This window comes from Pan paniscus, chromosome 3 (assembly GCF_029289425.2).
Source record: "Pan paniscus chromosome 3, NHGRI_mPanPan1-v2.0_pri, whole genome shotgun sequence".
Lineage (NCBI taxonomy): Eukaryota > Metazoa > Chordata > Mammalia > Primates > Hominidae > Pan > Pan paniscus.
In genome coordinates, this window is record NC_073252.2 from 160385145 (window position 1) to 160457233 (window position 72089).

Consider the following 72089-nt stretch of genomic DNA (forward strand, 5'->3'; position numbering starts at 1 on the left):
GAAATGCTACCTGTTAGCAATTTGCAGTAATTATTTCTTAGTGTATGTTATTGAACTGGTCTTATCCATAGCCTTCAGGTTGCTAACCAAGTGGTGAAAATAAGCCACTCAGCTTTAAGAACAAATTTTTTAAGACTTTCTTATCATTAAAAAAGGAAAGCACTTTTCTTTAAATAAAACATATAAGTAACCTCTGAGAAAATTATCCAAAAATGTTATGTAAAAAGTTTGAAAGGAAATAGAATTGCATATACTGCCTATCAGCCCTATTCCTGGCCTTGGGAAAGTTATTTGCCATTTTGGGGCCTTGGTTTCATAAGCCTCAAAATGTATCTGATTAAGTGTTTTAAGAATTGTAAACATTCTTGATGTAAGCAGTCTGTCACAGAGTAGATACTTAGAATATTTGTTTTCTTTTCTAACATGAGTAAACATACATTTCTAAGAAAAACTAAGCAAATATAGGCACTGTGAAACAAGCCATGCATTAACTAATCAATTTGACCTTTTGCCTTTTTTTCTATGGCTAGTCTCTGGTTCAGGCATCCTTCCTTTTTGCCTGCACTATGACAATGGCCTCTAAATTCCAGTAGTTTACACTGGTCTCCCAGCATATTCCCCCATCTGTGACTGAACTCCCAAAGTCTACTATTAAGGAATACAGTATTATACTTTCTTGAAACATAATACCAAATACTAGACTTTTCAATGATTCCTTTTGCCTTACACAATGTCAAAACCCCTTCACAACCTGGCCATGCTCACCTTTCTTTTTTTCTTTTTTCTTTTTTTTTTTTTTGAGACGGAGTTGCGCTCTGTCCCAGGCTGGAGTGCAGTGGCGCCATCTCAGCTCACTGCAAGCTCCACCTCCCGGGTTCACACCATTCTCCCGCCTCAGCCTCCCAAGTAGCTAGGACTACAGGTGCCTGCCACCTCGCCCAGCTAATGTTTGTTTTTTTGTTTGTTTTGTTTTGTTTTGTATTTTTAGTAGAGACGGGGTTTCACTGTGTCAGCCAGGATGGTCTTGATCTCCTGACCTCGTGATCCGCCCGCCTCGGCCTTCCAACACACTCACCTTTCCATCTTCATTTACAGATACTCTATATCACTTACTTACCACTCACTCACATCTCTGCTTAGGCTCCTACATTTTCTATGCTCGAAGTGCTCTTATGTTTCCTACAAAATAAAAGCTTTTCTGTTCTTGCAGTTTTAAATGAAATATTTGGTCTATTGACAAGTTTTCCCTAAGCAGACTTTCTACCAGAGCAATAATACCTGACACTCTATATGCCCATAACTCTCATGAACAGCAGGAACTTTCCATTTTACGTTAAGCTAGTTTTTATATATGTATAAACTTTCTGTCTGGTTTCCCACTAATTACACATACAAACTTAAGACGGTTGGCTTCTTAGAGCCACAATATTTTATTTTTGTATCTGTTGCATTCAGCATGTTTTCTGCCACATGCATATTTTAATGTTAGATCCCACTATCTTTTAGAGGGTATGTTTTGCTGTCAAACTTCTTGTCTAAATATATAATGCAAGTCCCTTTGCTTTAAGTTAAGCTTTATATTTCACAGTAACATATTTAGATTTAATTCACTATATTTTAGTTACAATCTGCATGAATAAACTTTTAAAAACAGGAATATTATTGAAAAGATGTTTTAAGTTATCCTGAACTTCTTGGTGAGGGGATATAAATTTCTGACCGCATGAGATGTGAGTGGACAAGGAAAGGAGGACAATTTTCTTAAAATAACCATTATACAAATATGTTTCCAATAGCATATAGAATTTTGTGCCTTTCTGTTTACTAATGATTGTACAAGAGCTATTTTCTATTAATCTACTATGTCATCAGAAATGCAGTGAGAAAATAAATGGTCTAATCCCAAAGGGCTAATATCCAGCAGGTACAAGGAATTCAAACAATTTGACATGAAGAAAAATACATTTGAAAATGGCCAAAATGCATGAACAGACATTTTTCAAAACAGGACATGTAAGTGGCCAACAAACATGAAAAATTGCTCAACATTACTAATTATGAAAAATGCAAATTAAACCAGTCAGAATGGCTATTATTAAAAAGTCAAAAAACAACAAACATTGGGAAGGATGCGGAGAAACAGGAATGCCTATACACTGTTGATAGGTATGTAAATTAGTAAAAACTTTATGGAAAACAGTATGGAGTTTTCTCAAAGAACTAAAAATAGAAGTTCCATTGATCCAGCAATCACACTACTGGGTATATACCCAAAGGGAAAGAAATTAATACATCAAAAAGATACCCACACTGATATGTTTATTTCAACAATATTTACAATAGCAAAGCTATGGAATCAACCTAAGTGCCCATCAATGGAAAAATGGACAAAGAGAATCTTGTATATGTACGTTATGGAATATAATACAGCCACAAAAGAGATGCAATTATGTCCTTTTCAGCAACATGGATGGAATTGGAGGCTATTATGAAAGTGAAATAACTCAGCAACAAAAAGTCAAAAACTACAGAGACAGAGAATGGAATAATAGACAAAATGTAGGAGGGTAGCAGAGGGGTGAGGGTTGAAAATTATCTACTGGGTACAATGTTCACTCTTCAGGTGATAGGTACACTAAAAGTCCAGACTTTAGCACTGCACAATATACGCATGTAAGAAATTCGCACTTGTACCCCCAAAACATATAAAAATTTTTTAAAAAAATAGAAAATAAGAAAAAATAAATGGTCTAATTATGAATAGCAAATATATTTTCCATAATCGTGGCTCTTTGAATAATCTGCTAAACAAATTTGTAATTTGATGAAACATATAGAATGAGCATATAAATGATTCTGTTATATGAATCTGACTCAACATTTATTAAGCACTGGCAGAAAATAGGTGACATGATAAAATATTCATTTAGGATGATCATTGCATTTATTACATGTCAATGAACACATATTAGTACCATATACTAAAATACTATTTATTCACAATTTTCAAAAGACATAACAGTCTTAAAATGTAAAGTGATTCCTGATAGTTACATTGGCATGAATGTCTCAACACAAGCTCAGTGAATATCTGTGTATGTGAGAAACAGAACAAAAGCCCATCTGACAAAGGCTTTGAATTTCATACTACTCCCTTTTCTCCTATAATCTCTAGAAATTAATTTTTAGGGAGCTAACTGTCATGACACAAAATTATTCATGATAAAATTGTTCATTGCTTTTTGTTTCTGTGAAGCAACTGAAATTAGCATTATCATGTAGTCATTAAAACACATTTGCTTAAGAATAATCGGTGAAAAAAAAAGCTGCTACAGGGCTCTTAATTTTAAAGCAGCATTTAGGATGTTTTCATCCTAATGTATGCTAATGCCACTTTAAGAGCACTGTAGCAGATCTTATATCTGATTTTACATGTTTCAAGAAAATCAAATTGGAATGTCAGCATGTAAAAGGAAAATGAATGTATAGTTAAACAAATACATGTACAGTCACGTGTTGCTTAAAGATGGGGGATATGATCTGAGAAGTGCATCTTTAGGCAATTTCATCATTGCATGAATATCATAGAGTGTACTTACACAAACCTAGACGGTAGAACCTACTACACACCTAGGGTATGTGGTATAGTCTATTGCTCCTAGGCTTCCAACCTGTACAGAATGTTACAGTACTGAATACTGTAAGTAATTGTAACACAGTGGTATTTGTGTACCTAAATATATCTAAACATAGAAAGGTACAGTACAAATATGATATAAAAGGCATAAAATGGTACACCTATCTTGGACATTAAACCATGAATGGAGCTTGCAGGACTGGAAGTTTTTCTGAGTGAGTCAGTGGGTGAGTGGTAAATGAGTGTGAAGGTCTAGGCCGTTAGTGTATTGTAGACTTTATACACTATAGAAAGATGGTACACTTAGGCTACACTACATTTATTTTGAAATATTTTTCTTTCTTCAATAATAAATCAACCTTAGCTTGCTGTAACTTTTTTTCTTTAAAAATGTTTTAATTTTTTTAACTTGATTCTTTTATAACACTTATTAAAATGCACATTGTACAACTGTACAAAAATACTTTTTCCTTTATATCCTTATTCTATAAACTTTTTCCTATTTTTAAATTTTTTACTTTTTTGAGTTTTTAATTTTTTTCTTAAAAACAAAGACACAAACACACACATTAGCCTAAGCCTACACAGGGTCAGGATCATCAATATCATTGTCTCCCACCTCCACAGCTTGTCCCACTGGAAGATCTTCAGGAGTAATAATACGCATGAAGCTGTCATCTCCTATGATAATGAAGTCTTCTTCTGGAATACCTCCTGAAGGACCTGCCTGAGGCTGCTTACAGTGAACTTTAAAAAATATATAAGTAGAAGAAGTACACTCTAAAATGATGAAAATATATAGTGTAGTAAATACATAAACCAGTAACAGAGTAATTAATTATCATTATCAAGTGTTATGTGCTGTGCATAACTGTATGCATTATACTTTGATACAACTGACAGCATAGTAGGTTTGTTTGCATCAGTATCACCACAAACACGAGTAATGTGTTGCACTACAGCATAATTGCTGCTACGACATCTACAATATTACTAAGTGACAGGGATTTTTTAGTTCAATTATAATCTTATGGGACCATTTTAGTATATGTGGTTTGTTGCTGACTGAAATGTCATTATGAAGCATGTGACTATGTATAAAATTTAATGTGGGATGGTTAAAATGAGATGTATGTTTTATTACTTAATATTGCAATAAGAAAGGTACCTATGTGTGTATAGCAAACAAATAGGTATTCTGTTTAAAATGTGGATACTCTTAACTAACATAAAACACCAGGGCCAGAAAGAGCTGAGAAGAAATTCATTTTACCAACAACCCACATAAATGCAAATTATCCTTCTGATGAAAGTGATTGCATGTAATTCTTGGTGACTTCTGAATAAAATTTCTCCTAAGTCAAACTTTCCTCTGTGTGTCATCTTGACATAAAGCAAAGCATCATGGTTAAGCTTTTCTCCAAATTTAGATTTAAATTACACTTATGATGCTTGGGTAGGGTAGAACACCTGCTGATTTTTTCAGTCATAATTTCTCCTTAACCTATAAAATGTATAATTAGTAAAGAATAACTTTTAGAACTATAGAAAAATGCCTAATTATGTTGGAGATAATATAACAATTTTCTACAGCCTTTCTAAATTCTAACATCTACCCTGCCACTAAAGAATGTTCCTTAAAAATTTTTTGGCAGCATACACTTCAGAAAATTAGACGTAATTTAAAAAATATGATCTGGAGATTTCATTCTACAGATGATTTATTATATAATCTTAGTGACTTTGGTGATAGAGGAAAGATATCTAAGCCATAGTGATAAGTTTATTAAATTCACTCATTATTTTACCTCTATAGTTGAACTTGTACCTTAAATTCAGTATTCCCATTACTTTGTTTATTAACTCAAGGCCAAGGATTTGGGCCCTTTCAAAATGTGGTCAGCAGAATACTCTTGCTTCTGGCTAAACAGAGTAGCACATGGCCAAACAATCTTTCCATAGAAATAAACAAGAGAAGCTAAGAAAAATTGCAAATGTATTTATTTACTTATTTGTGTTTGCTTGTCTAAAGGCAGCGGAGTGGTGCAGAGGTAATAGTGAAAGACCTCATTTCACAGACGGGAACTGCAGAGAAATAAACAGATATCTGTAGCCACTTTTTCTCTTAAGATACTTCTATTTGCAGGTATATGGAAAGAGGGTGAGGTTGTAGGCACAGGGCATGAGAAGAATGCTGCAGATGAGAGTAAAAAAAAACAGCAAATATTTTGTTATGTGACTGAAGACATGAAATTTTGAGATGGAAGCAACTGAAGTTCTGATAAAAATGAAGGTCATAGATATAAACCTTAAAATACAGATGATTTTCCTTCAGAATGTCTTCAAGACCATGTTGCTGTGTAGATCAGAGGCTAAGAAGGCGAGGCAAAACCTGAATAGCAACGCAGAGTTTTCCGCAGACTTGCTGTGCTGAATAGACAAAGTTTATAAAGTTCAGAACCCACATGGGGACCAATCTTAATGAATATCTCAGGCTTTCAGTGGGAATCACTGGACGGACATGCCTGAGAAGTAGGTGTAAAGCAGATATAGAAACATTATTACTACAACTCTAACCCATCCCAAACTTAACAAGCTCCTGATTAGACGAATTTCATCAATTGCCTGCTCTATCTTCCTAGCGGAGAGAGGGGTAAACCATCTTTAATTAAGGTAAACATAATTCAGAATCATTACACTTTTCAAACAATATGTGATATTCAATAAAATCACTAGGCTTGCCAAAGGATAGAATAAATGACCAAAAAGAAATATTAAATACAGATAATAGAAGAAGTATACCCCTAGATGATCTAAGTATTAGAATTAACAGACCATAATTTTATAATATTTTATGTTTAATATTTTTAGTGAAGTAGAGGGAGAGTTGGAAAAATCAGATAAGAGATGGAGAATAGCACCAGAGAATTAAAATTCATAAAACAGAAAGTGAAGTCCAATTTTTAATGGTTTCATCTGGAACTTTAAATTTTTACATATCATTAGCTCAAACCATATTGAAGCAATAATACAGGTGCATGAAAGTGTTAAAATATAATTTGTTTCCTCTTGAATCGAGTGCAAATTGGGAACATTTTGGATATATGTTAAATACTGGAAGAATGTGTTTTTACTAGAGAAATTCAATTCAAAACATGTTTAAAATAACATATAACAAAAATTATCATTAGTGATCACTTCTCCCTTAGTCTAATGTATTGTTGTGAAAAAAATCTAGTTAGAGCAAACTTTTGTCCTCTCTTCTCATATTTACTGCTCAAAGGAAAGTTAATTTTATGGTTGGTAAGTGTCACAGGAAGATTTCTAACATGACCCCCAAACTTCCCTTCCCTTGTTTTTAAGACACTCTAGTATCTCTTCTCCCCTTCACTGTGGGCAGAACATACGAAGATGATGAAATTCATTCCCATGATGATGTTACAGATGTAAGTGAAAAGATTTTACAGATGTAAGTGAAGTTTCGAATAAGTGTGTTTTAAGTTAATTAAAAGAGAGGTTACTGTATGTGGACCTGAATAGGTGAGCCCTTAAAGGCCTACTTAGGTTTCTGTTAAGATCAGAGAGATTATCTCTTTGGTCTTGAAAACGCAAACCTCGATGCATTCTATAGCTAAAAGAAACTGAACTCTGGCAACAGTTACATGAGCTTGGAAGACGACCTGCGCCTGAGCCCTGGCCAACTGAGCACAGGACTCAGATAAGCCATGCCTGGACTTCCGATCTCAGGTATGTGAGATAATACATGGATGTTGATTTTTATGCAGTGATAAAAAGCTAATACAATAAGTCTGGAAGAAGTCAGTGAGAAAGTGTTGTTCAGTCTTGTTCTCAGAAAATCTGCCTGACCACAGAGTGCATAAGACTATTCTTGCAAGAAAATCCTGTAATTTTTCTAGCTGTGCCATTTTATTAGTTAGTAAGCCTATATCAGGAGTACATAGTAGCAAATTCACTTCTCAGATACAAAAAAAGTTCTTCAATCAACTTACTTAATAATACAGATAAAGCTTACATCTTAATCTGAATCCTGAATCTATCTTTCATGTAGTTCTGAATTATTTTGGAGAACATAAATAAACATTTATTACTGGATGTTCACAAATCCAAAAGTCTATAATATTTTCATTTGTCATCTCATAATAATATATTACCAATATTTTATACCATCCCTGCTGAAACAGTTGACAGAAAAATTAAGCAATAAAAAAAATAATAAAGTGCTTCATGGGGGAAATGGCATTTCTCTATCAAAATCTATAATGATTTCAATATTATCAAAACAATCACCACTGAGTTTTCTTATCTTCTTCCTGAGGTTAAATAGGTTGAAAATATTACTTTTTCTTTTTAAATTACTTTTCCTTTTTAAATGCACAAAAATGGTCATGGTGGAATAAAATCATTACAAATATAGTGTCCTTGTATGACGTCTGAGTTGTTGTTTGGAATGAATTTGTGTAACTGGCAGCTTTGAGCTTCCTAAATCTCCTTGGCAGAAATAATGTCCCAATTGTTTTTCTAGTAACAGGATGACAATGTTCTTAAATAAAATTGTCACTAAATTTCCTTTCGAATTCTGACTGCATGATTGAATAAATATTGTCTGCTGAAACTGGCTGTGAAGATAAGTATTTCATGACAGTTAATATTTTTCATATGCAAATGTTTTGGCCTCATTTTATATTGGAGACAAGAAAGAAAAATTGTGTTATCTATTTAATTTAGAATGTACTATCAAATCAGATGCATAAGTCCCTGAAATTAAATAGGGACTTTATTGTACCATGCTATTAAAATGGCACATTTTGTACTGAAGACAGTTCAGTGATAAAATGTTGATTTCAGTATGCATGAAGTATTACCAGAAAGAAATATGTTCCATTAAATGTGAATTATTTAAGTACATAGTTATTATAAAAAGAAATATATAAACATATGCATATAGTATACACACATGTATATGGATTTACAAATGCATACAACATAGACTTCAACTTGGTCTGATATCACCGCTTCCAAATTTTTGTCTAGATTTCTCCCCGGAATTAAATCATCATATATTTTATCAGGAATATCTCTGGATTTCTTGAAACATTAGAGAGACACAACATATTACTTTTCCCCTGCAGAACATACCATTGTATAGATTATTTTAAATTTAATCTCACTTGCTTTTCTGTGCACTTATTTTGCTTAATAACATTCTACTTGATTACCTAAATATAAATATGTATATATAAAATTGTCATTTGTTATAAGATTTATAAGGGTTATTTTTCCACTTCCTATAAGTTTTAGTTCTAAAAGGCATTTTATATTAAAATTATGCTGCATGAGAAATATATCAATTTTAGAATTTTAGAAATATGTGAATTATTTCTCACCCTTGAGGCAGACTTCACAGTTTGCAATTCAAAAAATAAAATACTTTTATGTTTTCTTAGTACCAATTGCTCTCCCTTCCTAGATATAAAAGTATGGTATTTTATTATTTTTTGTACAAGTCAAGAATAGCATTTTTGTGAAAATCCCCACACATCCATTAAATCTGTAATTCTGTTATCCCATTTTAAGGTAGATTTACTTTGAGTTGGCCATAAACTTTCCTTTTGTGTTAGCTGCCAGCCTCCTTAGTCAATAATATTCTGATTGTTGCTTTTTCAAGAGTACATCAATAGTATTTTCTCTTGTCAAATAAAATTGTTTGTATATATATTTCTTCATCCAAAATTAGAAGATGATTCTGAAAACATAGCAACATGAAAAAATTAGTAGAATTAGAACAGTAAGTCTCTGAAAGAAAGAATTGGGAGAGGATAAAGAGCCAAGGATCCACAGGCAGGGAAAGACTCACATATAAGTAGTGGAAATTAGATGGAGGGGAAGTGAATGAGGTGTTTGGTGCAAGAGAATGTAATGATAACTTTGTGTCATGTAGTAAAAGCTAAAGGAAGGAAAGGAAAGGGAACAATGAAGTTTTGTGAATGTTGTGAAATGAAATGAAGACAAGAAAGTGACAGTGAACAAAATAGTCCCATTGCATTTGAAAAGAAAAAAATATGCAAAATAGTAGATAAGAAAGTAAAATTATATGGAGGCTGCAAAATACTTAATTACTATCCCAGAGTTGTTCCCTACTCTCCTCAATTAAGATTACTTTTATTGTAAAATAAACTAACATCTTAATAATCTTATTTTTCTATCCTGTAAATAAATAAAAGTTTTGAGATTCTCTGCTGAATCACAAATCTATTTTTGTGTCACTCTATGCTCAGACAGTCCCAGCTAATATTAAATCAAAAGTTGAGGAATTAAAAGGAGAGATTTTGTGACTACAATTTTAAGTTATCTCAAATAATTCAATCTCTTATCATAGTATAGAGCCCTATATCAGTCAGGGTTCCCTAGAGAAACAGAATCAATGTTATATGGGATTATATATGTACACTGGCAAATTTGAAATCCATGGGGAAGACTAACAGTTTGGAAACTCAGGCAAGAGTTGATGTCGCAGTTTTGATTCTAAAATACATATGGCAGGCTGGCAAGCTAGAAATGCAGGCAGGAATCCTATGTCACAGTTTCGAGGCAGAATTCTTTTTCTGGAAAACCTTAGGTTTTGCTCTCAATGGCTTCAATTGGTTGTATGGCACCCATTCATATTATCAAGAGTAATCTGCTTTATGTAAAGTCAATTGATTGCGGATGTTAGTTATATACACAAAATACCTTCATAGCAACACGTAGACTAGTGTTTGACCAAACATCTGGGCACCATATCCTAGCCAAGGTGACACATAAAATTACTCATCACAAGCCCCTACGATAAAAGCAAGTAATTTAAAACAGAAAACAGGAAATAAGAATTGAAAGAATGTGGATTTAGAATAAGATGAAATACAAAATTACAAATATAGTCTTTTAGCTGTGTGAAACAAAAAATAAAATAATTACAAAAACGCTATGTAGTGACTCGCATAGCCATCTTAGGTATCTGAGTGAAATTATTGTTCTCTGAAAAAAAAATAATTTATTCATGTTTCTCTGAAGAGGACAATTGGTTTAAAGTGCTGGCTGTCTCCTGTAAACCCAATCTTGGAGACACTCCAGAGACTGGAAATAGATTGAAGGATCTGTCAAATTAACATAAAAGCGAGGAGAAAACTGTAAGATGTTTTAAGTACCAGACTGAAAGAGAAACAATAACCTACAATAAAAGAGGTCTAGGAACAAAAACAAGAGAATTTAAAAAAATGTGTCATTTTCTCTTCTCCACATTGACCTGAATACTCTATACCATACAAAGGCAGAAGACTAGTGTCCAATCCAGTACTAGAAGGATCCAAGGTTAATATAAGTACAATTTGCAAGACTAACCTAGACAAACCTCCCTACTCCTTCAGATTATAGTGCTGTCGCATTTGCTGCCTCTGAGAGCTAGGTGATTTTAAGTAAGGATAATAGCAGAGGTACACACTATCATGCTCTCTTCTAGGATACTGTTAATCTGTACTTCAAACTCATCAAGCAAGGCTCAAGCTAGCATCTGGCTTTAGCTATTCCACCATGGTACACATCATGAATATAGCTCCAAAGCATAAGAACTCATAGAAAAATAAAAATTTAATATACTACAATTAAAAGGAAAAGAAGCTAGAGTAGATTAAGCAGAATTTACATATTCAATAAGCAATCATTTAAAACAAGCATATTTAATATCTGCAAAAATATAAGGGAAGATGAAGAAAGCACAAGAAGTCATAAAATATAAATGAGGTATAATTTATAGAAAGAACTAATTGAGATAAAGGACTCAACAGATGGAATGAGTTCTAGAACGAAAATGAGAGAGGGATGAATTACTGACCTGCACGATTAGGTAGAGTAACTCTTCCAGTTGTTAGGAAGAGAAAAAGAAATTTTAAAAGAAACATGAAAGGGATATGGATGTTAGAAATATAATTTCCAATGTAAAACATTACAGATTTACTAGAAATAAAGAGTAATGAGGCAATATTTCTAAAAAAATTATGGAGAAGGCCAGGTGTGATGGCTCACGCCTGTAATCCCAGCACTTTGGGAGGCCAAGACAGGCGGATCACAAGGTCAGGAGATCGAGACGATCCTGGCTAACATGGTGAAACCCCGTCTCTACTAGAAATACAAAAAATTAGCCATGTGTGGTGTCGGGCGCCTGTAGTCCTAGCTACTCTGGAGGCTGAGGCAGGAGAATGGCGTGAACCCGGGAGGTGGAGCTTGCAGAGAGCCAAGATTGTGCCACTGCACTCCAGCCTGGGCGACAGAGGGAGACTCCGTCTCAAAAATAAATAAATAAATAAATAGGTAAATAAATAAATAAATAAAATAAATTATGGAGAAATACTCCGAATGAAAGGATGATGTAGAATTTCTGATATCGTAAAGTACCAAACAAAATTCCACACAAAATCATGTTCAGTAAATTTTAAGTCATTTTTTAAGATAGGAAATTCTAAAAGAAGGGGGGAATCAAACGAGCTACCAATAAAAAAGTAACAGTTTGATATTATCTACATTGCACCTGTTGTCAAAAATAATGGAGTCATATTTACAGGTATTAAAAAATAAACTGCAAAATTCAAATATTCCATTTATTTAAGTGAAAGGAAAATACAAGGTGTCAGAAAACTAATCACATAAAGACTCAATATGAAATCCTGCCCGAAAAGAATTTTATCAAGAAGAATGATATATGATAGTGAAAGTTATGTGGATTAAAATAATTTTAAAATATTTACTTGCCAATAAGCACAACCCTCACCACCACCACCACCCCCCAAAAAAAATAAAAAAGGAAAGAAAAGGAATGGAAGAAAAGGAAAGTGAAGTAAAGAAAAAAGATACCACCTCCTTATTAATAATCTAGGAAGAAATTTCTCGAATATACCAACATGGTGGAGGGCAGAAAATAGGGTGCAAGACACCACAAAATGATGCATAGTAAGATTTCTCACTCAAGGATACTTAGAGACTGAACAAAATTGATTAAAAAAATAAATACAAGTTTAGGTAAATACTTGAATGAATCTCAGAGATAAATTCTAAAAGAATAAAATTAGTAAATATGTATTTTGAGGCAGAAATAAGCATTTAATCAATACAAAAAAAAGAAGAAATATTTTTAAAGAATAGTTAATGAAACCCAAATTAGACCGTAAAGGAGCCCAAATGAAGCAGTAATCATGGTAAATTGTAATGACTCAAATAGTAATGTTATACCAAAACTAAGAAATTTTGCTTGGCTATATAATTTCTTAGTTTTGGTGTGATATTACTTTTTTTTCCATATGGAATAAAGTAGTATTACACCAAAACTAAGAGATATTATTTCCATATGGAAGAAAGTAATATTATACCAAAACTATATTTTCCATATATATATACACACACAAACATACACACACAGCATAACAACATATATATGATATATATATATAAGATATATTTTATTTCATGTAAAATGTTTTGTATATAGGAAATATATTTATATATAGTAAATATATTTATATTTTTATATATGTGTAATATTACATATATAAAATAAAAGATACATATATCTTACATATATATCTTATATATTATATATATTTTATGTGTATTAAATAAAAGATATATATAGAAAAACATTGTAGGCAAAGTAAACAAGCTGATATATATTATAAAACAATATTTGTGGTGCCAACAGTTATGAACAATTATAAAGAAAAAATCATATTTAGAAAATGCAAGAAACTATTATAAACAAAAACATACACAAAGCCAAATGGAAAAAAATGAGCAAAATTATAAATCAATTTACAGAAGGAGAATTCCATATGATGAACATTAGTAATCAGTGTATTTTGTCAAGCTATCAGATTGATAAAAATCACAATGCCAAATGTTGGTAAATGATCAAGAAATTTTTTTTCTGTATAAAGGTTGTACAAATCTTCACTCTCATTAGTTCACTTCCTGTCATTGTTTTATGATTGATTTTTAATGCTTTGTTTTATGTTTTAAGGTAATCAGATAATTATCATAATAAGTACTGTAGCTACTTTCCCCTTTGTGTCACTTTTTTTCTTTACTTTATAATGTGGACTACAAATAAGGATATTTTATTTCATGTAGTTTATATCACAATCTTCTAATTTTTTTACTTTTTATGTACCGAAAAGTTTTCTTTATGATGCTTTTTTTCAGAAATATTCATTTTTGTATTTAAAAGATATGTAGTAATTTTTATTAGGTTCAGTTCTCCCTCCATATTTGAGTTTTATTCTTTCCAATTGTCTAACATCTTTGTTGTACATAACTTGTCTTATTTAAATTTTAATTTTGGAAACATTGTTAAATTAATAGAGTCATTATGGAATTTTCTGATTCTTTGGTCTTCTTTAATTTTCTGTTCTATAGCTATTCTCTGCAATTTAGTATTATTTTAATTTATTGTATCCAATACAACAACACTTTTCTTGCTGAAATGTGTTGGCAAGTATCTTCACATGTCATGAAATAGGTAGAGGTAAACTAGTGAAGAGTTTGGTCTTATTTCTGATTTCAATGAGAATGTCAGTGATGTTTTTAAATTGATGTTGATTTTAATTGAGGAAGAAACATCTACAAGCATACTTTGGAGATACTGCAGGTTCAGCTCTAGATTATTGCAATAAAGCATATACTGCAATAAAATGAGTCACATAAATATATTGGTTTCCCAATGCATATGAAAGTTATGTTTATACTATACTATAGTTTACTAAGTATGCAATAGCATTATGTCTGAAAAAATGTACATGCCTGAATTGAAAATTATTTATTGCTAAAAAAAGATGCTAACAATCATATTAGCATCCAGCAAGTTGTCATCTTTTTGCTGGAGGAGACTTTTCCTCCATGTTTATGGCTGCAGACTGATCAAGGTGGTGACTGCTGAGGCTTGGGGTGGCTGTGGCAATTTCTTAAAATAAGACAAAAATAAAGGTCATGGCATCAGTTGACTCTTCCTTTCATGAAAGATTTCTCTGTAGCATGTGATGGTGTTTGCTAGCATTTTACCCAAAGTAAACTTTTTTCAAAATTTGAGTCAATCCTCTCAAACACTGCCATTGCTTTATAAACTAAATTTATTTAATATTCTACAGTATTTGTTGTCATTTCAGCAATGTTCACAGCATCTTCACCAGGAATAAAGTCCATCTCAAGATATCAATTTCTTTGCTCATGCATAAGAAGCAACTCCTCATCTGTTCAAGTCTAATCATGAGATTGCAGTAATTCAGTCACATCTCCAGGCAGCCTCCAATTCTAATTCTAGTTCTCTTGCCACCATATTTGCAATTATTTCTTCTAGTGAAGTCTCAAACTCCTCTAAGTCATTCATAGATTATTAAAATCCACTTCTTCCAAACTCTTATTAATGTTAATATCTTGACCTCATCCAGGTATCATAAATGTTCTCAATGGCATCTGTAATGGCCAACTTGTTACAGAATGTTTTCAATTTAGTTTGCCCATATCCATCAGACAAATTACTGTCAATGGCAACTATAGCCTTATGAAATCTATTTCTTAAATAAAAAAACTTGAAAGTAAAAATTCTCCTGGCTCCATGGGGTGCAGAATGGATATTGTGTTAGCAAGAATGAAAACAAAATCAATTTCTTTCTACATTTCCATCAGAGCCCCTTGGGTGACCAGGTGTATTGTCAATGAGAAGCAATATTTTGAAGAAATCTTCTTTTGAGCTGTTAGTCTCAACAGAGGCTTAAAATATTCATTCAACCATTCTGTGAACAGACAGTAGAACAAAACTTTCAAAGTGCTCACGCAATACAGCTATGAGTTTGGAATTGTAAGAAAAAGACATTTAAAGACACGTGTATGAACACATGCAAATCCCAAAGGGTTCCAACTGAAAATTTGTAAATGTCAAATGAAAACAATAAATCAGTGAAATCATCTGTAAAGGCCTGAGAAGGTTAAGATGTTTTCAAATACACAAAGTCAGAGAGTGTTTATCAACAAGACTAAAAGATTTTTAAAATATGTCTATCAACATGAATTAATATATATATATAAAAATTTGAGATGCTACAAAGGCTGATAAACACTTGGACAGTCATCTTCAGCCCAAAAGATAAGGCTGTGAGAGTCACCACTCTCTTGCACCCTGAAGCCTGTATCTGCCCAGTGTAAGATTTTTCTAAATTGTATATAAATGTCATACTGGCTAGCAACTTCTCAGTTATTTTTTTAATTATCTTGTTTTAGCTCAGCTATTTTAATAGATTTCTTATTAAGATTAAATAGATTAATAAGAGTAATGCAAATAATGCCCATAGTCCTCAATAACTATTATTGTTTGTTTTATAATTGTGCTTTTATTAAGCTATGTTATACAATGAGGTATTGGTATAGCAACATTTTTTTAATGACCAGTGGAAGAAAATAAGGAGTGCAGAAACAGATCCACATTATCTGGAAATTTTAGAGGGGCAAATTACATAAATAGTAATGTAACTGGTTATCCATAATAAAAATAAAATAATTTAAATTTGTATGTCAAGTCATGCCTCCAAATCAACTCCAAATAAATAGAATATTTAAACATGAAAGTAAAACATTCTATCTAGTAGCCAAAAGTACGGGAGAATATCTTTGTACCCTTGAGATTTTTAAAGAAATTTGCAACATGTAATGATTAAAAATGCTGATAGCCTTAATTAGATTGAAATTAAATTAACATTTTCTGGTTTCAAAAAACAGCCTAAGAAAGGGCGAGACTACAAATGGAGAAAGGACATTTATAATATATTTAACTGTCCAACTATTGATATCTAGAATATATACAGACAGCTTATAGACTACTAAGAAAAAGATAAGCACTGTAATATAAAAATGAACAAAAGTCACAAAGAGGCATTTCACAGGAAAGGAAATGAAAAATGGCCAATAACCATATAAAAAGATGCTGAGCCTCACTATCATTCACAGAGTAGCAGAGTAAGATAAGATACCAAATCACTATTTACTAAGAATATTGACAGTATCAAATGTTTGTGACTATATGGAGTAACTAGAACTATGTTGACTGATGCTAGGATGGTGTATTGGCACAATTGCTTGGGAAATTATATCTGGAATTTACTTATTTTATTGAACATATGTGATACAGTTTCTCTGTGTCCACACCCAAATCTCAACTTGAATTGTGTCACCCATAATTTCCACATGTTGTGGGAGGGTCCCAGGGGCAGGTAATTGAATTACCGGGGGCAGTCTTTCCCATGCTATTCTCATGATGGTGAGTAAGTCTCATGAGATCTGATGGGTTTATCAGGGGTTTCTGCTTTTGCTTCTTCCTCATTTTCTCTTGCCACCACCATGTATGAAGTACCTTTTGCCTCCTGCCATGATTCTGAGGCCTCCTCAGCCATTTGGAATTATAAGTCGAATTAAACGTCTTCTTCTTCCAAATCTCAGATATATGTCTTTAGCAGCAGCATGAAAACGGACTAGTACAATATGCGTATTACAAGATGGCAAAATTCCATTTATCGGAAAGCTTCCTAGAGAATCTGTTGGGGTGAGGAAAATCGGCTGACTCATGATTATGGTGGCAGTTATGGGTCCGGAATTGGTTCCTTCCCGTGGGTTCTTGGTCTTGCTGACTTCAAGAATGAAGCCCCGGGCCCTCGTGGTGAATGTTACAGTTCTTAAAGACAGTGTGTCCGGAGTTTGTTCGTTCAGATGTGTCCCGAGTTTCTTCCTTCCAGTGGGTTCGTGGTCTTGCTTGACTTCAGGAGCGAAGCCACAGACCTTTGCAGTGAGTGTTACAGCTCTTAAAGGTGCCACGTCTGGAGTTGTTTGTTCCTTCCAGTGGGTTCGTGGTCTCGCTGACTTCAAGAGTGAAGCCACAGACCTTCACAGTGAATATTACAGCTCATAAAGGTAGTGCAGACCCAAAGAGTGAGCAGCAGCAAGATTTATGGTGTAGAGAGAAAGAAAAAAACCTTCCACAGTGTGGAAGCGCACCTGAGCAGGTAGCTAGCTGCTGCTGGCTCGGGTGGCCAGCTTTTATTCTCTTATTTGGCCCCTCCCACATCCTGCTGATTGGTCCATTTTACAGAGCGCTGATTGGTCCATTTTACAGAGTGCTGATTGGTCCGTTTTTACAGATTGCTGATTGGTGTGTTTACAAACCTTTAGCTAGACACAGAGTGCTGATTGGTGCGTTTTTACAGAGGGCTGATTGGTGCATTTACAAACCTTTAGGTAGACACAGAGCGCTGATTGGGGTGTTTACAATCCTTTAGCTAGACAGAAAAGTTCTCCAAGTCCCCATCCAACCCAGAAGCCCAGCCAGCTTCAACTCTCAGTTACATGACAGTATATATTTGGCAAATTAATCAAATTGTGTACTTAAAATTTGTGAATTTTACTGTATTTGATTATACCCAAATAAAGCTGATTTGAAGAAGAAAGATAAAAAAGAGACGGCATAGTTTAAATCAGGCTTAACAAGCTAAATTAAAAAGAAGAAAAAAGGATGTAATCCATTTCAGTGTAATTTCCAACTAAAGTGATTATTAAAAATGAAGTTCTAGTGTTTAATGCAACAAACTTGTAACTCTACAGAACATTAAGCTTCTAAGAATGACTGACTTTCTCAAAGTTTTTTGGATGAAGATTTGAATGCATGTCACCATCTACAGACAAAAGCATCTTAATAAATGCTTTTCATGATGATGAAATGAAACATAAAAAAGAAAAAGAAAAACACAAGCTTAAAGTCTACTGTTGTAATGAAAAGTCATGACTCTGTGCCCACTTTCAGAATGAAGCAGTTCTTTGGCTCAAACTCTTTTAGTTGAAATAGAAGCCAGGTTCTAAGAAAAGCACCCTACAATAGTTGTGCAAGTGTATAGAATAGTGATCCCTTGAATCTTTTCCCAAAAGGACATGTGGTCATTTATTCTGATATCAATACACAGGAAAAGGGGAATACCTAGATCTTGTGAGGGCTCTTGATACATGATTTAAAGTGACACGAATATCTGGGGGCCAAGGCACCACTGTGGCCCTCTTGTTAGAGACAGACATATGCCAATTAGGAGTAAAATCCTAATAGACATACTTAAAAGGTAGCAGAACATTCATTCATTCAAGGTTTGTAGAGTAAGCCTTTGACTTGTAGAGTAAGAATTATTGTTATAGGAAAGGCCAAATGTAACTCCCTAAAACTGCCTCTCACCACCCCCAGAAACAATTTTCATAATAAAACTATATTACACTGGGGGAGAATTGGCGTGACCCTCAAAAATTTAACGACTTCAGGAATTGTAGTATCTATTATATTCATATCATATTTAATTCACAAGTCTGGCCTCTTCAAATATTAGACCAATCATAGTAAATGACATTGTACAGAAGTAAACAAGTAGGAATTTCAATTGCACTTGCTGTGCCAAATTCCATTATACGTTTATAGCTTGATCAGAATTTGCTGTTATTCTCAAAATTAGTATGAGAGACAAATCGTATATTAAAGACAAGATTGACTAATGCACTACAACTGTTCATTTTAAAATTTGATTCTCCAATATGTGGAGCAGCATTTTATAGGAAACATGATGGCTCATTCTACAGGGTTGCTTGGAATGGGAAGCAATACGATAAGCTCATATAATTCTCAGTTATGAATTGTACAAAAATATGTTTCATATGGGAATTCTTCATGTGACAATTCTTGTTGACATATTTACATATGAATCACTTATTCTGTGTTAAATATTAAACAAAGAAAAGTACATGTCATTTGACAAGGATCCTTGTGCTTCCTGGAAACTTACATTCTGGACTTTCCATTAATCACCAGCTAGTGCTTACACAACACATACTGAGTTCTAAATTTGAATAAAGTATTGTATTAGATTTAAATTTAAGCTTATCTCACTGTTTTAGTGATCCCACTAAATTTTTGTTCAAGCCGGGTTTAGTTTTTTCTGATATATACTATTATATTTAAATCAAGAAGTGTTTTAAGTGTCCTAATTTGACTTGTATAGGATTGATGGAAGACTTCTGTAAATATCGTAGCTTCATTCCTCAAAATGTGAATGATTTCAGTCAAAACTGTTCAGTATAAAGTAATGTGCACCTCATTATTTATCTTGGTACTTTTTTTCTTCTGCTCATGATTTATCAATAACCTTCCCAGGGTCAGTTCTCCCCACACAGAGTGCACAATCAAGTGCACTCCCCCAAACTCTGTCCATTAAGAGAATTTCCATGCAAAATTCCTTTTCAAATCGCTTGTTTGGGGCTACAGTACAATAGAAGTCAATTTTAGCTTCCATCTTTGTACTAAGCCAATCTATTCATAAATACATTTTAGGTGCGTTTCCTCCCCTGAAAGATCTATGAGGATAATAGGTGTGAGTTGATGGAGCGACCTTGGTGTACCAGTGATGGGTGTCATGAGGGTCACCTGGATCTGAAGCTTGTTTGTACAGTTTCCCCTAGATGGAGACAAGTTTGATCCTGGGTGCAGCACATTGATTTGGGCCTATCAGACATTACAACTTGTTGAGCCTGACAGTATCCAGCTCATGATGGGGAGTTATGACCATAGGGTCACTTTACATCTCACAGGCAAAAGCTCACCCTCTACCCAGGCCTAGTACCATGTCAGATGCTGCATTTCAAAGGGCATATAATTTTTTTCTTCCATTGGCATGGCCTTGCTCCAGTGCCCTATGAGTTTATGTTGCCAGTCTCATATAGACCCACGCAGGAGGGCAACTTATATTTACCAACAGAGCCTTTGGTATATGGTATATAGCTATCGATATGATGAATGTGCTGTTTTTAATACTCATGGGAATGAAGAATCAAAAGTAAATTCTATCACATGTAACAGAAAATAGTCTTGCCCCAGAACTATATTAATTCTTTTGCGCCCTGTCATAATATAGTTGAAGAGACCTGGGTCAACAAAACATTTTGCAAAGCATACCAGAGTTCCACCACAGTGATAACACTGTGTTAATTGGACCTAAGCATAATTGGACATAAGCAGAGTGTGTCCATAATTGGACACATATTTGGACACATAATTGGACACATAATTATGTCCATAGTTGGACATAAGCATAGTGTGGCTAGTAAAATGGATACCATGTTAGAAATATGTTCTGTAGATGGTGGTTGATAATCCCTAAAAAGATTCAGAGACCAGCCACCTCGGTGAAGTTTTCAGAGTCTAGTGGTTTGGGTAATGCTCCTCCAACATGAAAGATAAATTGCTCCTTGAATTTCCTACCACTTAAAAAAGAAGTAAAATGTTTGGTAGATGTCCTGGAGTTACGGAAGCTGTATATTCTGCACTTGGAAATACTCTTCCCTTCCATTCACTGAATGACATAGATAGAATGTTGCTAGATTTACCTGGAACCCAGAGAAAGAGAGAGCACTTCAGCAGGTCAAGGCCATAGTATGTAGTCTGTAACAAATTTTCACATAATATGAAAATAAAATTTGTTTCATTTATATGTCATGTGATATCATATCAGCTAAATATTATATAACTATGAATACTAAGTTACTTTTATAGAAATTAATAGCTTTCTTATATTGCCATATTATCTTCCACAGTTAAGGAGACTAAAAGGTGCAGCAGAAAGAAATAGGACAGAATTTATGGAAAAACAGATTGACTAATATAATTTTGCCTTGAATTGAAATATAAGGATTTAAAGGTACATTCATTTTTCAGTAGGAAAAATAAATCCAATATCACACAAAAAATGCAATACACATTTGAAAATACTTAAAAATTGACCTCTATTTTCAACTTCATCATGCAAAGAGCTTGGAAATTTTCACTCCTGTCATTAAACAAAAAATAAACAAATATGGACAAAATGAAAATCAGTAACTTTTCTTGGAGCCATTACAAAATTGAGGTTATAAAGCAAACTGCCAACCCAAAATCCTGAGAGAGAGGCAGAGTTTCCAAGATTTGCTTAACTGCAACAGAAACCCTTGGAATCCAGACACTGGTAGAAACGTTTAAACAGTTATTTTAACAAACTTCTGTAGGCTGGGTGCAGACTAGCAGAGAGTGAAAAATTCCTGGGCCACAGTCTTATGTGGGACCCCCAAATTCTCCTGATTTTCACTCTAATAACAAATCAAGATTTCCTGAGAGAAATCAAGGAATAATTCTAAATATTGTTAACTAGCCTTTACTTGGTTAAGTTGCGGGGCTTGACTCCCGGATACACATATCCCCTCTAAAAAACAAAGGGCACCAACTCCTACTGAATCTTAAACGTCAACACTATTATATGGCACCCAATTCATGTTAATTAAAGCTTCACCTCCAGACCTGGGAAAGGATGACAATTGAAATAAACTGCTTGCATGTAACACTGGCCTGTATACAAATACATTAAAACTTATTTATTAATTTTTCCTCTATATAAATTAAAACAATTTGTTCTATGCACTAATTGATACTAAATAATTTACACATTTAACTACCTGATAACTTCCTTTTCCCATCATTGTCAGAATTAGGCTGGGCTTATATCCTTTCTGTGTAAAATGTATTAATTCTATCAGTTTTGGAGCGCCTCTGCCTGGCTGCCACACCATCTGGGAAGTGAGGAGCGCCTCTGCCTGGCCACCGTGCAACCCTCCAGGTGTGAAGTGGCAGCCTTGTGTGTGATCTTTCTGCCCTCCCCAAGTTTGCATTTTTGACACTAAAGTTTACTTTTAAATTAAAAGTTTTAAATTGGGAAAACAAAATTCTTTCAGTTTTGTTTACCAAAGTAAAAATAAACAAAACCTTTTTCCTTTTGAGCCATTTGTAGCTTAAGAAATTGAGTAAAACAACAAAGATTACCTTTTTCTTTCTACCTGCTATCTCCAAAATTTAAAAACTATTTAGAATCTCACTGAGTCAAATCTGTTTTCCTTGCCAGCACCGTGCTGCTAATACTATATGAGCACCTTGCCTCTAGGTACAAGGACTATCATGGAAGAGGTGAACACATGAGATTGTGAGGACCAAATTTGAAGGACAGAATTAGTTCAGACTCTCCCAATCAAGGACGGGCACACAGATGCCTGAACAACTAGCAAATTGGGACACTTTGACTCCTGGGCAATTATGTGGATCCTTTTCATCCCAACTATAAAGAACTGCCTGCTTCCCATAGAATTAAAAAAAAATTACTGAGAGGATATTGAGAAACCTAGTGACAAAGCCTCCTGGGTATAGTTGTTCTCAGTTATAAGATTCATGCAAACAGATATCTAATAAGAAATTTATTGGCCACCTTAGAACAAATTACTAAAGAGACCACAAAAAGCATTGTGGCACAACGAAAGTCTTGAAATTTCTTAGCTCAAAGGGTTTCAAGAAAAAGCTTAGGTTTTGTAAAGCTAATTGCTAAAAATGTTTAACTAAAACCAAGATTACAGTAACTCAATGGATAAAACTTAGAGATAAGTCAATTTTGTAACCTTTCATTTGGCTTTTAGATTTTGGCTCTTACGCTGCTTAAAAGGTTTTCAGCGTTGATGAATACATGCCCACCTCCATTCCTGTCTGACTTAAAATATTTAATTGGCCGTAAGTCTTTGGCTTTAAGCCCCTTAGCCATAAAGAATCCAACAAGGGACCTAACGGACCCAGGGCAGGTAGCCATATTACCCCAGTTATGATGTGGAGCAAAATGAAACTTTGGCCATTGATGCTGCTTCTGGCAACTCTTGTCATGAAGTGGGAAAATGTAAACAAAAATAAAATCCTCAATCCCCCAGATGACTACACAGAGCCCCTCTTGGCCAAGAGGACTCCTGAGAAACCTAAAAAACTGAATTCCTGGCCATGACAGGAATGGAGGTCAATATGCCTCATTACAACCTTTTACATTTGAGGCACAATTGACCAGCATTAACCTTAAAGTAGATATCATAAGACTGACAAAACAGGCTCTTTGTGGCAATAGGATACGAAATTTCAACCTGACTGGTATAGCATCACATGACAGATAGTGGGCCCTGAAGAACGTTAAACTATTTTGCCCCCAAATATATTTATTTGATATATTTTGAAATGACCCTGCAAAGCCATCTTTTGTGGGGGTAAATTTCTATCGGTAGAGCATCTCTATTAATGTGGCTAAGCCTTTCCTGGATCTAGGAGAGATTAATTAAGAGTCTAACACCTTTTAAGATCCAAAAAGAGAGATTTACCATATTGTCTCTGAAGGCTGCTACCTATTGAGGCTTCATTGACATAACAAGAGCCTTGCCACGAACAAGGTTTGGATCTGTGTCCCCTCCAAATCTCATGTCGAATTGTAATCCCCAGTGTTGGAGGTGGGTCCTGGTGGGAGGTGATTGGATCACAGGGGTAGCTTTCTCATAAATGGTTTAACACCATCCCCCTTGGTACTCTCCTCATGATAGTGAGTGAGTACTCATGAGATCTGGTCATTTCAAAATGTGTCGTGCCTCCCTTGTATTCTCTGTCTTGCTCCTGCACCTGCCATGTGAGATGCCTTGCTCCCCCTTTGCCTTACACCATGGTTGAAAGCTTCCTGAGGCCTCCCCTAGAGCAGAAGCCATTTTGTTTCCTGTACAACCTGCAGAACTGTGAGCCAATTACACCTCTTTTCTTATAAATTACCCAGTCTCAGATATTTCTTTAAATTAATAGCAATGTGAGAACAAACTAATACAGAAAATTGGTACTGAGTAGTGGGGTACTCCTATAAAGAGACCTAACCAAGTGGAAGCAACTTTGGAACTGTGTAATAGGCAGAGGTGGTTGGAAGAGTTTAACGGGCTCAGAAGAAGATGAAGGGAAGTTTGGAACATCCTAGAGGCTCGTTGAATGGTTGTGACCAAAATGCTGATTGTGATATGGACAGTGAAGTCCAGGCTGCCAAAGTTTCAGATGGAAATGAGGGACTTATTAGGAAATGAAGCAAAGGTCACATGTATTATTCCTTAGCAAAGAACCTGGCTGAATTGTGTTCCTGCCCTGGGGATCTGTGGAAGTTTGAACTTGAGAGTGATGATTTAGGCAGAAGAAATTTCTAAGCAGCAAAATGTTCAAGATGTGGTCTGACTGCTTCCAGCAGCCTATACTTATATACCTGAGCAAAGAAATGGCCAAGTTGGAACTTATATTTAAAGGGAAAGGAGAGCATAAAAGTTTGAAAAATTTGCAGCCTGGCCATGTGGGTAAACAAAAACAAAAAAACAAAACACATTTTCAGGTGAGGAATTCAAGCAGGCTACAGAAATGTACGGAAGTAAAAAGCCAAGGCTAATATCTAAAACAATGGAGAAAAGCCCTTAAAGGCATTTCAGAGGCCTTCATCACAACCCCTTCCATTACAGGCCTGGAGCCCTAGGAGAACTGAATGGTTTCATGGGCCAGGCCCAGGGCACTGCTCCCCTGTGTAGCCCCAGGACACTGCTACCTACATCTTAGCTGCTTCAGCTCCAGCTGTGGCTCAAAGGGGCTCAGGTACAACTTGGGCTGCTGCTTCAGAGTGTGCAAGCCCTAAACCTTGGTGACTTCCATGTGGTGTTAAGCCTATGGGTATACAGAGGGTAAGAGTTGAGGCTTGGGAGCCACCATCCAAATTTCAGAACATGTATGGAAAAGCCTGCATTCCCAGGCAGAAGCCTGCAGCATGGGTGGAGCCCTCATGAAGAACCTCTACTAAGGTAGTGCAGAAGGGAAATGTGGAGTTAGAGACCCCACACAGAGTCCCCACTGTGGTACTGCTTAGCAGAGCTGTGAGAAGGGTACCACAATCCTCCAGACCCCAGGATGGTAGATCCACCAGCAGCTTGTACCCTGTGCCTGGAAAAGCCACAGGCACTCAATGTCAGCCCATGAGAGCAGCCTCAAGGGGCAAAGCCTGCAAAGCCAAGGGGACAGAGCTTCCAAGGTCTTCAGAGCCTACCCCTCACACCAGTGTGTCCTGGATGTGGGACATGAAGTTAAGGGAGATTATTTTGGAACTTTAAGATTAAATGATTGTCCTGTTGGGTTTTGGACTTGCACAGGGCCTATAGCCCCTTTCTTCTGACCAATTTCTCCCTTTTGCAATGAGAGCATTTACCCAATGCCTATACCCCCATTGTATCTTGGAAATAACTATTTTTTTCTTTTTTTTTTTTTTTACAGACTCATAGGCAAAAGGGACCAGCCTTGTCTTAGATGAGACTTTGGACTTTGGAGTTAATGCTGGAATGCATTAAGACTTTGGAGGACTGTTGGAAAGGCATCACTGCATTTTGCAATATGAGAACATGAGATGTGGGGGAGCAGGGGGTGGAATAATTTGGCTTGAATCTGTGTCCCCACCAAATTTCATATTGAATTGTAATCCCTGATGTTGGAGAACCTGGTGGAAGGTGATTGAATTATATCAGTGGATTTCTCATGAATGGTTCAGCACCATCCCCCTTGCTACTGGCCTCACAAAAGTGACTACATTCTCATGAGATCCGGTCATTTAAAAGTCTGTGACACCTCCCCATTCTCTCGCTTGTCCCTGTGTCTCTTCCCCTTTGCCTTCTGCCATGATTAGAGGTTTCCTGAGGCCTCCCCTAAAGCAGTATCTACTATGCTTCCTGTACAGCCTTCAGAACTGGGAGTCAATTACACCTCTATATTTTTTAAATAAATTATCCAGTCTCGGGTAATTTCAAGTTTCAAGACAAACTTCAGTTTATCTGTATTGCCTAAAAATTATATAATATTGTGTTCTTTATTTTTATTTATTTATTTTTTTGAGACAAAGTCTCAGTCAGTTGCACAGGCTAGAGTCCAGTGGCCCAATCTCAGCTCACTGTGACCTCTGCCTCCAGGGTTCAAGCGATTCTCGTGCTTCAGCCTCCCGAGTAGCTAGGACTACAGGCACCTGCCACCATGCCCAGTTAATTTTTGTATTTTTCGTAGAGGTGGGGTTTTACCATGTTGGCCAGGCTGGTCTCAAACTCCTGAACTCAGGTGATCCACCTGCCTCAGCCTCCCAAAGTGCTGGGATTACAGGCATGAGTCACTGTGCCCAGCCAGGTATTTCTTTATAACAATGCAAGAACAGATTAATCCAGCCTTCACAACCCCACTTATCTTAACCCAAGCATTACTTTCTACTGACTTAAGTCTTTAGATAAAACTTAACTCTCTCGATCAATTGCCAATCAGAAAGTCCTTGAATCCAACTATGGAATGTAAGCCTCACTTTGAAATGTCCTGCCTTTTTTGGGTCAAACCAATGTATACCTTCCATACGTTGATTCATCTCATTTCCTGTAACTCCTGTCCCCCTAAAATGTATAAAACCAAACTGTAAGCTAATTGCCTTGGCTACACTTTCTCAAGACCTCTTAAGACTGTTCCCTAGGCTATGATCACTCATATTGGTTCAGAATAAAATATTTTAAAGTTTGGTTTTTCTATTAACAGCAAGGAGAAGGGTAGATTAGACATCCTGAAACTCTTCTAGACTCTAATTCCTCTGAAAGGCCTCATATCCGGGGTAAAGAAATTCACCAAGAGAAACTCTAAAATCACATCACAAATGAGAGAAGGGAATTCTGGCCTAACCTTGTGCACTCCAGTCTTTCTGTTACACTTAAGTGAATGGGGGGAGAATGTGGAGAAAGACACAGTCTGGATGACAGAACTTCAAGAAAATAAGTTAAAAACACTATAGCTAAGGGAGGAAAGAGAGACAGGGGAGTATATACTATACCCCAGGATGAGGGATAGGAAATTCTTGTGAAGACTACAGCCTTGATAAACAGGCCTCATGAAGTATTGAAACGTATTCAGAAGATTATTGAATGTCCCCCTCCCCCACATCCTAGGGCCAGATCAACAAGCTTCTAACAAGTATAACAACAGTGGATTGCAGCTGAAAGACTTGCAAGACACAGACTATTTCTGAAAAGCAGAACAAAGGGGAGTAAAAAAGGCAAGGAGAGAGACAAAAACAAGAACACTAGAGGAATTTTAAGCTTCTGGCACCTATTGTTATAGCAAACATTAAAAACAGACCAATTCCCACCCCAGATTACCTAAATCCTTACACTAATGGTTTATTTACCTCACTCCCTATTACTCAGTTCAATATTTCCAGCTTTCAACAACAACATAAAAGAACAAGGAATTATAAAAGTAAGAAAAAAAAGTCTGAAGAGACAAAGCAAGCGTCAGAACAAAACTCAGATACGACACAGATGTAGTATTTACCAAACAGGTATTCAAAATAACTATAATTAATATGTTAATGGCTCTAATGGGAAAAGTAGACAAAAATTCAACAGATTGGTTATGTAAGGAGAGAGATGAAAACAAGAAAGAATCAAAAAGAAATGAAAGGATGGGATTACATTCATATAATTGAATAATACTCAGAAATTAAAAGAAATAAGAATGAGCTATAATGATAAAAAAACTGAGATATACTGTTAAGTGGAAAAACCAAATTTTACAATAATTTATATCATCATTTATTTTAAAAATATAACCCTTTCAAATGTTAATATTAATAAAATAAATAAAAATACTTTAAAAATGCCTAGAAAGACATAAAACAAAATAATAATTATTTCCTCTCTAAAGAGGACAAACAACTAGTATGCAGAGTGAAAAACTGCAAGAGGATGTGTCAAAAGAAACTTCAGTTTATCTGTATTGCCTAAAAATTATATAATATTCTATTTATATTTTACTGGGAAAATTGACAAAAAGGAATTCAATAAGTGCAATACTATGTTTGTGCATTTGTGTGTGTGTACATGTACTCTCATGCTTGTGCAGACATTTCTACACATTAAAGACCTGAACTAATATATACCAACATGTTAATTGCTGTGGAGTTGCAGCTGGTTATTTTCTTCATTTAAAAAAATAAGTGAACACTGATTGCTTTTAAAATCGTTGAAATATAAATCTAAAATTATAAATTAAATGTTTTTGTGGTTATTTTTCTGCCTTAATTAGATTAATTTATATTATTACTTTGCAGACTTTGGTAGGCTTTAAGGGGATGTTGTTATTTATAGTATGCTTTAAAAAGAGTTCCTTTAGTCTTTTTTCTCTTACCTATGAAGGGAGAGATATTCAGCTATAGAATTACTTGGATAAAATGAGCACTGTCTACTCCACATGAAATTATAGGCAATGTAGTAAAATAGGTCAATCTGTAAAGAAGAATCTGTAGAAATGGCTTGATGATATACCTCTGTTTGGAATTCCTATTAGATTAGATATACTAAGTGAATTTTAAAATGAGATTTTAATCCCTGCTATCTTTTACATCTCTAAAATGTTTTCTTCTTAAAGGGAATTGAACTATTTGTTATCTAATTATGCCAGATGGTCTCTAAATTAGCTATTGGGATTAAAAGAGTTGTTGATTTATTCATCTCTACCCAGGATGCACATGTTATCTGAAATGAGAAAGCTTAATACCAGTCATTCAAGAACAAACAAACAAACAAACAAAAAAAACAAAAAAAATTAAGATTTTCTTTGTTCAGTAGAAGAAGAAAGCAGAGGTGGCTGCACACCACATATTCTCTCTTTTTTCATTCCAAATTGGGTATAATTCTAGAGGCCAGAACACCTCTTTGGTAAAGATATGGCTAAGTCAATATCTTTTTCTGTTCATTAGTACACAGTTCTGATTAAAGCAACGCATACTTAGAAATTAAAATTTTAATGGTAAAGCATTGTTACCAATTCATCTCAAATGATATTCATGTAACAAGTAAAACACTATATTCTAAACTTAGTAGGTAGTATATCTTTTTCCTTTCCATAGATAAAGTAAAAGTAACACATCAACAGTCTTTTAACAAATTATGCCTGCATACAATGACACCTGTTCCTCTTTTTCTCACTTCTGAAGATGAAATCATCACAAATAAAATTTTAAAATAAATCATATGCTTTGGTGAATATGAATTGGTATATATAAAATGTAAAAGCCATTACTAATGAAAGTAAATATCGATAAATTTTATTATACAAAAATAAAGGTAATGTAAATTTACCATACACAAATTAAATAATTATATGTAACCCCCATACCAAAAATATTTCAAACTGGAAAAAGTTTCAACATATCATAGGCAAATAGCAAATATTCTTTATAAAGAACAAAGCCAGAGGCAGCACATTACCCAACTTCAAATTATATTATAAGGCCATAGTAATCAAAACAGCATAGTAACTGATACAAAAACAGATACAAAGACTAATGGAACAGAAAAGAGATCCCAGAAATAAAGCTGCACATCTACAATCATCTGATCTTCAGTAAAGTTGACAAAAATAAGCAATAGAGAAAGGACTGTCTATTCAATAAATGATACTGGAATAGCTGGCTAGCCACACACAGAAGATTGAAACTGGACACTTAGCTTTCACCATATACAAAAATGAACTAAAGATGGATTAAAGATTTAAGTGTAAGACCTCAAACTATAAAAATCCTTGAAGAAAGCCTAGGACACATTCTTCTCAACATCAGCCTTAGGAAAGAATTTATGTCTAAGTCCCCAGAAGTGATTGCAACAAAAACAAAAATTGACAAGTGGTATCTAAGTAAACTAAAAAGCTTCTGCACAGCAAAGGAAACGTTCAACAGAACAAACAGACAACCTCCAGAATGGGAGAACATATTCACAAACTATGCATCCAACAAAAGACTAATATTCAGTATCTATAGAGAACTTAAACAAATCAACAAGCAAAGAACAACCCCGTTAAAAAATGGGCAAAGGACATGAATAAACACTTCTCAAAAAAAGACATACAAGCAGCCAACAAACATAGGAAAAAAATGTTCATAATCACCAATCATCAGAGAAATGAAAATCAAAACCACAATGGAACATCATCTCACACCAGTCAGAATGGCTATTATCAAAAAGTCAAAAAAACAATAGATGCTGGTAAGCCTACAGAGAAAAGGAAATGCTTAAATGCTCATACACTGTTGGTGGAAATGCAAATTAATTTAGCCACTGTGGAAAGCTGTTTACAGAATTCTGAAAGAACTAAAAACAGAACTACCACCCAGCCCAGCAATCCCATTATTGGATATAGAGCCAAGGGTGAATAAGTTGTTCTACCAAGAAGACAGATGCACTCCTATGTTCATTGTGGAACTATTCACAACAGCAAAACCATGGAATTAACCCAAGTGCTTATCAGTGGTGGATTTTATAAGGAATATGTGGTACATATACACCACAGAATACTACGAAGCCATAAAAAAGAAGGAAAACATGTCCTTTGCAGCAACATGGATGCAGCTGGAGGCCATTATCCTAAGCAAATTAATGCAGGAACGGAAAAACCAAATACTGCATATTCTCACGTATAAGTAGGAGCTAAGCACTGAGTACACATAAACATAAAGATGGTAACGATCGAGACTAAAGACAACTAGAAACTGGGGGCAACACAGGCTGAAAAACTACCTATTTGCTACTACACTTACTATTGGATGGTATCATCTATACCTCAGGACTACACAATATACCTGACTAACAAACATACACATGCAAAATAAAATAAAAGTTGAAATTACTTAAAAAAAATAACCAAAATTGATTAAGAAAAATGCAAAATAATGGAAGAAAGAAATGAAGGAAAGAAGGGTAAAACGGAGCTGGGAGGGTCGGGAAGAAAACAGCAAAATATTTGAAGATCAATTATTGGTAGAGGAAACTTATACACTTATTTAAATGCTGAAAAAGATGTTCAACTTTCTTCATCATTAGAGAAGGGAAAATTAAAACTCGGAAGATAGGTTTAACCCATTGCATAGCAGCAATAAGGTAGTTGATACTTGTTTGCTAAGGTGAGGAGAAACAGGAATTCTTATGTATCGCTTGTGGAACTGAACATTGTTATAAATTCTGACAGCTAATTTTCCAGTATCTCTTAGAATCAGTTATGCATACATACTCGATCCAGCATTTTCCTTTCTACATCTTCACAGTACAAGACAATATCACCAAAGACTGTTTGTGGCAGTATTTTGTGTGATAGAAAAGCAATAAAAACCTCATAAATGTTCATCAGTAAGTACAACAAACACCTCAGGTTCTGAGCACCAGAGGGTACAGAACCACCTAATACCTGAGCTATAAATTATGGCCCATTAAAAAGAAAAAGAAAAAGAATTCTAAGCAGCTATATTTAAAAAAAAAAAAAGCAGTTGAAGGTCACAACTCCAAGGCATACTCTTGATGAAAATGAAAATGTCTTCTGTTTTTTTCCTGCTTTTATCAAAGTAATTAAACTGGCTGGGCGCGGTGGCTCACGCCTGTAATCCCAGCACTTTGGGAGGCCAAGGCGGGCGGATCACAAGGTCAGGAGATCAAGACCATCCTGGCTAACATGGTGAAATCCCATCTCTACTAAAAACACAAAAAATTAGCCGGGTGTGGTGGCGGGCACCTGTAGTCTCAGCTACTCCGGAGGCTGAGGCAGGAGAATGGCGTGAACCCAGGAGGCGGAGCTTGCAGTGAGCAGAGATCATGCCACTGCACTCCAGCCTGGGCAACAGAGCCAGACTCCATCTCAAAAAAAAAAATTACTAAACTTATGTTTATTTGACTTCTTCATCTTTTTATTTCCCTGTTCTGCATAAGACAAGAAACTCTCAAGTTAATTTTTTGGAATAAAGCCATTGGTGAATGTTATAAAAACTAATCGGATGGATCTAGTCTGAAAAGACTTAGAATCACTTGCTCTTCCAGGTGCCCAGACTTCTCCTACACAGATCTAGGTAGACACAGAGGACAGAAGCAGACAATCTGGCAGTCACTTTCTGCTGGGTGTTGAAGAAAGGAGTTTTAAAGAAAATTATGTAGAGTAACCCATGAACATCATGACATATATAAGGAAATGAATAAGAATAAAATAACTGTAACTTAAAAATGTTTGCTCACTATCTTCTTTGGTATGTTGCGAACTTAGTGGAATAAGGAGCTACATTTGCCATATATTACGTTTTATTTCTGTAGATATTTTTGAAAATATGGCAAAATACTAAGATTCTTAAAAATATGGGGATTGTATTGGTGCTTTTTACATGTTGGATACTTTTCTGTTTATTTAACATGTTTAAATAGTTAAATGTTATTTTCCAAAGTTTCATTCTTATTAACTTCTTGATGTTCTGCTAGTTTCAGTTTGCAAGTATGACAAGGAAATACAGAAAACAAATTGGTTCATTGTTTTCTAGAAGGAATATAAATACTACGCATTTAATACACATATTTGTATAATAATTTACTATATTCTAGGAGCAGTCCTATTTGCTGGTGATGGGAAGATACTTAGCCAGTTTGTCTTAAAGGGTCTCATAGTTGATGGGGCAAGGTAGTAAACCAACAGTAAGGTGGGTGTATTATTGGAGCAAAAATTTAGCCCCTTACTTCAATCATTTAATTAATATAACCAGCATAAATTAATTTTGTAAAAAATACTATACATCTTTAGGAAAAATTACAAGAAAAGACAGATTGTGTTAGGTGAGGCTATGTGTCTTTGAAGAAGAGATTTTAAATAAGTATTGATTCAATTTAATATTCTCTCACAAAGGGTTTTAGAAATAAAAACAGTAATCATAAGTAGATCTTTTTTGATTGTTTATCTGTTTTTAAATGACACAGCTGATACAACCTGAACCATTTCATCATCACTATGTATGAATAACTTCCAGAGCATGTTATTATGCAATAGGCTATTTTACAAAGAAAAGTCAGACCTTTTGCAGAACTTCAAGGCTTCTTCTTCTGTGTCTAATTTAAATTATATCAAATTATATCATCCTGGCCATGATAATTGCCATTGTCTTATTTTAGGCACTAATAACTTCTCCCCTTGTTTACTCCAACTGCCTCTTTTCTGATCCATCTAATTTTGTTCCTGTTCCCAGCCAGTTTATTCTCCATATTGCTATCAAAGAAATAATTCTAAAATGCAAATTATATTATGTTCCCTCCTTAAATCCATTCCACTGTACTCCAGGAATATCCTGTGAAGCTCATGATTTACTCTTAAGCAAAATAGTGCACTATGACATGGACAAAAATTAAGAGTAATTTTTTTAATGGACTAAAGGAACAGCGTGATTAGATCTTTCCAATGTCAAATATAATAACTGAGTCATTCTGGGAAATTTCCCCTTTGATCTGGGTGTACTTATTTCCTAGTATGAACTATCCAAGACAACAATCATAAGTATTCAAGTATGTTTCTAATAATACTTGTAGAATGAGGTTATAAGAAGTTATTACATGTAAAGAAGAAAGGGAGAAAGAGAGAAAGAGGGGAAGAAGGAAAGCAAAAGAGAAAGAAAATAAGGTAAAATAGTAGGAAAGGAAAAGCCTTTCATTTTATTCCATTTGCCTATTTAAATGTAGAAAATGTCAGGTGATATTTAAGGAGATGATAATAGTATATTAATTACTAATTGATGTTTTGTGTGTATGAAGAAGGGTCTAAACAGAAAATGTCTATGTATTCATTAACTTCCAAATTATGTAATTTAAAATCTCTTTGTCAGCTTACAAACAGCCAAAAGAAAACTACTCAGCTATCTTAGAGGAACTTCTGTAATGGCCAACTATTGAAATAGTGGGTCTTGCAAAGAAAATAAGTTTTTTTTTCATGAAAGAAGACATAAATAAATATTCATTATCTATCAAGGACCTTTGAAATGCTAAGAAGCCTATTATACGACTTTCTTCACAGAATTGGGAAAAACTACTTTAAAGTTCATATGGAACCATAAAAGAGCCCACATTGCCAGGACAATCATAAGCCAAAAGAACAAAGCTGGAGACATCATGCTACCTGACTGCAAACTATACTACAAGGCTAGAGTAACCAAAACAGCATGGTACTGGTACCAAAACAGAGATATAGACCAAAGGAACAGAACAGAGCCCTCAGAAATAATACTACACATCTACAACCATCTGATCTTTGACAAACCTGAGAATAACAAGAAATGGGGAAACGATTCCCTATTTAATAAATGGTGCTGGGAAAACTGGCTAGCCATATGTAGAAAGCTGAAACTGGATCCCTTCCTTACACCTTATACAAAAATTAATTTAAGATGGATTAAAGACTTAAATGTTAGACCTAAAACCATAAAAACCCTAGAAGAAAACCTAGGCAATACCATTCAGGACATAGGCATGGACAAGGACTTCATATCTAAAACACCAAAAGCAATGGTGACAAAAGCCAAAAATTGACAAATGGGATCTAATTAAACAAAAGAGCTTCTGCACAGTAAAAGAAACTACCATCAGAATGAACAGGCAACCTACAGAATGGGAGAAAATTTTTGCAATCTACTCATCTGACAAAGGGCTAATATCCAGAATCTACAAAGAACTCAAACAAATTTGCAAGAAAAAAACAAACAACCCCATCAAAAAGTGGGCAAAGAATATGAACAGACACTTCTCAAAAGAAGACGTTTATGCAGCCAACAGACACATGAAAAAATGCTCATCATCACTGGCCATCAGAGAAATGCAAATCAAAACCACAATGAGATACCGTCTCATACCAGTTAGAATGGCGAACATTAAAAACTCAGGAAACAACAGGTGCTAGAGAAGATGTGGAGAAATAGGAACACTTTTACACTGTTGGTGGGACTGTAAACTGGTTCAACCATTGTGGAAGACAGTGTGCAGCAATTCCTCAAAGATCTAGAACTAGAAATATCATTTGACCCAGCCATCCCGTTACTGGGTATATACCCAAAGGATTATAAATCATGCTGCTATAAAGACACATGCACACGTATGTTTATTGCGGCACTATTCACAATAGCAAAGACTTGGAACCAACACAAATGTCCATTAATGATAGACTGGATTAAGAAAATGTGGCACATATACACCATGGAATACTATGCAGCCATAAAAAATGATGAGTTCATGTCCTTTGTAGGGACATGGATGAAGCTGGAAACCATCATTCTCAGCAACCTATCGCAAGGATAAAAAACCAAACACTGCATGTTCTCACTCATAGGTGGAAATTGAACAATGAGAACACTTGGACACAGGAAGGGGAACATCACACACTGGGGCTGTCATGGGGTAGGAGGAGGGGGGAGGGATAGCATTAGGAGAATGATGAGTTAATGGGTGCAGCACACCAACATGGCACATGTATACATATGTAACAAACCTGCACGCTGTGCACATGTACCCTAAAACTTAAAGTGTAATAAAAAAAGAAATACTATTGCTATTATCATTATTATTGTTATTCCCATTTTACAACTAAAAAAGAGAGATTAAATAGAAGGCATTTAAACTCAGAGAGATTAAATGGCGAGCATAACTTACAGTGAATGACAGATCCAGGTCAGATGTTGCCGTCCTTCATAGAAAAGACTCATGGCCATTGAATGCAACATCAGCAGCATAGGAAGGCCTTCGCGGAGGACCCTTAGTTTGCATGTAGTCAGCCTGGGAACAGACCCTGCAATAGTAACTTTAATTTTATTCATTGTAACTTTCAATTCTATTTCTAACTAGGTAAGTCTTATGATGAAAGAGATGGTTCAGGCAACCCAGGAACTACCTGGCCAAGATAACTTAATATCACTTCAAATCCAGGAACAGGGAGAAAATAAGACATGCATAATCTAAAACTAAGTTACAAGCTTAGCCAAATATGCAAATATGTTTCTTGGCCATATTGTTCTGCTAGGCATACTTAAGGAATCTTTTGAATTCCCATTATTATATGTTGAAATGATAACACTTGAAACTGTTAAAAATAACAGCTTGAATAGATTTATGAATAGTCTATTTAGAAAATTAATTTATTCTTGTTATATTAATTAAGTAATTGGAAACAACTTGGGTTCTTACTACATATCAGGTATTGCTTATGCAGTGATGTCCAGGACAAATAGAGCCCCTTATTCCATCAAGCTCACAACATACCAAGTAAGGTAGATAGTGAGCAAACTTATTTTTAAGTTATAGTTATATTAAGTACTAAAAAGAGAAATATGTAGATTACGAATGGGGATAAACTAGGGATTTAAGATAGCCAGAATACTAAAGTGTGTTTTCTTTAGAAAAAAATACACTTTCAACATAGACTGTAAGCATGGGTAGAAGCTGGCTTGTCAATAAATATGAAAAAGTCTTTCCAGGAGCATGAATAGCATGTACTAAGGCTACAAACTGGGAAGCATTTTGGTATCTCTTGATACATCTGGGAAAAAATAAATAAATGAATAATCATGCCAATGGATAATAGAGGCTTTTAGGAGAATTGTGTGGAAAGGGTGGATATGCCTAGAAACGTGGGAACTGAGCTCATGTTGAGTCTTAGTCAACTAAGGATTTAAAAATTTATGTTATGTCTAAGTAGTGATGAAACACTTTCATAAATTATTTTGATTAATGGATATGCAGTTACCCTTTATTTGTGTTCCAAAAATACACCCAACTTCCTGTTGGTTTACTACCTTGCCCCATCAATTATGAGATCATTTAAGACAAATTGGCTAGATACTTTCCCATCACCAGCAAATAGGACTCATCCTAGAATAAAGTAAATGATTATACAAAAATATGTATTAAATGAATAGTATTTATACTCCCTCTAGAAAACAAAGAACCATTTTGTTTTCTTAATTTGCTTGTCATATTTGTATAAGGATGAAACTATGGAAAATAACATTTAACCATTTAAATATGTTAAATAAACAGAACAATATTCAACATGTAAAAAGCAGCAGTACAATCTCCATCCACATTTTTAAGAATCTTAGTATTTTGACATATTTTTTAGGAATATGGACAGAAAATGTAACATACGGTGCCTTAGCTTATTACCCCTTCCATCATTGGTTATGTGAATCCCTACCTAACACTAATTATTCTGTATCATCCCATGCATGCACATATAATGTATACTATACATCTATATATTTATAACAATATATTGTATTGCTTTGGATGTTATCATGGTGTATGAGCCATTGGTAACTTTTTTTTCATTCATTCTTCTACTTCCAATAAAATAGTTTTCATCTTCCCTATCCTTGTCAACACTTACTATTACCAAATCTTTTGATTATTTTTTAAAGCAATGAGACTATCATTTTAACTTTATTTAAGAAGTCTTATTGTGCAGAAATCTTTTTTTAATTAAAGATAGTAATTGGTAGACATTTCTTTTGTAATTTGTATTTTTGTGTCCTTACTCTGCCATAGTAAAAGCATTCTTTTTTCTTTCTTCTAAAGGTTAAAAGTTTTTCTTGTCACATTTAGGAATTTAATCCATTTGGAAATTTTAAATCTATCCTAAAAAATCCTGAATGTAGTATTTTCCCAATAACCTCAACTTTAGTAAACAATTATTTTCCACAAATTGTAGGAATCTTCAGACACATCAATTACCTATTTTTATGTGGGTCTCTTGTAAAAGTATTCAAGCTATTTCATTGGTTTTTATGCCTAACACTGTTTCCATTGTTATGGCTTTATTATAAGTTCAAACGGTGGCTTGCCAGTTATTTACTATTGTACATAGAAAGTAGCAAGTATCTTAGATTAGACCAGGGGTCCCAATCCCCGGGCCACAGACCAGTAACAGTCTATGGCCTATTAGGAACCAGGCCGCACAGCCAGAAGTCAGCGGTGGGCAAGCAAGCAAAGCTTCATCTGTATTTACAGCTGCTTCCCATAACTTGCGTTACTGCCTGAGCTCTGCCTCCTTTCAGATCAGCAGTGTCATTAGATTCTTATAAGAGCTCAAACTCTATTATGAACTGAGCATGCAAGAGATCTAGGTTGTGTGCTCCTTATGAGAATCTAATGCCTAATGATCTATCACTGTCTCCTATCGCCCCCAGGTGGGACCGCCTAGTTGCAGGAAAGCAAGCTCAGGGCTCGTGTTGATTCTACATTATGGTGAGTTGTACAATTATTTCATTATAATTACAATGTACTAATAGAAATAAAGTGTACAATAAATGTGATGCACTTGTATCATCTCTGGTACATGAAAAAATCATCTTCAGCCGAGTGCGGTGGCTCACACCTGCAATCCCAGTATTTTGGGAGACTGAGGCAGGCTGATCACCTGAGGTCAGGAGTTTGAGACCAGCCTGGTCAATATGGTGAAACCCTGTCTCTACTAAAATACAAAAATTAGTCGGGCATGGTGGCGCATACCTGTAATCCCAGCTACTCAGGAGACTGAGGCAGGAGAATCACTTGAACCCGGGAGACGGAGGTTGCGGTGAGCCGAGATAGCACCACTGCAGTCCAGCCTTGGCAACAGAGCGAGACTCCGCCTCAAAAAAAAAAAAAAAAAAAAAAAAAAATTCTTCCATGAAACCAGTCCTTGGTGCCAAAAAAGTTGGGGCCACTGCCTTAGAAAGATATGTGTCAGGCTACCTATGAGCCCACCAAAGGCATTCATAATTTTTGTAACGTTCTTCTCAATATCTAGCATTTCCTTTTGCTTTTTTCTTTTACATTGCCCATTTCTTCTGGCATGTTATCCACTTTTTCCATTAGAGCCATTGGCATATTAATTGTAGATTTTTAAAGCTCCTAGTCTGATAATTCCAAAATCTTTTTCATATCTTGGTCTGCTTCTGATGTTTGCTTTGTCTCTTCAGACTGTGTTTTTTGCCTCTTAGATTACTTTGTAGTTTTAGTTGAAAGCCAGATATAATGTATGGAGTAAAAGAAACTGAGGTATATAGGCATTTAGTGTGAGATTTTCTATTTATGTGGCTGAATTAGGCTGTATTTGCTGTTTGCAGTCACTGTGATATTAGAGGCTAGAATTTTAATGTTTTTTAAATTATTATTTTGTCTATTGTCTTGGAATTTTTTTCAGAAACCGCTTCTTCAAGAAGGATCTTAGTATTGCAACTCTTTTGGCTGTAATCCTCTATTATACAATATTGATATGGTGGTAAGGTGTGGGAAGAGGGAAATCATACTTAGTCCTGTAATTCAATCTCAGTCTTTTAGTAAGCCTGAGTTTGTTCCTACCCTTTCTTCATGTTTTCAAAAGCTACACAGGAACTGGAGTTGAGCATTTTCCTTCTCCCAGATTGGTTAGGCTTTGGTGCAACTCCAGTCATTAGGCTTTGCTAAAATTGTTCCCCTCAATGAATAATGAAGGTCTTATTAAGGAAAATAGAGAGCTCTGGGCGTATTTCAAAATGGTTCCTTTTTTCCCAAGCCCTGCCAGAAGCACCAGTGGAATTTCTTCCCAGATCTTCACAGTGAGAATTTGATAGGGTTCCTGGAAGTAAAACTTGCAAAAGTGTGGTGGGATCTTCCTAAGACTGGAAACCCTCAGTTTTACATTTTCATATTTATGCACATACAGCCTCCAGCAATTGAAGTGTTCTTACCAGTACTGGCTTCAACCGCTCCAGGGCTTCTGCTCTTGGAAAATTGTGCTGCTCTGTACTCCCCCGTCTATCTTTCACAGCAGTTTGCCCTGTGACCTCAGATCTCTGATGGATCTAATAAATGCTGATTTTCGATTTGTTCAGCTTTTTTTTATCATCTTGAAGATGACAGTGAGGACTTCCAATTTGTTATAAAGCCAGAAACCAAAACTTGCATTATTCTTTTGAATAGCAATGTCTGACTTGTTACTAATAAAGACTGAATAAAGAAACATGAGCTGTCAAGTAAAAGTGAACGTGTGATCTAGGACCCATTAAGAACTGTGTTCTCTGACATGTCAAGCGGTAAGTTGAAGTGTGCATAGCTGTAATCCGTCTTTTAAGAGAAAATTCAACATAAAGATAGCTTTTTTAAAATATTGGCAGTATCTTTATAAAGGGCTCAATATGATTGACATCTTATGTCTGAACATTTTGATTTTGACCACAAAAATCCATTTTTCTGAAAGAATCCAAAATAGTCTAGAAGTTGTGTGATGAAAATTAAACTCAGGAGTGAGAACAGGAACACCGTGGTGGCTCTGGTACGGACGCAGTATACAGATTGGACTTTGGCCCAATCATGTCACATATCTTTTCTTAACGTATAGGAGATTGCTGCAATGCAAGCAATGAAGATATAGAAAGCCCCACTGAAATTTATTTGAGGTCTCATGACCCTCATCCTTGGGAGGACTGTTGAGTCTATGGAGAATGTCCTAAATGTCTTAGAGCAGCAGTGCCCCACCTTTTTGGCACCAGGGACTGCGTTCATGGAAAACAATTTTTCCATGCATGAGGTTAGGGGCGATGATTCAAGCGCACCACATTTATCATTAGATTCTCGTAAGGAGCGTGCAACCAAGATCCCTCGCATACGCAGTTCACAACAGGGTTCTCACTCCTATAAGAATCGAATGCCAACGCTTCCCTGATGGGAGGCGGAGCTCAGGCGGTGATGCTCACTGGTCCATGGCTCACCTCCTGCTGTGCAGCCCAGTTCCCAGCAGGCTACTGACCAGTATGGTTCACAGCTTGAGGGTTAGATATCCCTGTCTTAGAGTGATGTCTCTCTAAATTTCTCTGCCCCTTCTCCAGCCTTCTCCAGAAGGCCAGCTGTCTTGTATATAGGAAGACCTTGCCTTCCATAGAGGGAATATCTCTTAAATCTCCAGATGATATCATAGTGAAGACTCACGTGTTGACACTTACCTTCTGGCTGTAGCATCCTAGTCCTCCAATTTCTTATGCCAACCTATATATAGACATTAAAAGTCTCAGAAATCTTTAGTTGTTTCCTCCTAATGCCTGCCGATAGTGGATTCTTCCTTCTCCCACTTTACCACCAGGGAAGAAATCAGTCCTTAGTCTCATCTTTCTGAAGAAGCTAGTTGATTTCTGAAATGTGGGTTTGTAGATTACTCTTTCTCTTCAGCTTTCAAATGGACTTTAACAACTATACCTATACTCTTTCCTTTTTTAGCTTGTTTTTGCTATTAGACTAGAGTGAGGTTTCTTTCTGTCTCTAAAAGAAAAGTGGAAATTTATGCTATAAGACGTTTACTTATTTAAAAAATTATCAAATACTTGTAATTCTAAAAACATTAAAAAAATTAAGTTCAACCTCATTCAGCATTTTCTACAAGTGATGTTATATTCTCTCCATTCCACATAGAAAAAGAGAGTTTATTCATTGACAATGTTCTCGTGGCATTTTCTTTTTTTTTTTCTTTTTTCTTTTTTTTTGAGACGGAGTCTCACTCTGTCGCCCAGGCTGGAGTGCAGTGGCGCGATCTCGGCTCACTGCAAGCTCCGCCTCCCGGGTTCACGCCATTCTCCTGCCTCAGCCTCCCGAGTAGCTGGGACTACAGGCGCCCGCCACCACGCCCGGCTAATTTTTTTTTTTTGTATTTTTAGTAGAGACGAGGTTTCACCGTGTTAGCCAGGATGGTCTCTATCTCCTGACCTCGTGATCCGCCCGCCTCGGCCTCCCAAAGTGCTGGGATTACAGGCGTGAGCCACCGCGCCCGGCCTCTCGTGGCATTTTCTTCCTGTGGTGCAGAATTATGTGATTTGTGGTTTTCCATCGAAACCTCTTTCTCCTGCCTCTAAGAGTGCTTTCCATCATGTGGCTTTTTGATTAATGTGCTCTCTGGAGTAGTTAATTTTATTAAAGCTACTCTTCACTTTGCAAGGCATTTTTCTAATGAAGTGATTTTAAGTAATTTGACTTTGTAACATCTGGAGATGACTTCAAACTCACCCATTGCATTAGAATGTGCACAGAAGGTAAGTTTTTTATTCTTTCTGATAGGTGAGTTTAGAGTCATAGATTTCACATTCATTGATGTTATTAAAATTATATGGGTTTTCTATTTTGTTTTGTTTCGTTTTTCCAGACAAGATCTCACTCCACCACCCAGGCTGGAATCCTGGGCTCAAGTGATCCTCTCGTCTCAGCCTCCTGAGTAAATCTGGACTTCGGGTGCACACTACATGCCTGGTTATTTTTATTATTTAATTTTTTTGTAGAGACAGTGTCTCACTATGTTGCCCAGGCTGGTCTCAAACTCCTGGGCTCAAATGATCCTCCTGCCTCACAAGGTGCTAGGATTACAGGTGTGAGCTACCAAGTCTGGCCTTTTCTCAGTTTTTGGAAAGTCCACTATACTTAATCATTGTTTTGAGAATTTGATTTTAAATATCAATAAGTTTTCATGGTATGTAATTATACACATAGAAGTACAACTCAATGTTGTACTTTAAGGCTAAAACTAGCCTTTAAGAGTTAGAGAAGTGTTATTGGTTTAGTTTCAATAGGCCATGGGTCTCCGGAAATTATTTTTTACAACACTCTATGCTATAGATCTCATTGAACATTGGATCATATACTTTTCAGATAAGTATGATCTTCATGAATATGATGCAAAATAGCCAAAATGGATGGCACACACCCAGTAGGTTTGTGCCACAGCTGGGAATCCCTCGATTATGAAATGTGAAATCTTTTGAGGAGGCTGCTAGCATATCTGCCAAACCTTATTCCAGAAGACATTATATTTATTATGCTGGTCAAGATATTATTCTGTCCTCTGCTTTGAAAAGAGAAAACTATTTGTACATAGTTGTTTTGCTACAAGAAAAATTCTTAAAATGATAATCCATTACAAAATCTGTCAATGCCCTTTCTTTACAAGATGTACAGAAATGCAAGAGATCCATGTGGAATTGCTTCTCAGCATATGACTGTTGCTGTATTATTTTGCATTCTGCCATTTTTTATGCTAATCTTATTTTTTCCATAAGTTAGTTCTATTTTACCTGTGTAAACACAGGTGAAATATTCAGTTTTCTTTGACTATTAACATAATTATTAAAAGAATTATATTAACTTTAAAAGTATAGACTTTTTTAAATTTACCATTTATTTTTGAAAAATGAAAGAGATGGAATTATCTTCATGAGCTCGAACTTCTCTTGTAGTTTAACATTTTTTTGTACCTAGCAAGAATTAACCTAAAACAACACACTGACACTCTTTTTTATTTTTTTAATTATTATTTATTTATTTTTTGTTTTTGAGATGGAGCCTCGCTCTGTGGCCAGGCTAGAGTGCAGTGGTACGATCTCGGCTAACTGCAACCTCTGACTCCCTGGTTCAAGTGATTCTCCTGCCTCAGCCTCCCGAGTAGCTGGGATTACAGGCAGATGCCACCATGCCCAGCCAGTTTTTGTATTTTTTTTTTTTTTTTTTTTTTTTTTAGTAGAGACAGGGTTTCACCATGTTGTCCAGGATGGTCTTGATCTCTTGACCTCTTGATCTGCCAGCCTCGGCCTCCCTGGGATTACAGGCTTGAGCCACCACGCGTGGCCACTCTGTTTTATTTTTCCATGTATATTGACACTACTCTCATATTAGATTCTCTCTGGAGAAATCGAAATTACTACTCAAAAGCATTAAAAGCAAAAGACTATTTAATCAGAACTGCCAGCTAGAGGGCCTACGAAATAAAATTTTCAAGTAAGATAGCAACAGCGTAAGTAAGAAGAATAAAACAGGTTCTGTAACTTGCATAAATGATCCTGTTATAATCGTTCAAAGCAACATATTAGAATAATTTGATGTTTAAAACAGAAATTAAAAGCCAAAATCTAAATTTCCTCCTAATGTTTTCATTTTAAAGAATAATTGTTAATTATATGATATAATTTTAATATATCAGTAAATTACGTGTAGTTTAATATAATACCTATAAATCATTGGTCCTAGAGCTCTGAGACCTTTACCTTGATATTTGGGAATTGGAAGATCAAACCCTGCTGTCGCCTCACATAAACTAATGGCCAAACTCCTTTATGAGGGGATTACTACCAACTAATCATTAGTTCTGTTTAAGTTTGTTGGAAAGTACCAGTTTCTGTTTGTTCTCTTGATATATTTCTTTGAGTTTAAATTTTTAAAGGAATATAATTAAATCAAATCAGTCTAAGAGACATTTTGTGACAACTAGGGTGTAAAAAAATTGCATTTAGAAAACTAAACAATGCACCAAGATAACATAAGGAGTTTCCCGAGTAATTTTAAAGAGATAATGCGAGTGGAGGTCATTTATCATCCTGAATGTGTTCTCAAGTATTCAACAACCTTTTAAATCATCAAAGTAAATTAAAATGTTGGCTTAAAAGACAAACGCCTATGGATCTTAAATTCACTTGTAGCAACTAAACTCAGAGTTAATTTGGAATCATTTTTCTATAAAATACATTCTATTATTTACATAACTTAATCATAAATGTAGTTCTCTTCTATCATACCAGCTGTTTAATTAGATTTCTTTGTTAATTGTTTAGATGTAACTTATTGGATTTTAGAATTAAAATGAAGTGGCAAGGTAAACTATAGTTTCTGCCTGTGAAAAAATCAAATTATTGCAGTAATATATATTTCATCATAATGTAGACTTAAAGAATAAAACATACTAAAAATATGTCATTGTTTTAATTTAAAAACCTATTTTTTCTTTTTTCTTTTTTTTTGAGACAGGGTCTCACTCTGTTGCCCAGGCTGGAGTGCAGTTTTGCAATCTTGGCTCACTGCAATCTCGGCTCACTGCAATCTTGGCTTACTGCAATCTCTGCCTCCCAGGCTCAAGTGATCCTCTCATCTCAGTCTCCTGAGTAGCTGGGATTACAGGCACACACCACCATGCCCAGATAATTTTTGTATTTTTTGTAGAGATGGGGTTTTACTATATTGCCCAGGCTTGTCTCAAACTCCTGAACTCAAGCAATCTGCCTGCCTTGGCCTCCCAAAGTGCTGGGATTACAGACGTGAGCCACCGTGCCTGGCCAATATTTATTTTTCAAAAACCAAAGATTTATTGGCAAAGACTTCAATTCCTGGGCAAGTCCTGGTGCTGTGCTGGATGTGACATCAGTGCACCGTGGGGGGCATGCGACCTAGTGAGACACTAGCTGGGACAGCTAAGGGAGTGCTTGTGCCAGCCCTAACCCAACCCCAGGCAGCGTAGCTTACAGCTCTGGGAGAGACTCCTTCCTTCAGCTTGAGTTGAACAGAGGGAAAAATAAAGAAGACTTTGTCTTACAACTTGGATACCAGTTGACGCACAGTAGGATAGGGCACCAGGCAGAGTCCTTAGGCCCCCATTCCAGGCCCTAGCTCCTAGATGACATTTCTAGACACAGCCTGGGCCAGAAGGAACCCACCTTTTTGAAGGGAAGGACCCAGTCCTGGCAGGATTTATCACTTGCTGACTGAGGAGCCCTCAGATCCTGAATAGTCAGCACCGGTACCCAGGCAGTACATGGGCCTTGGGTAAGACTCAAAGACGTGCTGGCCTCAGGTGTGACCCAGCACATTCCCAGCTGTCATGGCTATGGGGAAGGACTTTCTGCTTGTGAAAAGGAGAGGTAATAGTAAAGGGAACTTTGTCTTGTAGCTCAGGTACCAGCTCAGCCAAAGTGAGGTAGAGCAGCACCATGTGGGCTCCTGGAGTCTCCAATTTCAGGCATTGGCCATTGGATGTCATTTCTGGACCTGCCCTGGGCCATAGGGAATACCACTGCCCTGAAAAAAAGAGTTCAAGTCCTGGCAGCATTCACCACAAGCTGACTGAAGGAAGGCTTGGTCCTTGAATGAACATTGGCAGTAGTCAGGTCGTACTTGCTGTGGGCCTGGGGTGGTGGTGGTCAGAGGGAGAGACTCTTCTGCTTGTGGAAAGAGGACAGAAGAGTACAAAGAACTTTGTCTTGTAGCTTGGGTGCCAGCTCAGTCACAGTGGAAGAGAGCACTAGGTAGATTCCTAACATTTCTGACTCTAGGCCCTGGGTCCCAGACATCTCTGGACCTGTACAGGACTGAAGCTTGCCACCCTAAAGGGAAGGACAAAACCTGGCTGGTTTCACCACCTGCTGACTGTAGAACCCCAGGGCTTTGAGTGAACATAGGTGATAGCCAGGCCGTGGTTATCATGGGCTGTGGGCAAGACCCAGTGCTGTGCTGATTTCAGCTTTGATCCAGCACAATCCCATTGGGGGTGTCCACAGCAGTGCTTGTATCACCCCTCCCCCAGCTCCAGGCAGTTCTGCACAGAGAGAAACTCTGTTTGAGAGAAAATAAGGGAAGAGAACATGAGCCTCTTTCTGGTAATCCAGATAATTCTAGCTATTATCCAAGCCACCAAAGTAGTACCTTTAAGAGTCTGCAAGACATACAGCATTACTGGGCTTGGGGTCTTCCTAATGCAGATACAACTGTAGTTACCAAAAACTTAAATCACAGTGCCCAAGTCCCTTTGAATACCTGGAAAGCCTTCCCTTCCCAAGAAGAACAGGCACAAACAAGCCCAGACAGTAAAGACTACAATAAATACCTAACTCTTCAATGCCAGACACGAACAAATATCCAAAAGTATCAAGACCGTCCAGGAAAATATGACCTCAGCAAATGAACTAAATATGGCACCAAAGGCCAATCACAAAGACAGAGATATGTGACCTTTCTTGACAAAGAATTCAAAATAGCTGTGTTGAAGAACCTCAGAGACATTCAAGATAACACAGAGAAGAAATTCATAATTCTATCAGATAAATTTAACAAGATTGTAATAATTTAAAAGAATCAAGCAGAAATTGTGGAGTTGAAAAATGCAATTGACACACTGAGGAACGCATCAGAGTCATATAACAACCAAATTGATCAAGCAGGAGAAAGAATAAGTGAGTTTAAAGAGAGTCTATTTGAAGATACACAGTCAGAGGAGACAAAAGAAAGATGAATTTAAAAAATGAAGCACAACTACAAGAGCTAGAAAATAGCCTCAAAAGGGCAAATCTAAGATTAAGAGATAGGGCTAGAAAGTTTATTCAAAGAAATAATAACAGAGGACACCCCAAAACTAGATAAAGACAATAATATCCAAGTACAAGAAGATTATAGAACACCAAGTAAATTTAATCCAAATAAAACTTCTTCAAGCCATTTAATAATCAAACTCCCAAAGGTCAAGGGTAGAGACAGGATCCTAAAATCAGTGAAAGAAAAGAAACAAATAACATACAATGGAGCTCCGATATGTCTGGCCACAGACTTCTCAATGGAAAACCTATAGGCCAGGAGAGAGTGGCATGACATATTTAAAGTGTTGAAGGAAACAAACTTTTATCCTAGAATAGTATAACTAGTTAAAATATTCTCCAAACAAGAAGTAGAAACAAAGACTTCCTAGACAAACAATAACTGAGGGATTTCATCAATACCAGACTTGTCCTACAAAAAAATGCTAAAGAGAGTTCTTCAATCTGAAAGCAAATGACATTAACAGCAATAAGAAATCATTTAAATGTATAAAAGTCACTGGTAATAGTAACTACACAGAAAACCATAGAATATTATAACACTAATTGTGGTATGTAAACAACTCATATCTTGAGTAGAAAGATGAAAAGATGAACTGATAAAAATAACTTCAACAACTTTTCAAAGCATAGACAGTACAATAAAATATAAATATCAACAACAAAAGTTAAGAAGTGGAGCAATGAAGTTAAAGTGTAGAATTCACATTAGTATTCTCTTTGCTTCTTTGTGAGTTAGTTTATGTAATCAATGTTAAGTTGTCACCAGTTTAAAATAATGAGTAGTAAGTTACTATTTGTAAGCCTCGTTGTAACCTCAAAAAAAAAAAAAAAAAAAAAACAGAAACACACACACAAAAAGCAAGAAATTAAAGCTTATGGCCAGAGAAAATTACCTTCACTAAAAGGAAGACAGGAAGAAGGGAAGGAGAAAGAAAAGACCACAAAACAACAAGAAAACAAATAACAAAATGGCAGACGTCCTTACTTATCAATAATAACATTGAATGTAAATGGACAACTCTCCAATCAAAAAACACAGAAGGACTGAATGGATAAAAACACAAGACTCAACCATCTGTTGTGCATTAGAAACACACTTTACCTATAAAGACACACATAGGCTGGAAATAAGTGGATGGAAAAAGATATTCCATGCCAATGGAAACCAAAAACAAGCAAGATTTGCTATACTTATATCAGGCAAAACAGATTTCAAGATAAAAACTGTAAAAAGACACAAATAAGGTTACAACATAATGATAAGTGGTCAATTAAGCAAGAGGCAATAAAAACTGTAAGTATATATGCACTGAACACTGGAGCACCTAGATATATAAAGCAAATATTGTTAGAGTTAAAAAGAAGGATAGATCCCAATACAATAATAGCTGAAGACTTCAACACCCCACTTTCAGCATTGGACAGATCATGCAGACAGAAAATCAACAATGAAACATCAGATTTATAATCTGCACTGTAGACTAAATGGACCAAAGAGGTATTTACAGAACATTTCATTCAACAGCTGCAGAATACACAGCATCCTCAGCACATGGATTATTATCAAGAATGGATCATATATTAGGCCACAAAAAGGTGTTAAAATTTCAGAATAATTGAAATTATACAAGTATCTCCTCTGATCACAATAAAATAAAACTAGAAATCACTAACAAGAGGAATCTTGGAAACTATGCAAACACATGGAAATTAAATAATATACTCCTGAATGACCAGTGGGTCAATGAATAAATTAAGAAGGAAATTACAAAATTTCTTGAAACAAATAATAATGGAAGCACAAAATACCAAAACCTATGGGATGCAGCAAAAACAATACTAAGAGGAAAGTTTAAAGCTATAAGCTCCTACATCAAAAAATAGAAAAACATCAAATAAACAGCCTAACAATCCATCTGAGAAAACTAGAAAAGCAAGCGCAAACAACCAAAACTCAGTAGAAGAAAAGAAAAATAAAGATCAGAGAAGAAATAAATTAAACAATACAAAAGATAACAAAAAATGTTTTTTTAAAAAACAGTAAACAAAATCAGCAAGCTTTTAGCCAGACTAAGAAAGAAAAAAAAAGAGAAGACCCAAATAAATAAAATCAGAAATAAAAAAAGAGACATTACAAATGATACTGCAGAAATTCAAAGGATTATTAGAGGCTACTGTGAGCAACTATATGCCAATAAACTGGAAAACCCAGAATGAATGGATTAATTCCTAGACACATACAAGCTACCAAGATTGAACCATGAAAAAACCTAAAACCTGAAGAGACAAGTAACAAGTAATGACATTGAATTTGTAATAAAACGTCTCTCAGCAAAGAAAAGTCCAGAATCTGATCATTTCAATGGTGAATTAACCAATAATACCAATCCTACTCAAACTATTTCAAAAGTACAGGAGAAGGGAGTACTTCCATACTCTTTCTACAAGGCCAGTACCAAAACTAGGTTCCTGATACCTGATACCAAAACTAGACAAAGACACAACAACAAGAAAATTATAGGCCAATATTCCTAATGAACATTGATATGAAAATCCTCAAAAAAAATACTAGCAAATCGAATTCAACCACACATTAAAAAGAGCAATCATCATGACCGAGTGGGATTTATCACACAGATAAAATAATGGCTCAGCATACACAAATTAAGCAATGTGATACATCACATTAACAGAATAAAGAATAAAAACCATATGATTATTTCAATTCATGGTGAAAAAAGTATTTGACAAAATTTAACATGCCTTCATAGTAAAATTACTCAAAAAACTGAGTATAGAAGAAACATACCACAGCACAACAAAAGTTATATATGATAGACCCACAACTAGTATCATACTGAATGGGGAAAAACTGAAAACCTTTCCTCTAAGATGTGAAACAGGACAAGGATGCTCACTTTAATCACTACAATTCAACATAGTACTGGAAGTCCAAGCTACAGCAATAAGACAACAGAAAGAAATACAGGGCATCCAAATTGTAAAGGAAGAAGTCAGATTATCCTTATGTGCAAATGATGTGATCTCATACTTAGAAAAACCTAAAGACTCTACCAAAAAACTATTGGAACTGACACATAAATTTAGTAAAGTTGCAGAATACAAAATGAACATACATAAATTTGTAGCAGGTTGGGCCCAGTGGCTCATGCCGATAGTCCCAACATTTTAGGAGGCTGAGGCAGGAGGATTGCTTGAGCCCAGGTGTTTCAGACCACCTTGGGCAATATAATGAGACCTAATCTCTATAAAAAAATTTTAGAATTAGCTGAGTGTGGTGGCATGTGCCTACAGTCTCAGATACACAGGAGGCTGAGGTAGGAGGATCGCTTGAGCACGGGAGGTGGAGGTTGCTGTGAGCTCAGACTGTACCACTAAATTCTAATCTTGGTGACAGCAAGATCCTGTCTTGAAAAAAGAAAAAAACTACAAAATCCATAACATTTCTGTATGCCAATAATGAACAATCTGAAAAAGAAATTAAGAAAGTAATCCCGTTTACAATAGCTACGAATAAAATAAAATACCTAGGAATTAACCAAAAAAGTGAAAGATCTGTAAAATAAAAACTATAATATGATGACAAAAGAAATTAAAGAGGACACAAAAAATGGGAAGATATTTTATGTTTATGGTTTGTAAGAATTTACATCGTTAAAATGTCCATACTAACCAAAGCATTGTACAGATTCAAAGCAATGCCTATAAAAATACTGATGACATTCATCACAGAAATAGAAAAAAAATCCGAAATTCATATGGAACCACAAAAGACCCAGAATAGCCAAAGCTATCCTGAGCAAACAGAACGAAACTGGAGGAATCGCATTACCCAATTTCAAATTATACTATAGAGCTATAGTATCAAAGCAGCATGATACTGGCATAAAAACAAACATGCAGACCAATGGAACAGAATAGAGAACTCAGAAACAAATCCATAGATCTACAGTGAACTCATTTTTGACAAAGGTGCCAAGAATATACATTGGGGAAAGGACAGTCTTTTCAATAAATGCTGCTGGGAAATCTGGATATCCATATACAAAAGAATAAAACTAGACCTCATCTCTTGCCATATACAAAAATCAGATCAGAATTCATTAAAGACTTAAATCTAAGACCTCATACTTTGAAACTATCAAAATAACTTCTCTAGGACATTTGACTAGGCAAAGATTTCTTGAGTAATACCCCACAAGTACAGGCAACCAAAGCACAAATGGACAAATGAGATCACATCAAACTAAGAAGTTTCTTCACAGCAAACAATCAACAAAGTGAAGAGACAACTCACAGAATGGAGAGAAAATATTTGCAAACCATCCATCTGACAAGTGAATAATAACCACAATATAGGAGGAGCTCAAACTATTCTATAGAAAAAAATTCAATAATGCAATATAAAAATGGGCAAAATATCTGAATATACATTTCTCAAAGAAAGACAATTGACAAACAAGTATATGAAAACGTTATCAACATCACTGGTCATCAGATAAATGCAAATCAAAACTACAATGAGATATCATGTCACCCCGGTTAAAATAGCTTTTATCAAAAAAAAAACAAACAGATAATAACAAATGCTAATGAGGATGTGGAGAAAAGAGAACCCTTGCACCTGTTGGTAGGAATGTAAATTACTACCACCACTTTGGAGAATGATTTGAAATTTCCTCAGGAAACTAAAAATAGAGCTATAATATGATCCAGAAATCCCACTGCTAGATATATACCCAAATAAAGGAAATTGGTATATTGTAGAGCTATATGCACTTTCATGTCTATTGCAGCACTGTTCTCAATAGCCAAGATTTGGAAGCAACCTAAGTGTCCATCAACAGATGAATGGATAAAGAAAATGTGGCACACATTGTATATACACAATGGAGCACTATTCAGCCATAAAAAAGAATGAAATCATATCATTTGAAACCACATGGATGAAATCGGAGATCATTATGTTAAGCCAGACACAGAAAAACAAATATCACATGTTCTCACTCATATGTGGGAGCTAAGAAGGTAGATCTCATGGAATTAGAGAGTAGAATGATGGTTACCAGAGGCTGGGAAAGGTAGTGAGAGTAAGAGGTAAGTGGGAATGATTAAAGAGTGTAAAAATATAGTTAGATAGAATGAATAAAATCTAGCATTTGATACCACAACAGGATGACTACAGTAAACAATAATTTCTTGTACATTTCAAAATCAGTAAAACAGTATAATTGCATTGTTTGTAACACAAAGAAAGGATAAATGCTCAAGGTATTGAATACCTCATTTACTCTGATGTGATTATTATATACTGTATGCCTGTATCAAAATATCTCACGTACAGTAAAAATACATACACCTATGTACTCGCAAACATTGAAAATAAATTTTTTTTAAAAATCAAAGGCATTTTTGAAAAACACAAATTAAGCAGGTTACTATAATAAAAATATTTAAAATGTTGAAAGAGTATGCCATATTAAAACAGCTTTTTAAAAGATTACACTAAATCACACTTTGAATTTGGATCAAATTTAATACTGTATTCCGTTAACTTACTATCTCACTACAGAATATGACTAGAATGAAGGATATCTATAGACACTGGAAAATAAGAATTGGTCAAATGGTACAACAGTTCAGTTATGTCAGATTAATCATCTCTGTAGATTTAATATATAGGATGGTAACTATAGGTAACACTACTCTATACTTGGAAATTTGCTCAGAGAGTAGATCTTAGCAAATGATAATTAAGTGAGGTGATGGATATATTAATTAATATGATTAAGGTAATTATTTCACAATGCATACATGTATCATATCCTCAGGGTGTACACCTTAAATACATAACAACAAAAACCAAAAAAGAAAATAAAACTTGAAAAGAATATAAAGAGAAAAGAAATATATAAATTGTGCCTTTTAAAACCATTCACTTAATAAACACTTTTATAGTTTTTACTACATTCCAGTCACAGTCCTACTTGCTGGCAATGGGAAGACATCAAGCTAAGGTAAATTGTCTTCAAGGATCTCATGGTTGAAGGAGCAAGATGGTAGTAAACAATGAACAGTTAAGTTGGGTGTTTTATGGGAGCATAAAGCAAGGGTAACTATATCTATTACTCAAAAATAATTTATAAAAATGTTTCATCACTATTAATGGAGGTTATACTGGTATTTTTTACACGTTGGATACTTTTCTATTTATTTAAAATATTAAATGATTAAATTGTATTATCTGAAAATCTAATCCTTATACAAATATGGCAAGGAAGTAAGAAGGAAATAAAATTAAATGGCCCTCTGTTTCTCTAGAGGGAGAATGTGCATATTAATGTACACACACGTATACATTTTTATGTATCTATACACAAAATACATAATGTGTTGTATATTAAAATACATATTATATATTAATATATAAAATATTAAAAATATATAACAACATATATAACAACTTGAAATATAAAGAAAATCAGAGTTAATTGTTCAAGGATCAATACAAAGTCTCCTTGGTAAAAGGTAAAATTATGCTATTTATAACAAATACCTGTAATTTGAAATATATTGCAAGTAGATGAGGGCCATGGTCACTTTTTTTAAAATTAGACGTCTAGAATCAAAGAAGTCTCAGAATCAGAGAAATAAAAAGCATAACATCAATTTTAATATGTTTAAAATACTGTAGGAAGAGTAGATAAACTAAAACAAATTTGTAAACTTTTTAACAGCCAACTGACACTTGCAGGCTGTAAATAAATAAAAGGCACTAATAAACTATTGCCAATGTAATAGCCTAGACAAGGAAATATCTGCAATAAATAGGACTTATTACTTATATTCTAAGAGGCAGAGGATAAAATAAAAGTCCTGAAAATTAACTTGGATTTGATACAACTGAACAAAAGATTAAATGATGTCTACCAGAAAATGTGCAAATTCATGTGGAATCCCTTTCTAGAACTTTGTCTTAAATATCTCCACAGATTAACATTGGTATTATAACTAAATACGATCCAAACCAAAGAGGACTGCCAATAAGTTGTACACATCATAAACTAAAGATAGTATTTTAGTGTATTCTTGACGTACTTCTACTGCTCTGTACCTAAGGTTGCCCTGTTTTAGCTGTTATAATGGTATGAGAATATGCAGCTACCATCCACTTTTTATTTCTAGTCTGTGCAGTAAGGCTATGCATTAGAGAACATTGCTGCTGTGTTCCTAATATAGCTGTTTTCTGAGTGCTTTCCCATTTAATAGACTGTAACCATGGCATCCAGAAAACACAGAGCACCTGCTAGGAACATAGGAAATGATCAGACAGGTAATTTACATTGAACAAGTTATGTAAGTTTCTTATTTCACCAACTATAAAGTAGCAATAACACATTGTATAGAGTTGTTGCAGGAAATTAAACAAGATAGCATATGTAGACTACTTGACATTTAATGGATGTATAATAACTATTAATCACATCTCCCAATATTGAGGCCTTACAGAAAAGTATATTTACAATAAAACATAATATTTCAACTATAAGATGGAATTTAATTACACACACTGCAAAAAGGCTTTGTGAGGAATCAAAGAAATCAAATATGTGAATCCCTCAGAATAAGGCTGGCAAAGTGTAAATATCCAATGAAAGGTAGCTTAATTTCACAAAATTAATTTCATAAAGAGTTTAGTTTGTAAAAACATAATGTTATATATGTATATCATGATCACTAAGTAAAAATGTAATGTGAAATATAACAAAACAAAATCAAATATAACATTTAGTAAAAGAATGTTATGAAACAAACAGCCATGAAACACATAGTTTATGAAACAAAAACACTTTTTTTTTTTTTTTTTTTGAGACAGAGTCTCACTCTGTCGCGGCCAGGCTGGAGTGCAGTGGCACGATCTCAGGTCACTGCAACCTCTGCCTCCCCAGTTAAAGTGATTCTGCCTCAGCCTCCCGAGTAGATGGGACTACAGGCACATACCACCATGCCCGGCTGATTTCTGTATTTTTAGTAGAGATGGGGTTTTGCTATGTTGGCCAGGATGGTCTCCATCTCTTGACCTCGTGATCCGCCCACCTTGGCTTCCCAGTGTTGGGATTACAGGCGTAAGCCACCGTGCCCAGCCAAAAGAACTTTTCAAGTCATGTAGGTGGCCCTTGTCAGTTACTGCAATCCTCATCTTTCTTTCCCAGAAGCTGGTGTCCTAAATTTTGTTAACTACTCTTTTTCTTTAAGATTTACCACACAGTTCCATGTTCTGAAATAATGTATTGTTCAGTTTGACCTATTTGTCAACATTTATATAAGTGGGGTCATTTTGTTGTGTTTGTCTGTGACTTGCTTTTATCAGTCAACATTGTTTCTGAGTTACCATATGGAACCACATGTGAGTTCAATTATTTTCTGTATTGTGCATTATGTCGTGCTGTGAATATAAAACTATGTATCTACTCTGTTTTGATACTACAGTTTTGATATGGTTTGGCTGTGTCCCCACTGAAATCTCATCTTGAATTGTAGCTCCCATAATTCCCACATGTTGTGGGAGGGACACAGTGGGAGATAACTGAATCATGGCAGTGGTTTTATCCATACTGTTCTCATGGTAGTAAATACATCTCATGAGAACTGATGGTTTTATAAGGGGTTCCTCCTTTCACTCAGTTCTCATTCTTTCCTGCCTGCCACCATGAAAGATGTGACTTTTGTCTTCTACCATGATTGTGAGGCTTCCCCAGCCAGTGGAACTGTGAGCCCATTAACCTCTTTTTCTTTATAAATTGTTAAGTCTGGGGTATGTCTTTATCAGGAGAATGAAAATGGACTAATGCAAGTTGCTTATAGTTCTGTATTATTTCCTTTTTTTTTTTTTTTTTTTTTTTCTGTGAGACAAAGTCTCGGCTCTGTTGCCCAGGCTGGAGTGCAGTGGTGTGATCTTGGCTCACTGCAACCTCCGCCTGCTGGGTTCAAGCGATTCTCCTGCCTCAGCCTCCTGAGTAGCTGGGACTACAGGCGTGTGCCATCACACCCAGCTAATTTTTTGTATTTTTAGTAGAGATGGGGTTTCACTGTGTCAGCCAGGATGGTCTCGACTTCCTGACCTCGTGATCCACTTGCCTCAGCCTCCCAAATTGCTGGGATTACAGGAGAAAGCCACCAGGCCCAGCCCAGTTCTGTATTATTTCTAACAATGCTGCTATAAATATTTCAGTTCATATCTCTTGGGGCATAGATGTAGTAGTTCTATAGGGCAGGGTTGGCTGACTTTCCGTTAAAGGGCCAGATAGTAAATGTTTTAGAGTTTGTGGGTCATAATGTCTCTGCCAGTGGGTCATAACAACAACTCAACTCTGCTATTGTAAAATGAAAGTAGCTTTAGACAATGTGTAAGTGAATGAACTTGGCTGTGTATCTAACTATCTATCTATCTATATATATATATTTCTTTTTTTTTTAAAGGAGACAGATGAATTTAGTTTGAGGCATATAGTTTGTTGACCCCTGTTCCAGAGTAAAAAGACAGATTGGACTTGTTGGTTCAGAGTGTATGTGTATCTTAATTTTACTAGTTTTTGTGTATGGCTTAAAGGATTGTAATTATTTATTATGCATAACTAATATCCAAGGAATACCTAATAATAAGTTCACTATTTTTCCTTCAATCTCCAACATCCCATCAGATTTTCATAAATGCGTGGATCTGTTTATGAACTTTCTATTCTGCCCAATTATTCTGCTTATCAACTACATACCCTGGACCTTACTACTTTAATTACTACTGATACAGTGATAGAGGCAGGAGGCAGAAAAATTCTGGGAACACAGGAGCAGGTCCCTGGTGAAGCCCCACCCTTAAGCCAAAAAGCCTGAGACCATGGGAGACCCTAGTCCAAAGTGAGAACTTATACACTGTTTTCCCGCTGGAATATCCCCTTTTCCTAAACCACCCATGACCCGCACCCCACCCCATCCTGTGACTTTAAAGACTCTAGACTCAGCCAGCAGAGAGGAGAAGCAGCTGGACATCGGAGACTGTGGCTGGACATTGGAGAAAAGTGACTTGACTTCAGAAGGTCAGCCTGATGGCATAACTTCAGAGAAGAATCTGGCTGGAGATGGCTGGATTTCAGGGGAAGATTACTTACCCACCCCATATCCCCTTTTCAGCTATCTTTCACACTGAGAGCCACTTTCGGTGGCAAGAAAATCCTCTGCATCTACCATCCTTCAATTCGTTCATGCTACCTCATTTTTCCTGGACTCCAGACAAGAGCTTGGGAGCCACAAGTGTGGATACAAAAAGCTGTCAACCGGCCCTTTCCCTTGCTGGCAGAGGGCAGCTGCGGGCCCACCAAGCTGTTAACTCGTAAGCCGTCTGCTTAAAAAAAAGTACTGTACCACACCCTCTGGGGCTTTGGAAGTCGCAGGCACCCCACCTGGACACTGCCATGTGGCCTGCACAGAGTTCGCTCCTGCCAGCGCCCAAAAGCACTTACTCTGGCTTCTGCGCCCGCTCACTTGTGCGCTTCCTCCCATGAGAGGTGGAAGGCAATGGGTCCAAGTGAGTGGAGTTTCATCCTGCTGGCTCCAGCGCTCCTGCACTCTTTATCTCTCGCCTCGTTCTCTCACGCACTCCATCTCACAAGGAGTTGAGAGGAGTGGGCTAAGTAAAGGAGGCACCCTTGGTCATGAGTCCCGCGAAGGGGTCAGGGAAATATCCTGCTTCACTACTCTTTATAACATGCCTTAAAGTCCATTAAGGTAGTATTACTCATTGTTGTTCCTTTTCTTTATAATTATCTGATTTCTTATTGACTCTCACATTTTTATATTAATTCTATAATTAGCTTTTCTTTTTTTTATGAAAAAGTATGGGATTTAAATGAAATTGCATTGAATTTATGGACTAGTTTGAAGATAAATTTCCTTATTATTAACTTTTCTTATCCATAAAAGTTGAAGTTTTGATAGGTTTTAGAAGGAACCAGAAGTTAGATATTTCTGGTGTGGGAAATAGAGGAGAATGTGGAATCAGGGAGACCAGCTTGGAATTCTTGTAGTATTACAGATGAAAGTAAGTGGTGGTAGAATAATAGCTCCCCAAATACATCACTATCATAATCGCTGAAACTTAGGTATATGTTACCTCACAAGGCAAAGAGACTTTGCCAAAGAGGTTAAATTAAAGATGTAACATGGGCAGATTATCCTGAATTATCCAGGTGAGCTCAATGTAACCAAAGTCTTCTTATGAGAGAGAATCAGGAGTGTCTGAATGAGAGAAGATATGACAATGGAAGCAAAGGTCAGAGAGAAAGAGATTGAAGATGCGATGATAACTTTGAACATAGAGGAAGGTTCTATAAGCCAAGGAATACAGGCAGCCTTTAGAAGCTCTAAAATGCAAGGAAAAGAATTTTATCTTAGAGTCTTCAGAAGGAACATGGCCATGCCAATACTGTGATTTAGAATTTTTTGACATCCAAAACTTGGAAATAGTGTACTTTTGCTGTTTTAAGCTGACAGATTTAAGGTATCTGCTATGGCAGCAATAGAAAACTAACATACAGTGGATGGCAAGTTGGATTAGAAAATTAGCAATGAGGCCAGGCGCAGTGGCTCGCACCTGTAATCTCAGCACTTTGGGAGGCCAAGGCAGGCAGATCACCTGAGGTCAGGAGTTCAATACCAGCCTGACCAATATAGTGAAACCCCATCTCTACTAAAAATACAAAATTAGCCAGGCGTGGTGACACATGCCTGTAATCCCAGTTGTTGGGAAGCTGAGGCAGGAGAATCACTTGAACCCGGGAGGCGGAGGTTGAGGTGAGCCAAGATCATGCCATTGCACTCCAACCTGGGCAACAAGAGTGAAGAAAGTCCGTCTCAAAGGAAAGAAAGAAAGAGAGAGAGAGAGAGAGAAAGAAAGAAAGAAAGAAAGAAAGAAAGAAAGAAAGAAAGAAAGAAAGAAAGAAAGAGAAAGAAAGAATGAAAGAAAGAAAGAAAGAAAAAGAAAGAAAGAGAAAATTAGCAATGAAGGTAGTGAGAACTGGTTGAAATAACCTTAGAACTTGTAGTAAGAACCATATATAAATAATTGATTTATGTGGATTATGAAAGTCAGAGACAACTCCAAGGATTAGGCCCTGATCAACTGAAAAAATAAAACTGCTACTTTCTAATATGTAATTTATCTAGAAAGATTAAGGAAAGGAAAATGTAGCGGGTAGGATTACTGAGTGAAGACTCTGTGGGTGTGGCTGCCTTGTAAAGCTATGGGTGTTGACTATTTTAGTGACTTTAAAGTTGAAGTAACTGTTAAATATCCAAGTGGAAAAGTTGAATTGGCATGTGGATTCAGGGAAGAGGGCTAGAATGAAGATAGCTATTTGAAGATTATTGGTATCCGTGCTTCAAGGATGAATTTGATCATCTACTGGGCAGATAAAGAATAGAATGCACCAATGATTGGGCGCTACATAGTTTAGAGGTCAGGAAGATAAGAAGAAAACATTGAAGCAGATAAGCGTAATTTTTAAGAAATAGAAAACAGAATATTTGATTCTGAAAGTGAAGCAAAGATTAGGAAGGAGGTGGTCAAATGTATCCTACAGTACAAATAAGAAAGGAATGAGGAAAAAGCTAATAGCAACTTAGATAAAAGATGCTTAAGTGGAGTAATATAGTTAGAAACCTGAACAGACTGGAATAATAAAAAATTAGGAATAAAAATTGGATTGTGAGTACAGACAATGTCTTTGTGAAATTTTCTAATAGAGTAAAAAAATAAACAGGTAAGTTTAGTAGAAAGGTAAGTTTTCTTCTTATGTTGAGATCTATTAGATAGTAATTTCATATTAAAGAGAATGATTTAGTAGAAATTGTTGGAATTATGAATATGGATAGACAAGAGGGATGGATTTCATTAGATCATGGAGAAATTCAGCTCATCTAGGAGGAAGGAAGGAAATATGTGTTCACAACTGTGCTAAGCGTCTGTAGATGTCCTGTACTGATTCATTTTATTTTTTTCTAAGAGAAGTAGGCAGCAAGATAAATGGCTGAGTCCAAACTAAATACTTGATGCTTGAAAAAAAAAAAGAAATAAAATAGTCAAATAGTAGACTATTATGGTTACAAATGGGGCACAATTGTGTGGCAGGCATGAACTTACTAGGGATTTGGATGAAAACAGGCTGGGGTTTGACAAAGACAGAAAATGACAAAGACAGTTTATGATGAAGACAGAAAATGTCAAGAGCACTGTGGGTTTATGGAAGGGTTCATGAAATGGAGTAATAACTGGTATGGCCAACAGCATATAATCTCAACAGCAAAAGAAGTTGAGGACATGAGGAGGAACAGATAGCAGAATAATGGTAGGACCAATGAATTAGAGATCTTATTTGGATTAATAATTGTAGTTTGGGTAAAAGAGCTTATAAGTTGGAGAAATTGGAGGAGATTGGTAGATGGAGAGAATAAAATTTGAAAACTACAGTATGGAGGAGTTGTAGCTATTGATAATAATGATATTTAGGTATGACCATAGGCACAGAGATGACTGAGGTAGAGGGAGGAAAATATTATTGAAGAAAAGGGATTGAATGACCAATATTTTAAATCATTTTGTAAATATTAAAAATCTCAAAAATCATTACAACAAAGATCTGAGGCCAAAGCCTCAGGTATGCTCAGGAAGAGAAATGAAAACCACCTGGAATTATCAAAGAAAAAGCAAAGGAGAACTACTACACGTCCAGGTCAATGATGCGTGGAGTGACAGAGAAAAGGAGCCACCAACTCAGTGAGCTTCTCGGGAAACAGTGCCCTCCAGAGTGGGACAGTTCTAACAAAAAGTGAGGAGAACTTTCAGTGAAGATACGAGTGATAAATAGGGTGTGTTGACGAAAGAGGTGTATCCCAGAGTGCACAGAAGAAGGTTTTAGGAGCAAGTGTGAAGTGGGATTAGGGTGGGGATAGACAGAACTGCAATGGGATCCAAGGTACTGGTGAAAAAAGGTCATGGGAGTTTGGGCTTGTTTGGGGGACCTGGAGAAACAGTGATAAATGGCATAGTGTCAATGTCTTAATGCAGATTGTCGTGATAATGCTGGCTCTATGGAGTTTATATTTAAAAATTGATGCTGTAGTCATGAAAAAATTATTCTGATGGCAAATGAGAGAATAAGTCAGTGCTAGGAGAGGATTTAATTGCAATAAAATTATGAATGATATACAAATTTTCATGAATGACAAATGCTGTTAATTATTTCCAAATTGAAAAATAATGTATTTAAGATTATTAAAATCTTACAACCTCCCAAAGGTTTCCAATTAAAAAGTGAAATTTACTACATTCAATTTTAGCTAAAGATCTAGATTAGAAGACCAATAGGCCAGTAAGCCTTAATAAATCTTTAATGTAAACTTTTAACCTCATTTAAAACCAGATTGTATTTAGTCTAAGTTATTTAGTGTTAAGTGACTTTATTAATAAGTTCGATTGAATTCTTCATTAACTGATACAGTATCTTGAGCTTTGGTGAAAATTTTTATTTCTTTCTGGAGTCAAAGAGTTTTAAATGTTTTGGCTCATTTTATTAAGTTACAACAATGTCCCTATATGTAATGAATGTCTGCAATTCTAGTCTAGACTAAGAAATGAGCTTGCATTGTGAACTGAGTCACCTCAAACATGTAAGACAATGTGGCAGTAATGGTGGAAATGCTAAAACCTCGAAAGTATGTGTTCCATGTGGGATCCTCCTGCAAATTTAACACAAAAGCAATGTCATCTAATTGTTAGCATATGGAAAAAATACAATTCTGACAAAAAGAAGAGGCTTGTCACTTCATTTAAGTATGATGTACTCACTGCTAACAATGAGCTCTTTGCCTGCTCTGTTATTAGCACCTCACTTTCTTGTGAATTTCTAATCACAGTGTGAAAATTCTATGCTAAATAGCTTCAACAATTACGAGGAATGCTCTATTTCATCATTTTGTTTCAAAGTATTTTGTAAAAAATATACTGACATTCCCAGGATGGGGGTGGGGCTGGAATAATGAGATTACTATCAAAAGTCAAAAGCGGTTTCTAAAAGGGACATGTCCTAAGGATAGAGGCATCCTCAGTTGCTAAAGATATATTTAAACAGGAAAAGTAAAGCTTTAATAGCTCTTTCAGCGTCCATCTGTGAAACCTGCCACCCCTTCCAAAATGGATGCCACCTCTGTCCAAGATAAGGTGTATCTCTTTTGTAGCATTTCAACACCGTTGTGTTTTCAAATAGCAGTCAATCAACACTGGCCCAGGTGAACTTAAACTGTGCACAGAATCATCACTCAGCTTTCCCAGAAGTGGTTGGCATCCTTAGAGGGAAATCAAAGACCGAAAAATAAATAAAACCACAATAAAACAGTAACAAAAGCATACCACCTCCACACCTCCAAAACACAAAGGAATAAATTTTTAAATATTAAATGTTTAAAATTGTGATAAGGTCTACCTAATATTCCACATATGGTGCTAAGTAAGGTGTGTCTTGACTTTCCGAATCCTTGTGTCCTTTTCATTATGATCAATTCATCTAAATCACCCACTGTTACTTATATGTCACTTGAATGATAATGGCTTTTGTTTTTACAATTCTAGAAATTTAAATCCTGCAAATTGAACTGTTTAGGCATGTAATTTTAGTTCAGAGAATTTTCTCACCTAGAGCTCTCACTAGGTGACACTGTTCTACCACCTAGAAGTGCTTCCAATTGTATGCACGAAAGGACTGCCCGTACTTTTTTGCCTTCCTAAGAAAGGAGCTACATTTTGAAGAATTTTGTTTTCATAGATCTCAGATTGTGCCAAATTTTAAATGAAAAAAATATTAGTTTTTCACAACTTGAGAGAAATTTTTTTTGAACTGTGAAGTCTACTGTATTTGTTTGTTTGTGAGGTGTAAAAAGCTTTATGCCTAGTCCCCAATTCTTAAAATCTGTATTCAAAGCAGTATCCAGTGATAATGGCTGATATATGACTATTTATTTTGTATCAGGTACTATCTTAGGTGCTTTATGTGTATTGAATAATGTAATCCTCAAAGCAATCTTAAAAGTCAAGACTGATTTTCTTTTTCAAATTATTTTAAAATAAGAAAATGGGTGCACGGAAAAGTTAAATAAGTAATCCATCATCATACATCTATTAATTAACAGAGCAACCTCATTGAGGAGCCTGTGTACTTGACCACTGCCAACTGTTCCCTCTCATTCTCCATGACTACCTACAGATCAACCTAACTGATTTCAAGTTCAGTTTCTCACAAAACAGGGATTGAAAGTCAACAATCAGTTTCTTTTATTTTTTGGTTTTAGCATAATAAACGATATCAAATCCAGTTTTATATCAATGACATGTAAGTGTTAAGGGGTGAAGTCAGCATGCATAAATTTAAATCTCAGCCCTATAATATACTGGATAGTAAAATTGGGCAAGTTATCTAAACTCCTAAAGCCTATAAATGGGGAATTTTCACAGTATCTAACTCAAGTAGCTATTGTGAGTATTTAATCAAATAATTGATTGTCATCTAGCACTATTCATGAGATGTGGTTATTATTATTTGAAATACTTTTCAAGCAAAATGAAATTCTTTCTGGGTGCCTTCTCAGATTAACACCAAAGAGATAATGTATTATGAATACAGAATTAGCTAATTTGAAGATAAAGGTGTACTCATAAAAAGTTAAATATTTTTGGACATCTACCTGCAATAATAAATGTAGCCTTAGCAGAGTTAATTTATAATATTCTTTTATACCATAATTGGACAGGTTTATTGAGGTTTCCTGTGAGAAAAACTAAGTCATTTCATCTACACATAATCTTCTAAGAATCAGGTACTTACTCTCCTCCAAGATGGGGTAAGGACAACAATGTATTAATGGTCTGCTATGTTCTGTAGATGTTAGCTTTTTCTTGTAACACAATCCGTGCCTCCTCACCTCCCTCAACAATCTCTTTCCAATGTGTCCTCTTACAATTTCACTGTATTATGAGTACATTCTCCAACTCTTCTACAGATACATACTCTACTTACTGTCTTTAATTAGGTTCTAAAATGACTTTTCATTCATATTTTTATTGGTATTTTATATTGTTTTAGATTTAGGGGACACGTGTGCAGGTTCTTTACATAGACATATCACGTAGTGGTGAAATTTGGGCTTCTAGTGAACCCATCACCCAAATAGTGAACATTGTACCCAATAGGTAATTTTTTATCCCTCATCCTCCTCCCACCCTCCCCTTTTTTGGAGTCCCTGGTGTCTATTATTTATTTATTTATTTATTTATTTTTTTGAGATGGAGTCTCACTCTTGTTACCCAGGCCAGGCTGGAGTACAATGGCGTGATTTTGGCTCCCTGCAACCTCTGCCTCCCAGGTTCAAGTGATTCTCTTGCCTCAGCCTCCCAAGTAGCTGGGATTACAGGTATGCACAACCACACCCAGCTAATTTTGTATTTTTAGTAGAGATGGGGTTTCGCCATGTTGGCCAGGCTGGTTTTGAACCCCTGACCTCAGTTGATCCACCCTCCTCGCCTCCCAAAGCACTGGGATTACAGGCGTGAGCCACCGCGCCTGGCCGGTGTGTATTATTTCTATCATTAAACTTGTGTGTAATCGTTGTTTAGCTCCAGTTATAAGTGAGAACATGTGGTATTTGATTTTTCTGCTTCTGAGTTATTTCACTTAGGATAATGGCTTCCAGTTTCATCCCTGGTTCTACAAAAGACATGATTTCATTTTTTTTATGGTGGCATAGTATCTCATGATGTACATGTACCACATTTTCTTTATTCAGTCAGCTGTCGATGGACACTTAGGTTGATTCCATGACTTTGCTATTGTGAATAGTGTAGTGATAAACATATCAGTGCAGGTGTCTTTACGATAAAATGATTTCTTTTCTTCTGGATAGATACCACGTAGTGGGATTTCTCAGTCTAATGGCAGTTCTATGTTTAGTTCTTCGAGAACTCTTCATACTCCATAGAAGTAGAACTAATTTAAACCTTCCAGCAGCAGTGTGTAAGTGTTTTCTTTTCTACACATTCTTTCCAACATATTTTTTGACATTTTAATAATGGCCATTCTAAATGGTATGAGATAGTATCTCAGTGTGGTTTTAATTTGCATTTTTCTGATGATTAGTGACGTTGAACATTTTTCACATTTTTGGCCACTTGTGTATCTTTTTTTAAGAAATACCTGTTTGTGTTCTTTGTCCACTTTAAAAAAAAAATATTATTATTATTTTTAGAAATGAGGTCCCAGCTACTCAGGAGGCTGAGTCAGGAGAATGGCGTGAACCCGGGAGGTGGAGCTTACAGTGAGCCCCGATAGCGCCACAGCACTCCAGCCTGGGTGGCAGAGTGAGACTCTGTCTCAAAAAAAAAAAAAAAAAAAAAAAAAGGGGGAAAAAAAAAGAAATGAGGTCTTGTGATATTGCCCACACTGGTCTCAAGCAATCCTCCCACCTCAGCCTTCCAAAATGCTGGGATTACAGGCATGAGCTACCATGCCCAGCCCGACCACTTTGTAATGGAGTTAGTTATGTTTTCTCCTTGTTGATTTGTTTGAGCTCCTTATAGATTCTGGATATTAGTCCTTTGTTGGATGCATAATTTGCAAATATTTTGTCTCATTCTATAGGTTGCCTGTTTACTCTGTGAAAGTCTATTTTGCTGTGCAGAAGCTCTTCGGTTTGTCTGATTTGTCTATTTTTTTGTTGCTACATTTGCTTTTCATGTCTTAGTCACAAATTCTTTGCTTACTCAAATGTCCAGAAGAGTTTTTCCTAGGTTTTCTTCTAGGATTTTTACAGTTTCAGGTCTTACATTTACATTTTTAATCCATCTTGAGTTCATTTTTGTCCAGGTACAGTGGCCCATGCCTGTAATCCCAACACTTTGGGAAGACGAGACAGGTGGATCACTTAAGCCCAGGAATTCTATACCAGCCTGGACAACATGGCAAGACCCTGTCTCTAAAAAAATAAAAATAAAATTATCCGGTCATGGTGGAGTGCACTTGTATTCCTAGCTACTCAGGAGGCTCAGGTGGAAGGATTGCTTGATCCCAGGTCAAGTCTGTAGTGAGTCATGATTGAGCTACTGCACTCCAGCCTAGGCAATAGAGTGACAATAAATAAATAAATAAATAAATAAATAAATAAGAGTTAATATTTTATATGGTGAGAGATGGGGGTTCAATTTTATTCTTGTGTGTGTATATATATGTGTATATATACACATACATATGTATGTGTATATGTGTGTATATATACACTACATATGTATGTGTATATATATGTGTGTATATATACACTACATATGTATATATGTAGTGTATATCTGTATGTATACATACAATACGCACGTATGTATATCTGTATGTATACATACAATACGCACATATATCTGTATGTATACATACAATACGCACGTATATCTATGTATACATACAATACGCACGTATATCTGTATGTATACATACAATACGCACGTATATCTGTATGTATACATACAATACGCACGTATATCTGTATGTATGCATACGCATGCGTACGTATATCTGCATGTATGCATACGCATGCGTACGTATATCTGCATGTATGCATACGCATGCGTACGTATATCTGCATGTATGCATACGCATGCGTACGTATATCTGCATGTATGCATACGCATGCGTACGTATATCTGCATGTATGCATACGCATGCGTACGTATATCTGCATGTATGCATACGCATGCGTACGTATATCTGTATGTATGCATACGCATGCGTATGTATATCTATGTATGCATACGCATGCGTATGTTTATCTGTATGTATGCATACGTATGCGTATGTATATCTGTATGTATGCATACGCATGCGTATGTATATGTGTATGTAAATACATGCGTATGTATATGTGTATGTATACATACACATATATATGTATACACACATATATATATATGGCTAACCAGTTTTCCCAGCATTCCCAGCACCATTTATTGAATAGGGTGTCCTTTCCCCATTGTTTGTTTTGGCAGCTTTGTAAAGGTCAGTTAATTGTAGGTGTGTGGCTTTATTTCTGAGTTCTCTATTCTGTTCCATTGTTATACATGTCTATTTTTGTACCACAACCATGCTATTTTGGTTACTATAGCTTTGTAGTACAGTTTGAAGTCAGGTAACATGATGCCTCTAGTTCTGTTCTTCTTGCTTAGGATTGCTTTGACTATTTGGCCTCTCTTTTTGTTTTATATAAATTTTAGAAGTTTTTTCTAATTCTGTAAAAAATGTCTTTTTTACAGAAACTTGGACTGCTATAGTCCAGGTTTTGGGGGAGAAAAAAATGTATACTGGAGCAAAATTAAATATTGTAATGCCAAGCACAGCAGGGCTCGGTTCTTTTTGCCATATTGCTTCCTGTTCTATATAAGGCTTCAAATTTCCACTGTAACTTTTATTAATGAAATCCACATCATGGTACTATACAGCTGAATCTGAATGATGAGAAAATAAATGTAGTTGCACTGAAGACTGGGTCTCTTTTTTGTAACAATATCTTGCCTAGATCCTTCTGATCCACATAGCTTTCAAAGGAGAACAAAAACACAAATCTGTTCAAATGGAAGTATACATCTTTATACATGCATGGTATATAGATGCAATAATATACCAGTAGCTGGTATTAATTGCCTTTGAAGGATGCAGCAGGAAAATTGGTATAAAAGTCTCATGAGGAAGATTTTTTTTCTGTTTAGCCTTCAGTTTCTATCATTACCTATATAAACTAAAGAAAATATATTCCTTTAATAAAGTAAATAGCATATTTTATTATAGTTGAAGCTAGTGTTTTTTTCTGAGCATTCTGGTGAAATATATATTTTTTTAAAAAAAGATATCTATCTTCATCATTTTCTAAGTTCTAAAATGTTGCTTTTTTCCCTTTGAAGTTTACTAATTATCCAATGTTAGTCTTTTCTTGAATGTGAGCAAATTTACCCACAATTAAATATGAGACTCATTGCAGACCTTTGCATTTTATCTGAGAACGAAAATCACCAACATCAGCAAAATTTCTTAAATAATCTGAAATTAGTTCAGGGTTTCTAATTAAACCAGGATAAATTGCTTTGATCAAAATATTTTGAGAAAAGTCAGTTAATACAGATTGCAAAAGAAGCTCTCTAAGTTTGTCTTGCTTTAAATTTGTCTCTTCAAATTTGTATCTTCAAAGCACTGTTTTTCTCCTCTCCTTATTAACTAATTTCCACTTTTGCTTCTAAAGTGAACCTCAGCTTCATGTGCATATTCCCTTGTTCCTTGAGGCTCGTTTTTTATCTTTAGCTTATTTATATTCCTAGACTCTGAAACTTTCTCTCAAGCTTGTACCTTCCTTTACTAGTCTTTGACTTGGCTATTCCAACCCCAGTCTCTCTGAGCTATCTCTGTCTTGATTGAAAATAATTAATACTGAATATTTAATTTCTTATTCATAATACTTTATAGATAAAAACTGTTTGAGTAATTTTTAATTTAGAATTTTTATCTACTGATTTTTCTCTTTCTTCTTCAGCAAAAACATTAAAGGCCTAACTGTAATTAAAAGCACATTGTGTCTTCATATTGTACTTGGCTATTAGACACAGACATTTATTAGCTTAGCTGTTACCTGGGTCACTCTGTCCTAATAGAGTGCTATGATATAATATGATACTTTGTAATGAGATAAAAATCTATGGCACCAAACAATAAAAATGTATTTGACCCTGCCTGTTGCTTGGGTTGAAAAAAATTAATTCACTGAAACCAAATTAATAGTTTGTGAAGTATACTGATTTTATCAACCATCATTTTAGAAGAAAAATTTGAGAATTATAGAATATTCCATCAATTTCTCTTTGCCAAGTTAAAATGGAATGTTATAACATAAAAGTATTTAAGCTACCCAGGGATTTGTGCTCATACTATATTGATCCTCAAATGTACTAGCTATCAATGTATTGTTCTACTATCCTTTTAACATTTTCTATTATGACAATAATTAAAATCATTTGCAGGAAAATGTTTACTTAATTAACATGACGTAGCACACTGTTTCTTTTATTTATTTTCATTTTTATTTTTATTTTTCAAGACAGAGTCTCGCTTTGTTGCCCAGGCTGGAGTGCAGTGGCTTGATCTCAGCTCACTGCAACATCTACCTCCTGGGTTCAAGCAATTCTCCTGCCTCAGCCTCCCAGGTAGCTGTGACTACAGGCACACACCACCACACCCAGCTAATTTTTGTATTTTTAGTAGAGACGGGGTTTCACCATGTTGGCCAGGATTGTCTCAGTCCTTCCTGACCTCAGGTGATCCGCCCACCTTAGCCTCCCAAAGTGTTGGGATTACAGGTGTGAGCCACCACGCCCAGCCAGCACCCTGTTTTAATAAAAACTTCATAAAAATTATAGCAACAAATTGAATTCATTTAAAAAAGAAATTACCTTGATAGTGCAGGATTTTTTTTTTTTGGAAAAAATATGGCTGCAAGGGTTTGTAGACTTTTTAGTGTTTTTTTTGTTTATTTAACTTTTTATTCTTTATATTGTTTATTTGTTTTATTTAAAAACCTTATATGCTAATGAAGTCAGCAGAATATTAAGGACCATCAGTCAATAAATGATAAAGAAGACAAGATTTACACCACAAAGTTTTTTATATATATATATTTTGAGACTCAGTCTAGCTCTGTCACCAAGGCTGGAGTGCAGTGGTGCAATCTCAGCTCACTGCAACCTCTACCTCCTGAGTTCAAGCCAATCTCCTGCCTCAGCCTCCCATGTAGCTGGTATTATAGGCACACACCATCATGCCCAGCTAATTTTTGTAGTGACGGGGGTTTCATCATATTGGCCAGGCTGATCTCAAACTCCTGACCTCAAGTGATCTGGCAGCCTCGGCTTCCCAAAGTGCTGGGATTACAGGCATGAGCCACTGCGCCCAGCCTACAAAGTCATAGTTAATATTAAAAGTGGATATAAAATGGATATAAAATGGTGCTTGATGGATTAACAATAAAATTGAAATTTGTAAGGTAGATCTTTAAAGAAATGTCAGCTAGTTTATGTTTGTGTTTCTGATAATATTAAGGTCGTAAGGTAATAGTACCTTAAAACGTGAATCAATACTGAATTCAAGCCAGACCTAGATGATAGTGGAGAGGGATAACAGTCTCAAAAATTACTCAGTAAGGAAGAGATAACCTTCCTATGAGATTTCCTAAATGACACTTGTGTAGAGTGGCCTCATCTTCTAAAGCAAAGGTAAGGTATTAGTTCTTACAAATATTAATTTACCGATATGTGTAATGGGTACAACATGTTTAAAATAAAGTCTCCGATACAATTATATACATGGAAAATTTAAGTAGTATCCATATTAATTCAGCATCACTATGATTTTCTTAATGATTTCTCTGCTTGGCCAGTACGTGTCCTTCATTATAGTTGTATTCATTTTTTTTTTCATGCTTCATAATAAGATGTTAAACTAGATGATGAGACTAGATATATTTTGTTGTTGCTATGACAATGAATTAACTTTTTAGTTCCTACAGGCAGCATTTAATTGAAAAACAACCATTAACCCAGTTTTGAAGGTGGGAAAGAAAATATTATTTGGATTAAGAAAATTGCCCGAGATCATTTGCCAAGAGCAAGAGAAAACTACCTCTCTAATTTCGGAAACTGTGTTTTCAATTTGTATGTGCGCATCTACATGCACACACACACATTCACACTAATGCTCTTGAGACACAATAAGAAGTAGAGGATGGGATTGTGTCTTGGTGATTATATTAGATAAAAGCTATTCACTTAGAAAACATTTTATCTAGCATGGGCTAGGTTCTATAGATACAAAGATAAACAAGACTTGATGCTCTTTTAAAGAAGTGCAGTGTCCAAAAGAGGAGATAAAATATAAGTGGATCACTTCACAGAGGAGGAGCATTTGTGACCATGAGAACACACCTTGTAGATCTTCAACTACAGGGAGCATGAGGACAGAGACCCCAGGTGCTTGCTCTAAAATCCAGTCTGTGTTTTTGACCTCAGGCCACGCTTTTTCTACAGTCCGTGTCTAGCTAACAAATGACTGCCTTCAAGATAGTAAGCAAGACCCCTGCCAGCTCTGGCTCCCTGACTCCTCAAAGACTCTAAGAACCTTTCCAAGGCATTCTGAAATGCTATGTCCAACCTCCTTGTCCTTTTTCTTTCACTTGGGGCCAGTTTTGCATTGCAGTCTGATGGTTTTCTCATCTTGATCAGCTCCCACTCTAGTTTCTCTCATATAGACATTTCACCTAATATAGCTTTTGCAGGTTTAGTC